At 39.0% G+C, this 72,089-nt stretch overlaps 1 protein-coding gene across 1 annotated transcript; it reads right to left on the reverse strand.

Annotated features, from left to right (window-relative positions):
- Positions 1 to 7,630: 7,630 nt before the first annotated feature.
- TNFRSF11B (TNF receptor superfamily member 11b) lies at positions 7,631 to 34,840 on the reverse strand. Its single transcript, XM_058564453.1, has 5 exons — positions 34,636 to 34,840; positions 16,005 to 16,374; positions 12,149 to 12,340; positions 10,250 to 10,474; positions 7,631 to 8,498 (listed from the first exon to the last, which is right to left on the reverse strand). Exons 1-5 carry the CDS (start codon positions 34,663 to 34,665, stop codon positions 8,110 to 8,112), a joined length of 1,206 nt encoding a protein of 401 aa, XP_058420436.1. The 5' UTR covers positions 34,666 to 34,840; the 3' UTR covers positions 7,631 to 8,109.
- Positions 34,841 to 72,089: the final 37,249 nt, after the last annotated feature.

Here is a 72,089-nt window from a genome sequence, read left to right on the forward strand (position 1 = left end):
TGCAATATAGCTACATGCGCAGTGTAATTAAACGTACCCAAAAAGGGAAAGCTAGTTGTTCCCCATCTTCATTAAGAGAAGCACAAAGTTAAACTGAAGAGTCTTAGCAGGACTGAGGAGCTCTGAGTTCTGCCATCAGCTGTACAATTTAATTTTTTGCAACCTCATTTGGACCCTCAAGGATTAGATACAATAATATTTCCCCAAGTTGCCCAATAAGAATTCCACCAGCGCACTCTTGGCCCATGGAATCAAAATCATCTTGGATGGGTGCTAGGAACGAGCATTTTGAATGACATCCCAAATGATGCTTATGATTAAGTAAGTTTGATAAACACTGGGCTAGAACAATCTATAAATGCCCACCTGCCCTAAAATTTCAAGCAAGTAGCAGTTTCTCTTAGTTAAGAAACCATTTTTGCCCAGTCTCAATTTCAGAGTGAGAGCTATTAAGTCTGGGGATTGGGTTCTATTGACTGTGTGTGTGTGTGTTTTTGGTGGGAGAAATCACTATAGCCATAAGATATTTTTAAAATGCGTAAATCCCAAGTCATCACTCTCCAAGACGGTCTAGGAATGGCTGGACCAAGGCAGGAAAGACGAACAGATGACCTCATGTTGTCTCTCAGAAACCGATGATTCCATGAGAATGACACAGGTTTTATGCATGATCTGCCCTGTTTACCTCCTCTTGTCTGAAGTCAGTGAGTCATGAAAAACCAAAATTGCTATAGAAATGTCAATTTGGAAGACGTCTCTGTTTTAGTTAGAAGGATTTTTGTGGAAATATGACTTAAGCTTTTGTGTCTCAAAAGATGAGGTGGATTTCCCTGGGAAAAGACTCCAGAAAACCCAAGGAAATGGGAGATTTATTTTGTATTGAATACTTGGAAAAAGACAGGAATCTCGATCCATTAGTCATAACTAAATGCCCAGTGATGGTGCTCCTCCTCTGATGACTCTTCTGGAAAGATTAATGGTTCTTTAATATGACCTTTCCTTTCCACTCTGGGATCCCACCTCCAGTCTGAGTTGTCTATTTACCTCATGGCTGAACTGTTCTAATAGTCAACTGTTCTGGTTTAATTATCTCTAGCCTATTGCTGCTCCAATCTATTCTACACACTTCTGCCACAATAATCTTCTTAAATGCTGCTTTGCAAACACCAATACCTTTCTTAAAACTTCAAGGGCTCCTATTGTTTTTATAGGAAATATTATAAAACTGAAGATTCTCAGGTGGGTAGGACCTCAGAATCATCACAGTTAGCTCCTCAAATCCAAACATCTTTGAATGCTAAGAGGCATTCAAGGACCTCTTATTTACTCCACATGTTAGTCAGGACTCTTTGTGAATGATGGATATTGACTTGGGTGAGAAGAGAAGGTCAATAGTTCACAAAACTAAATAACATTGACAGGAAGAAAAGGTGTGGCTAAAACCAGGGGCTTGAACATCATCAGGGTTCTTTGCCTGTCTCTTCTTCCTAGTTCTGTCTACTATCTCCCTTTCTCTGTGGTCTCTGGCAGCTTTAGGTTCACACTTTTACAGCTTTTCATTGGACAGAAAAAAGTCCTCTTTAAGTAATTCCAAATGCACAGAGCTTATGGAAGGTCTCTGCTTGAATGCCTTGGGTTAGGGATGGGGAAAGGTTGGGGTGGGAAGAACGAGAGGCTATTAGTATTAGCCCCCATTGGAACCACATGGCTGAGTTGGGGATGCGGTGGGAGAGAACAGTTCCCTAAAAGAACAAGGCGCTTACCAGACTAAAATGAAGAATTCTGGGTGAATAAAACAATTAGTTTTATCTATCACACCCTGTAGTGTGTTAGTCATAAACTTCTTCAAGCTTATTTTATACTAATCCTTGAATTTTTATATAAACTACATCAGTCTAGCCAACGTTTCCTGAACATGTTATATACATTTTAGCCTCTATGGCTTTTCTAATAAAATCCTTTAAAATGTCCAGCCTATCTCTCTCTGACTAGATGTGTCTACAAGACCTACATGAAGTTACTGCTGCTTGGCCTGCCCCAGGCTTCAGAGATGACTGTGCCATGTTTATATGATTCAATTAGCACTAAGTACACACCGTCTGGTATTAGAAATTACTTTTTCACGTGTGTATCCTGTCTCCCCAGCTAGATTATAGGCATCTTCAGAACAGACGTAGTTAAACTCAGTTACAGAGATAATTGCTGCTGGCTATTGTTATGGTTAAGTCTCTGTTGTATGTTTCCTAGATTTGGGGAGAAAGAAGTTTGGAACGCAACAAGAAAGTCAAAGAATTAGAGTGTAGTTGTATTCAATATCAACAATCATAATTACACTAATTGAACTAACAGCCCCTGTTATGAACTTTGATCAAGGGAAGAGAATAGTAAAAGTTTATGCCTCAAACTGAGTTTGGGCATCAGTTTAGGAAACATCTCCAAAGGTGCTAAGTGTTTTGGAAAGGAGCTACTTCCAGGGCTATTGATCTCTCCACGGGTAAAGAAGAGCGTAGAGTTCTCTGTCCTTAAACCTCTTCCTTTCTCTAACGTTCATCTCTATACCCATTCATAAACACCGTTCTGTTTGACAGGGATGGTTTCACAAATAGAAAATTAAAACAACCTAAGACTATGCTCCTGAGAGTAGAGATGGTTTACCACTGTATCTCTTGCTTAGAACTGGGTATAAAGTACATTGTTTTGAGTACTCTAATTTGGCACTCAAAAATATTTTTTCAACAAATTAAATTAGATTTTCAGCATATGAATAAAATACTGAAGATAGTCTATCGAGTAAGATGCTTAATAAAATAGGTATAATAGAAAATCACAGTTATATAAATAAAAACTTTATAGAATATTTAAGACGGGTCTAGAATAAGGATTTCAAAAGTGTTTCTTGGTCTAAATCCTTTAGTCTATAGTACTAACTCAACAAAAACGCTTCATAACTATGTAGGTTTCTGGATAGACAAGAGGAGACAGTGGATCTGGACTCATGACGATAGTTTTAACTCCCATCCAATCTTTCACATCAAGTCTTCAAACAACAAAATGGACTGATAAGTTCTGGCTTCTGCCTGGGAAGAATGTATAGAGCTGGAGGATGTAGAGACCTGGAGTTAGTGAGGCTCCCAAACTTATGACAAAAAAGAACCAAACTAAGCTCAAATTCATGACTTAAAAAAAAAAAAAAAAACTTATTGGATGTATAACACCAAGCGTAAACCATAATGTAAACTACAGACTTTGGATGATAATGATGTGTCAATGCAGTTTCACCAATTGTAACAAATGTACCACTCTGGTGAGGGATGTTGATAATGGAGGAGGCTGTGCAAGTATGGGGACGGGGGTATAAGGAAAATCTCTGTACCTTTTCTGCAAACCTAAAACCACTCTTAAAAATGGTCTTAATTTAAAACAAACAAGTAAACACTCATTGGAGACCAGAGTCACAGAACAAATAACTGGCCCAAAACTGAGCAGAGACAGTGATTCCAGCGATAGAGGACATACAAATATGTGCCTACTTGGTGCAGATGAAACTGGACACTGCTAAGAAGAGCTCAGCCAGGACAGCTGAAAACTTGATGGAGGCTGCATGTGGGCTGGTGGAACAGTATGAAACTCGATGCTGTAGAAATTGGGGGAGTCTGTACCCTTTCTGTTGGTTCACAACCTCAGGAGCTTCTTGGGTGAAATCTGAAACTGGCCCCTATACGAGGAGGCCAATGAGAGACTGAAGAAAGAGGCAGACCACTCCAGATTGGTAGGTGGCTGGTTTAATCAGCAAGAAACATTACTTAGGAGGTTTGTCTTGGGCGGCCACAAGATGAGTAGATCTCCACATTCACCCGCCAGGATCTTAAAATTTTATATAGAGGCCTTAACTGGGTTCAGTCACATAATCAGTCCAGATGGTCTCAACAACATGTTGCTCTCTCAAGATTATGTCCTTGAAATGGCTCCCGCTGTGGGAATGGTGGGTGGAACGTACTATTCCCACAGGACAGGGGAGGGGACGAGCAGCCTCCTATTGCCCAGGTCCAGCTCTCAGGTCAGCTGGTAATCATGTCCCCTAGATGACCTCCTCTAACAGTTTTGCAGGCTCTTTCTCCATGAATTCCACTGAGCACTCACCGAAGAGATGAGAAAACATGAAATCTTGGAGAGAGGGGCAGTAGGCCGGTAGGGAGGGCAAGACACCTCATCCAGAAGAACAAAAGCATTAATCTGAGGGGAGGCGGGAAGGGTAAAACTGCTGCCTCTAGGATATTGGTGAACATTTATTGCAGCTGAGGAAAGGGAACAGCAGGACGGAAAAGTTTATTCTTGGGACAAGGGGCAGGATTAAGTGCTGAACCCACAGCTGCAGGCAGGGGAGGGGCAGGAGACCTGAGAAGGCCACACACCCCAAGGATACAGGTATGCCTAAGAGCATGTGTCAGAACAACAGACACTGTACCTTCCATCCCCCCACCATGAAGCTAAAAGTTTCAAATGACAAGTAATAGCAAAATACTGCTGAGAGCGTGCAGCAAGTGTGCAAAGAGAACCTCTTTGAGGCACAGCTCAAAGGGAAGACCTACAACTCACAGTCAAAGAATCATTGCTCTGATACACATCCACCACCCTAGAAACAAGCTATCTATAGGAATTTGAAACCTGTGATGCACTGACTATAACAATAGCAAAAATAAAATAAAATCAAATCACAAAACCAGTCCAATTACTAACTGGATTAATGCAAAGCTTTCCATTAAAGGTCTGGCACAAGGAAAGGCATGTCCATGTCCAGGAATAAAAACTATTTACCTCAGTTTCTACTGACCTACACCATATATTTGGCTTTTAGTAAAAAATTATGAGTCATACAAAAAAGGCAAGAAAAAAACTACAAAATCCCAAGTGACAGTAATCATCAGAAATAACTTTAAGATTTATAAAGTAATGGTAATTAAGACAGTATGGTACTGGGGAAAGGATAGACTTATAGACTAATGGAACAGAATAGAGAGTCCAGAAATCTACCTGCACAAATATTATCAACCGATTTTTGACAAAGATGCAAAGACAGTTAAGTGGAGACATGCTAGTCTAGAAATGCTAGATTTTGAAATGCCAATCCTCCTAGAACAACTGGATGATTATATGCCAAAAAAGAAGGACCTTAATGCAGATCTCACATCTTATATAAAAATTATCTTGAGCCAGCCCTCACGGCCTAGTGGTTAAAGTTCGGCATGCTCTGCTTGGGTGGCCCAGGTATGGTTCCTGGGCATGGAACCACACCACTCGCCCGTCAGTAGCCATGTTGTGGCGGTGGCTCACACAGAAGAACAGGAAGAACTTACGTCTATACACAACTATGTACTGAGGCTTTGGGTTGGGGAAAAGGAAGAAAAAAAAAGGGAAGAAGATTGGTGATAGATGTTAGCTTAGGGCAAATCTTCCCCTGCAAAAAAAATAAAAATTATCTCAGTTATGAAGATTAATATCAACAGTAATTAGTCATGCTGATGTCATTTGCCCCTGATATGATGTGATGAGAAGTATCACCTACATGATTTTCTTCCCCCAAATCCGTAACCCCAGTCTATTCATGAGAAAACATAAGACAGACTGAAATTGAGGCATATACTATCTTTTTGATGGTTCTGTACATCTAAAATTATTTCAAACTTAAAAGTTTAGAAAAAGAGAAACTGACATGAAGTTATGTATTATATCTCCCTTGGAGGAGACACTTGAGGTAGACCGAACCCAAAGGAGCAGCCAGGGAAGCCAAACAAATTATCATTTGAATGATTTACACTTGATGCCATTAACTTTCAAACTTTTCTTCGACTTAGGTAAGTGTGTAGGCCATTTCATCTTCTGCAAATAGGAACTTTGGTGCAAGAACTGGAGCTTCTGAAGGGAAAGTTGTAGGCTATTAGTTAACTCCTGTCCTCCTGCTGATAGTCTCAGCACTTAAACTCCACATTTTTTTTTTACTTCAAGTATTGCAACGTTGGAATTCTGATTCTCCAGGTTTGAGCCTCTTGATTTCACCTCTGCTTTTTATTTCCCCAGATTTATGAGTTGATGTGATATTTACCTGATCTACCCTTCTGTCAAAGTGGCCAGTTATGATCTGATTTGACCAAGGTAGGGTGGATCCGTGCCAACGTTACATTCTAAATCATAGTAAAATGAGAGAGAAGAGGAACATAGACTGTGAAAGAATGCGATATAGTGGACCCTGTGCACAATGACATCCCCTTCTTGTGAACTGCAACTGACCAACAAAGACAGACCCTCACTGGCCATGTCTTTACACCAGTCCCAATCGAGGACAACCAGAGTCAATCTCCTAGGAATTTGAAATTTTGAACTGAAAGATACAGAAATGTAAGACTAGGAGAAAGTGTAGGAAATTCTACTCCCAAGGGGCCCAGAGTTATCTTAATTCTGCCATTTCTGAGGCTTGGATACAATCTATATTAGATTCTTCTGGCTGTTGTAGCAAATTACCATAAGCTGCGTGGCTTAAAACAACAGAAATGAATTCTCTCGTAGTTCTGGAGGCTAGAATCCAAAATCAAGACATCAGCAAGGCTGTACTCCCTACAGAATATCTAGGGGAGAAACTTTTCCTTGTCTCTCCTAGCTTTCTTGGCTTATGGCTACATCGCTCCCATCTCTGTCTCTGTCTTCACATCATCTTCTCCTCTTCTGTCCCCTCTGTGTGTCTCTTATAAAGACACTTGCCATTAGATTTACAGCCCACCTGGGTAATCCAGGATGATTTTCTCATCTCAAGATGTTTAACTTAATTATATCTACAAAGACCCTTTTTCTAAATAAGGAAACATTCACAGGTTCTGGGGATTATGATGTGAACCTATTTTGGGGGGACCACCATTCAACCCAATACACCATCCTTCCAATTAATTTTTCTTAAACTAAGTAGTACCAGTCTATTATTTGCAACCAAAAGAAATTACATAGTTTGGCCTCTAGATTCTAGTGGCAGCAGTTATGAGCGGTTTGTACCATTGGTATACTAAGCTTGACTTCAGAAGTTCTCCCATTTTAGTGTAATAAGAATTACTTTGGAACTTGTTAAAAACACAAGTTTCTGCCCTCCTCCCCAGAGTTTCTCAATAAATTGGTCTAAGAATCTGCATTTTTAACAATTCCCAGGTGGTCCTGATGATAAAAAAACAGAAAACTGTGTCAGCTCAGACTCATCAATGTCCCATTCAAATAAAAGCAAGAGGAAAAGCAATGAAAAATAATTTGAAAACTTTAATGATGTTGTTTATATAGTAAAAACATAAAATCTTTTAAATAAGGTACATTCAATTTCTCAGAGCATCTAATATTCAGATAATTTATATTTCATACACTTTCCAACATTAAACAATGGACTACATAATGCATTGTCTATAAAATGATATTACAGCTTATACAGATAAAATTATATTACAAAAACACTCCACACAGGAAGAACGGCAGTAGCTATTAGGAAATGCTACAAACTTTCCATTAAAAAATATATTTTATCTCTTTCATTTGTCATAATAATAAACAGAACATATATTTTTTTCTTTCTAATATTAAGTCTTACACAATTTCCCTTTAGGATGATAATATGTACAAACCTTCTATCTGAATGAATATAAATAGCAAATACTATAATAGTGTTACAGATATATTAGTAACTTTTACAGAGAAAAATATATGGCTTTCTAATAAAAGCCTCTAGCACAGCTAAAATCTCAAAGCTATTTAAATTGGACATTCCCATATTTAGTAAGGCACAATGGAGTCTAGTTTCTTATTTCCAGTTGAATTACTGCAAGCAGTAATAAGGGAAAACGTAGTCAGTAGATATTGGACCAGATCTGTCAGTTGGATAAACTATTTGGGGTTTATTGGACTTTGGAGGGAGATGTTAAGTTCTTTCTCCAAAACATAGTTTCTTTTTGTGCCCTGTGGCCAAATCCAGTCCTTGGTGATGAGAAAGAAATCGTTGTAACCCTTGTCAAGTGCCTGAGAAACAGTTTATTCATCCATCGGATCTGGTCCATTGTGAGGAAACAGCCCAATGACCATTTCCGGTTATAAGCAGCTTATTTTGACTGATTGGACCTGGTTCCCTATCATTTCTAAAAAGAGCTTCTGATACAATTTGTACATCGTGAAGCTGTGAAGGAATCTGACGATCTTCTTCAGACTCTGAGTGACAGTTTTGGGAAAGTGGTATGTTTTCAAGTGCTTTAGTGCATGCATTAGGCCCTTCAGGGTGTCTTGGTCGCCATTTTTTATTCTCCACAGGTTGAGCAGCTTCAAGATCTGCTCACTCGATTTGCATGCCTTCATTGTTTTCTCAATGTCTTCCGTTGTGACTTTCTTCCCCGGCAAGCTTTCCATCAAGCCGCGAAGCTGCTCGAAGGTGAGATTTGCGTGCCCAATGTGCCGCTGAACACTGCTTTCACAGAGATCGATATCTGCATAAAGCAAAAGCCCAAAGAGAGTTCACATCATGGACATTCTTCTGGTGCCACCACAAAACTACCCTGAGGCAAATGGTTCTCCCAGAGTTTCATAACTTTATTTTAAGGATAACCTCTTCCTTTCTTTCTTTGGAGGGCTTAAGTGATGCTAGCTATTTCTGAGAACTGACATAAATATTATTTTGTGTTCTAATGGGATAATATGCTTTATATATTCTAGATATCCAATAAAGCTGTGTGAAAAGCCCTAATTTTGAAAAGTAATAGTAGAAAATTATAGACACACCACTCTCAGTTTTCTAAGACAAGTCTGAGAAATTAAACCTATAACATTTCAGAAAAATAAAGTATTCAAGTTAGTTATTTTGTAAATTTCATTAGTTGATAACTGACACATGCACTATTTGAAAAGAGTTAGCAACTAGTCTTTAATAAATAGCACCAGAGGATTACCACCACTGAGAAAGAGATCTGAAAACCCAATAATAGGAGGCCAAGGAATGCAGGGATACACATGCCCCAGAGAATATTTCAGTAATGAGCTAGGACATAAACATAAGAGGGAGTAACTAAGATTTCTGTAATGACATGAGTCATTTAGTATCTGTGAGCCCTAAGGCAAGTCAGTCCATCTTTCTGGGCTGAAATGTCTTCATTTATAAAATAGAGATTTGGTCCCTTCTGATTCTAACAGTCGCTGATTCTCTACTTTCCTTTCTTTTTGCTTCAGGGCTAATTATACTTTCAAAGAATACGTTTTGTTTGCCACAAGCAGAAGAAAAGTTTACTCTTTGCATAAGTGAAAGCATTCAGCTGTCAAAGATGTTAGTCTCCTAAAATCTGTTGCCTTGGTTTCAGATGTTTGAGGCCTTGAGGGTAGTGTAGAACTCCTCAGTCATTGAAGACAAGTGAAGAGCAGAATGGGTTTCTCATTGACATTGTCTGCATTATAAAAACTCTCCCTCATTTTTTCTGACATGTCTTCCCATTAAGTCAGAACTCTTTCCACTGTATATCCTAAAGCTTACAGTCCACACTGGATGAAATGTACTTTTCCCTTTTGGATTCTCTCCCATCATAACACACACACACATACACACCCCCGCGCGAGCTCACTCACAGTTTCTAAAGGAGATTCTTTATAGACCTTTGAAATATGAGAGTCCTTGGTTTTAACTAGCCCTTTTCTCCAAGAAGCTCAAACACTTTACAGACTTTATCTCATTAATCCTCACAACATATGCTATTAAAATGGTAATTTGAAAGTAGGCTATATTGTGAGGATTAATGAAAGGATATCTGTAAGACACTTAGAGGCTCTCAGGAGAGAATTACCAAATAAATACAACTCAGCTTCTTGGTGGAAATGCAAGGTTAAGATTCAAAGTGGTTAAAGAACTTCTAGGTAGGCCAGAGGAGATGGTCATAACACTGCTAAGTGAGCTAGTGGCAGATTTCCTGAGGTCTAGTCCTGCATTTGAAATGTACTGGCTCCTCTTTTAGAGTGTTCAACACACTTTAAAAAGAAATCGGTGGGGAGGGGTGGAGGAGGTGAGAATAAAACTTTGCATGACTGCTCTAGGAATAGTATTTACACTATCACTTGGTGAAAGATTTTTCAGTCCAAAAATAATTCCAAAAGGGAAACCATTCACACAACTAAACAAGTACATAGTCTTGTTCCTGTTCTATGATAAATGGGTGTCTTTGATTCCTGATCACTTGTTTATTTCTCATTGCCATACCTTGGATGATCTTCTTGACCATATCTTGGTCTTTGTTTTGATGTTTCCATAACTTCAGCAGCTGGAAAGTTTGCTCTTGCGAGCTGTGTCGCCGTTTTATCCTCTCTACACTCTCTGCGTTTACTTTGGTGCCAGGCAAGCTGTCTACCAGGACACTTAGCCAGTTAGGGGTAAACTTGGTAGGAACAGCAAACCTGAAGAATGCCTCCTCACACAGGGTGACATCTAAAGGAAGGTGGGAAAACCAAGAAGATTTACTCAACAATTGGATTCTTAGAAGTCTATTGGACAAAAACCAAAATTAAAAAACCAACACAATTGAGTTTTCCAAGACATAATATGCTAAGATGCAAAGATTGAACGAACTTTGGCTGATTTATTCTGTTGGCTGGTCTTAGTGGTAGATTGCCAACCCAACTGGGCTTATGTTCTTTCTAACGTTCTTTTAGGGCATTTTTTTGAGGAAAGGTTAATACATGTCCAATGAGAATGTAATATTGCTATAAATTGTAGCAAAAATTCTATGACTTAATATAAGTATTAATATTCTGTTAAGGGTTTACCTAGTGCTGACAGGATACTTCAAGATCAGTGTCAAAACAAACATAAATCATTGCCTTTAAAGGAGCTTAAAAGGTAATCTGGAATGGTATATTATTTTCTGCACATATACAAACACATAGTTTACCTTTGGGAACAAGGATGGATATAGACATATAAGCATAAATTAAGTGGGAAAATAATCACACACAACAAACATGTCATTTGGAAATGAGGTACAATGGCCTGGGTGTCTACATAGGGTCAGCGTATCCCAGATATTAACAGTTTGTCTTTGGATTCATCAGGCCCGGGTTTGAATCCTGGCTCTGCCATTCACCACCTATATTGAACATGAGCAACCTTCACAATGTTTTTGTAAATATTCAAGTCTTTATAGCAAAGTACTTGGCACATAGTAAGTGCTCAATGAATGATAAAAATAAAATTAAAAATGAATTAAGTAAAGAGAATGTTAAAGTTAGAAGTCACTCCTTTTACAACCTCTTCCCTCATTCCATTTTTTTGGATAAGAAAGCAGAAAGGCTAAATGACTTGTCTAAGATTTCTATTACACAGTGAAAGAATGGTGGAACTGGGTTAGAATCTTAAATCTCCCAACTCATATTCCTATGTTTCATATACTTCCTTGTCGTACAAAAAGATGTTTGGGGAGAGTCAAGTTAGTTCATGACTTTGCTTTGTTAAATGCTAAAAGACAGATCATCCTTGGTGTGATGAGTCCTTGGTAGAAAGTCTGTGATTAGTCTAGTGGGAAGAGTGACAGGCTGAGGACACCAACCTGATTAGTGTCATCACCAACATGGATGCATTCAGATAAGTTGAGCTTGGAGCTAGTGACCCTTCTTGAATAAAGAGTTTAAGACAACCAGAGGAAGTTGGAACTTCTGTGCAATAGATGCAGTAATACCATAGGTAACAAAGTCAGTTTTGCATTTCTAATGTGTCACCAGTTTATGTCACTATGCTTCTTAGTTGCCAATTTATACTTTGGCTAATACTATAAATATTCTTAAAAGTGATAAAAATGCATAACTAGAAGCATTGGACTCTGATAATTTGGCCTTAGATATAATCCTTACAACACCCCTTTCCCCATGAGAAAGATTGGATTCAAGTGTGAAAGAGAGAAAGTCAGGGTTTGGAGTGTGATCTGTGAGAGGATGAGGACTTTTTGAAGGATTTTGAGTTGTGGCTTTAGCAAAGATGCACAGAGAATAGTCTTAGCTGGTTAAAATTCAAGACAGAGAAAATATGGTTTTGACTAAGAAGGTGGCCAGAGGGTCTTGTATTCAACTCAGAGGTGGTACAGAGGCTGATAGCTTGAAATATAATTACCTATTCCACATTTTTCAGTTGATTCACTTCTTCCAGAACATATATTGTCATGCGTTGAATTTCCTTTCTGAGTTAGAAGAAGACCAAAAGCACTGCAATTTGTGTGTTTTCTACAGGGTGCTTTAGATGACGTCTCATTTGAGAAGAATCCATCTGGACATCTTCTGCAAACTGTATTTCGCTCTGGGGTTCCTACAGAAAATACCAAGCAATTTAGCAACTTCTTCTCAAAGACTTTCACAGCAAATGCCTCTTAACACAGTTTTGAAAAGACTTTTCTCTTGGGTTGCAAAGAGTGAAAAATGAAAAAACTTCAGACATTTTCATTTTTCACTTCATTAGACAGACAGAACAAAACTTCTACAGTTAGCTCCTTAGGCAGGCTCCTCTCCTTGTAATACAAACACAAATTTGTTCTGCAGTTACCTACAAAACACTCACGAAACGTGAGAGGAAAGGAAAGAAGGGTAGGGTGTTCATTAGTCCTGTCTAGGCCGAAGTGTCAGTAAAGTATTGTTGTCAACCATATTCTTCACAAAATTATTCCTAGAAAATCATGAAGATAACTGCTGTGTAACCGCTGTCATATCATTCTCGAAATCAGTAACCATTGAATGCTGCATCGTTAAATTTCAATCGGTTCCTACTGAAGTTCTCTCTTTCCTGAATCCTAATTGTGAAGCAACTCATAAGTATGCTAACCTTGAGAAGTAAAAATTTACAACATTATAATAAACTTTTGAAGGTGGCAATAAAGTTAGCCACTAACTCAAAAGTGTAAGCTGCAGTTAAGTTCCACAGTAAATGGAAGATGATAAACCGTTTGCTTAAACTGTTGAGTTTTAAAAGAGCACAGTCATTAAAATTTCAGGGAAGGGTGACTGCAAGGCATTTTATTTCATGGTGGAAAGATACTTGATAAATGTGGAGAAAACATTGGTAGGAAAACTTGAACGAGTCAACAACTAAAGATGCTATTAAAAATAAATACCTTAAAACTTTTGACTCTATTATGCATGGATAGATCATACATTACAGTGTATTTGCATACGAAAATGCCTCCATCTAGTGTAAGCTAGTTGAACAGATTTAGACTTCAATATTCAAATGTAGCTTTCACAGGCCAATTCTGGCTTATGCAAGAGAATAAATACAAAAGGGACAAAGGAAAGCTACAGAAAGTTAATAAACTTTATTTACTAAAAATTCGAATCTCCCACCTTATTGTATCAAAACCAGAGGGAAAAAAAGAGCAAAATGGTTTGGTTCTAATTTCATCTCCCGAGTCTTCTAAAGGGACTGATGGTGCATTGACCAGTAAAATGACAAAGCGCTGGCGGAACAGAAGAGGTGGGGTGAAAGCAACAGGCCTGACACTTTCACATATTAAATGCCATTTCTAGCATTGCAGTGACAACATCTTAGGAACCACCTTATAAAGAAGTCTATTTTTTTAAGTACTTTCTTACTACAGCCCTCTCCTTAAATGGGATCCAACTCCACACCAAATTCTACAATACAAGCAGAGGTATTTGGGAGGGGATTCCATGGTGTTCGTTCATTGCTAATATTCTGAGAGTAACTGGACTTGGACATCTGGATCCTAGTCTCCCTTTACCAACTGCCACATGTTCTGGAAAGCCAACTTCACAAAGAGGAATCTTGTCATTCTTCAGACACATATTGGCGGGTTGGGTCTTCTCACACATTCCAATGAGAAAATCATAGGCACAAGACATTCTTTCAGGTAATTTAGCCTTTATGGTTCTTTAACAAAAGGAACCCAAGAAAGACAGAAGTAAAGTTTCTTAATATATTTGGAGGCTTTACCTAATGACCTTTCTGAACAGGACTTCCCTCTTTTATAATTGATAGAAATTCTTATAAAAAAAGATTTCTCCACCTAAGTAAACGATATTGCCTTATCAGTATCAGTGGAAACATATAAAAAGTACCATCTGGCAGGCAAAATGTGGAATATCATAATGATGAGAGGAGTTCTGCCTTACAGTTGAGAATGTCACCATGCTAGCCATAAGTAATGACAGAGGAATTATAGAACTGACAAATAGAATGAAGTAAATAAAATATCGAGAGGAGACAATCTGACTTCAACAACAAAAGGAATGGTTATTAAATACTTTTTAGAATAACACCACATAGTCCTTCCTTTCCTTTGGGCTGGAAACCTCTTATTTTCCATGAGAAACTACTCTGTGGGGTTTTAGGGATGGAGAGGTAAATAAGCCTCACTATAGTGGCACAAAATAAAATGTGTACCTTTGTCCTAAGTCTTCTGGCGGCCTGCTTACTTCATTCTACCAACAGATTTTCATGTTTATGTGAGAAAAATCCTTGCTATCTCCACTGTTTTTCAAAACTTTAGTTTCCAAGCTGTATAGTTCCTGCTTAACAAATTTTTCTACATACACAACATACTGAATTGAATTAAATGGATTTGTTTTTGTTGGATGGGCTTCCCCTCCTACAACTTGGCTTAGCTTTTGAGTCCCAAAGTATCATTCAATGAAAGCTAGGAATTGCCACCAACTTCTCCCTCAAATACCCATATTAGAGACATTTTAAGGGACACTCATGCAATTTTCACTTTCTGTGATTAATTTTATAAGATTCACAACTTAGGAAACTTAATAGATTTCAATTTTTGAATATGTTTCCTTTGTATGCCTTTAAACCGAAAGTATTTGTCATTCTAATAATTTAGACTCTGTATACCACAACTTCTGAAAAGTTAAAATAGTTACCAATAATTAGCAACCTCTAAAACCAGTGGTTCTCAACCAGGGGCGATTTTGCCATCCAGGGGACATTTGGAAATGTCTGGAGACATTTTTGGTTGTCTCAATTGGAGGAGGAGTGCTATTGGAATGTAGTGGCTAGAGAGCAGGGATGCTGCTAAACACTCTGCAATGCACAGGACAGCTGCCCACACAAAGAATTATCCAGCCAAAATGTCCATAGCACTGAGGCTGAGAAACACTGCTTCAGAGTAATCAGAATCCATACTGATTACTACTTCCTCCAGAAAAGTAAGCGAAGACTCTTAATTTTCCCAAGCCACGAGAGAATACAGACTACATTGAAGCTTCACAAATGTGGTAGAAAAAAATGTGGGTTGCAGCTTTAAAAGATTCAATGCACATTGGCCTTAACCTATGCTAGTCAAAATGCCAAAAAGAAAAAGTACTTTGTTTATAGACAGGTACTTACTCTTGTCTTGACAATCTGTTTTGTCTAAGATAAAGAATAAGCTCAATGAAGAGATGCCGCTAGAGTCTTGATGCTCCCAGATACTCAACTCCCATGCCAAAGAAAGAACTAGCTTCATTTTTAACAATGAAATGCGTTTCCCCTAACCATTCTCATTTTTTACATAATTAATTATAACTGCTCATTGGGAGCACTCCAGAGCCTCATTAATATCAGCATAATTACTCTCTTGGTATCAATTAACATTTCTGATGTTTGTCAAAAAGCACTGGAGTTTGAAGCTGTCTATGCCGTCGTGACACATAGAGGGATATATCAACTATAAACAGTGCAACTCCAAGTGTGTCCCTTTAAAACAGAGCAATCCATCACACGTTTCATTAGAGAGCAATTTGCTGTTTTGGGTTTTGTCACTAAATTGCCCCGTAGTGGCAAAGTATTCCTCTGAGAAATGGTCCTTTGGCAGCAATCCAGACACATAGTACATACCCAGCAGATTTCATTACCTTTGCAGTTTGCTATCCTGTAATGTCATCAGGACAAAAGTGTTCTCTCAAACTTTCAGGACTGCCTGACTTTGTACGATCCTAATTAATTTTGCCACACGTTGAGTGCTGATACGTACCAACGTGTAGCACTCCAAATCCAGGGGGACAGGTCCTGTGCTTCAAGCAGAACTCGAGCTCAAGGTAGCGCCCTTCCTCGCATTCGCACACGCGGTTGTGGGTGCGACTGCACTCCTGCTTGACATACTGCAGCTCTTTGCACACAGGGGTACAGTACAGACACTCGTCACTGGTGTGCCAGCTGTCTGTGTAGTAGTGGTCAGGACAAGGGGCACACACAGTCTTCCGCCTCGCTGTACAGTGCTGTTTTAGGGAGGTGCCAGGAGGACATTTGTCACACATCAGCTGACGAGAGGTTTCTGGGTCATAATGAAGGTACTTTGGAGGAAAGTTTTCCTGGGTGGTCCACTTAATGGAGAGGTCCAGGAACTAGGAAGAGAAACAGAAATAGTGGCATGTTAGCATGGAAATAGGGTGGTTCTTCTGTGCAAACACATCATTAGACTCCAAAAGTCCTTTACTATCTGAAGCCTCATGCCCTTCCTACCTATTGAACTGCACCATAAAGTTAGTTTAGAAGCCATAATTCTTGCCTTTAGTTGCTTAATCTCCAAGACTAAGATGGCAATGGCAGCAAACATGTTAAGTAAATCTGGCTCATAGATGACTGGAGTGGAAAGCTCATTAGAATAGATATTATTATACTTAGATGCACCACTAAATAACCCATGTGGCTGGATTGATGCTTTATCTCGTTAGGCTTCAGATTATCTCTAGATTAGTGAGTTGGAGGAATGAGTGGTTCTCAAGACAGCTATACCAGAATCACCTAGACTCCTCGATAAAAACGTAGATTCCTGGGATTCCCTAACCATTCTGATACCACAGGTGTAGAGTTGGAGCTGGGGGTTTAAAAATCTCCTGCAGGGATTCCAATGTGTGGAGTCCATACTCAATAATTATTCTTTCATTTATTCACTTGACAATAGTTATTGAGCACTTAATATGTGCCAGGCTCTGTTCTGGGCAACTGGGATACAGTTGCGAATAGAACAGTCAAGAAACCCTGCTCTTGTAGAGTTTACAATCCAGTTGGGGGAGTAAGAAAATAAATAACAAATTATAGATAAATTGTATGTTAAAATGTAAGTGTTGCAAAAAATGAGCAAGTAAAAGAGACTGGAAACATGGAGGGGAAGGTGGGGCGATTATAATCTTTATATGGGGTGGTCAAGTAGCCAAATTTAGGACTACATGAAATTTCTCTTTTAGTTTTCCTGTTCTAAGATGTAATGATTCAAAACATATAGTGAAGAGTTGGCAATTACATCAACAGTCGTTCTGAACATTCATTTATTCATGCAACAGATATGCATTGAAGATACCAGGAATATGCTGGTGAGTAAAACAGGATCCCTGTCCCCACGGCGCTTGCAATCCACTGGAAAATTCCTAGACTGTTAAGACAGATATTTTCTCCAGAACATCATATGGTGCAAAATTGACCACTTCTTTTCAGGTTAATTGGGAAAAACTTCAGGAAGCAGGCAGGGTTTCAGAAGTTTCCATACATAATGGCAGAAAGAAGTCCGCAGCAGGAGAAAGAAGATTTGGAGGGCAAGGGTGCTACTTGGGAGGCAACTCCAACGGGGTCCTCGATCTTGTATTCTAGATCTCAAAAGGTTTCAAGGGAACGTTGAAGTTCTTCGTACTACTTACAAGAAACACACGCTTGGAAGAAACGGTGTTGTTTGTGTGTAGGGGGTGGTTTGTTTCGGTTTTATTGTTTGTTTTTGGTACAGGGATCAACATTGACTATTTTCAGGGTTTGGGGAGGTGGCAGGCCAAACACAATAATTTTTTCCAAACTCTCTTCTTTGCAGAACTCAGGAAATCTCACAGAAACCCCTTGACCTGGGAAAAACATGCCACACTAGGGAAACAGCACTCTCTTTTGAATTAGGAGTGACAAAGGTAAAGAATGGCCTTTTTCATAAGCATTTGGGCATTTTAAGCTAACTAACTTGATTCACTTCTTATTGGAACAGGACAAGCGTCAAGGCTGACTGGACCTAATATGAGCTCATAAACCAGAAGAGAAGAACAAAATGTCTCACTTAGGGCCAAAGACTTTTTAACTGAAAGCAATTTTCAGCGTGCTGGGATGTAAAGGACTCCTAACCAACAAAAAGTAGAATACAGTGCAAAATTGGAGCTGCTTCCGTGGTCTTTTCAAGATACCCTCATGACCTGAGGGTTTCTGGGGAAAGTATGTTCGTGAATTTCCCTGGGGCTTTTTATTGCTTCAGTTGGAGTGGGTCGACATTAAGGCCCACAGGTTTGGTCTGGCTCTTTCACAAATAGAATCTATTTATTCATTCAACACACATGTATTGAGCACCCAATGGGCACCAGGCACTGCAGAAGGAACTTAGCTTACGGTGGTGCACAAAACAAAGATGGTCCTTGCCTTCAAGTTGTTCACAGTCTAGTGAGGAGGCAGACAGCAGAGAAGTGAAGAAATAAATAATTACAAATAACGATCAATGTTTTAAAGGAAACAAAGTAAAATGAAATGACTTTGTTGCTACTTGGGCATTTGAATATATTATGCTACATCTTTCAAGGACCCTTGTTTGGCTCAAGTATTTCTAAAATCTTCCATGCTAAAGAAAGAAGTTTTTCTGAGGCAACTTGAAAGGACACACGATAGCAACAAGAAATGGTTTTTTCTCTTGTTGTTCCCTTTCAATTCCCGAAAAATCACTTTTGAGGGTTCTGTTGCTTTCCAGAGGCCTACCTCAGAGGTCCAGAGGGACACCTTTGTCTTGCATGTTCCTGCTGAGTGGGCCCCATCCTGGTAGAGCTAGCAGACCTGAGACTCCCCCCACAGCCCAACTTCCCATCTTTCCCCCATCCTATTTCAATGTGGTTCAGTTGTGCCCACTTGTTTATCAGCTGACTCTTTTTCTCCCTAAGAAGTGATGAGGATAGGATGGGAAAACCCCACAGATGGTGCTTGTGTTCCTCACAAGAAGAAGCCACACAAATACAAGATCTGACCAAGGATGCTGATGCAATTTGTATTTCTCTAGGCAGTTGGACATGACACTGTTGGTTTGCTGAAACCATGTTTTGGAAATGAGTTGCCATTTCTTCAAAATACAGGGAAGTTGAGGTGAAAGGAACCCACAGATAAAAAAAATAAATAAGGTTGACTTAAGGATTAGAGAGCAAGCATATTAGTGAAGGTCATTTCGCCAAGGCCACTGCATGGAATTATCATATATATTTTTAAAAAGCGGAAAGCCTTGGGAAACTGCAGACTTGTTTTCAGCCAGTTCCACAGGGCCTCAGTGTTTTATTTGAAAATTTTCCACTTTGGTAAAAAGACAGAACTCTGTGTGGCCAAAATTTGATGTTTAGGTCTCAATTTTTGGTTAGCCCCAATTCCTGTGCAGAATTTCTGGAACCAGTTACTTGACAGATGATGGGCAAGATTAACAGAGCTCTTCATCTCAGTCTTCTCTTTTACTTTATTCTGCTTTTCCTGGAAAAGCAATGAAAAAGATGCCATATGAGGATGGATCATCTTAACATTGGTTCTATCTCCTTTGCCAGCTGATAATATTTAAAATCTATAAGAGTTCAAAAATAAATTTCTGTGTAAAATGCATACCCACTGATGAACATCTGCAAAAGCTAAGACATACGCATAGGTGTGTCTGCAGAAGCATAAAGTGCTTTCTACAGAAGAAGGCATTCTGTTTTTGGTGTTTTAAGCTTGACTTTTAAAGAAAAATTAAATGGAATTTTCTCTCCATTTTTTCTTTCTTCCTCTTCCCATTCCCTATCCGTTCATCCTTTGGTGTAGACCACTTGTGCTTGAAGGGAATCCAAAAGCCCTCCAATCTAGTGCTTCCCATCAGTCCAGGAATTCTTCCTGAAGCCCCCATGCCTCTTTTCTTGAAAGGACAGTTAAGGCTCCATCTCTAATAGCTTTGTTCTTCTGCTTGCCTTCTATTTTTAATGTTAGACAGTGGTAAAGAATTTTCTATTTCAAACCCAACCATCTTTCCTTATCTATCAAATGTTAGCAGATAATGGTGGTGGGTGGGTTGAATTAGTTGTTCTCTAAAGCCTTTTCTAGCTCTACCATTGTAATATTCTGTGGTTTGACAGAGTTTAATTAGACAATGAACTTGGAAACAAATGTCTTGCTCTTACCTCCCCTCTACTTCCTTGGTCCACTATTTTACTTGTGAAACCCCTTTTTAATGCAGAATTCTCTTTACCAATCTCCATTTTGCGATTCAACCATGCCTTCCATTCCCTCTGTAAAACCAGCCCGTGCCTCAGCATCCTGAATTCTCAGCTACGCCTTCCCCTCTGGCATGGCGTCTCCCGTCTGCTCTTACCAGTGGACTTGCACGCTTAACAAAAGTCAGTTGTATGTTTGCTGCTGAATCTCTTTATGCTTGTCGTATTTATGTATCGCATATGCCGTAGTTGTAACTGTAGTTAGGTAATTCAATTAAATATTATGTATGCCAATAAACATGGGTGTGAAAAAAAGAATTGTATTTTCTGTGAAAAGTAAATTGAATGCTTTGGGAATGATTTGACAAAGACGAGCCACAAAAAAAACCACAAAAAACTAAAAACCCTACCATAGAATTTGGGGTAGCTGAGACAATTATAAAAACAAAATGGGTAAAACATCTAGGAAGATTATATAATCAATTTGTTTCATAAATGTCTTTAAGTTCCAAAACTGAAACGCCTGGGCAATACGTTATAGAAAAGGGCTTTGTAAGAAAGACAGCAAGGGACTCCAGTTAGCAAACACAGATTCCAAGAAAGGCTTTGATCAGATCTCAAAATACAGATGAATGAATGTTTATTTAAATGTTTTAGGTCAAAATAAAATATTTAAGGTATATGTTTATAATTCTTATTATTAAATGCTTTAACTGATTTTTCAATTAATCAATCACCTCATAGTCCCAAACATATAAAATTTCTAACAAAAATTCTCCATATTTAGGAAGTAGAGTGATACGGTAATGTCATGTGCAGGCAGCAAAAATGGGAAATATGAAGATGGAATTCTGTTTTGTCTATTCCATTCTAACATACACAAATTAATTCCTACTCTGTGCCAGGCAGTGGACTAAAAAATAATCTTTATAATATTTTGGTTTGTACATACTTTAGGATGTTTTATCATTATCATCAAGTTTCCACCAGCTACAAAAATGAGTCTTGGAACAAGTAATTAACAGGTCACAGTAATTAGTGGAGGCAGAATTCAAACCCAGAGCATGTGCCATAGAATACTATTTTTTGGCCAAATTCTTTAACATTTACCAAATGCTCTCACTTATGCTAAAGCCTTTATGCATGGTCCAAAAATAAGCCCTAGAGTGCTAACTTTTCATTTAGACTCAAGAGATAGAGTTAGGAGATCACAAAAGTTAGAAGAGCAACCAAAGCCTTCCCAAAGCCCAGATTAACTGACACTGACTTTTCCTTCTTTGTGCTAAGACTAGCTCTTGTCCAAAGCTACTGCGATGGCAGTTTCTCAGATGATAAATGATTTGACTACAGCATTCTACTGGTGTATGCTTCTTCCTAAAGGGCAAAGGAAGAATACACTTCCTCTGGCAAGTTTATTTTTGCATTATGCAATGCAGCCAATCCCATACTAATGGGCTTGCTCTCTGGTATGCAGAACCATGAGTGACCCAGTGGGTTTCCGTTTATGGAAAATTCATTAAAAGGAGCCCACGCAAAGCTTGAAATAACTCCTTGGTTTGGGAGTTCCTTTTGTGATCCCTCGTCATGATCTTTGCCGCAGAGAACTATTTGAGGACTATCCAGAGTTAGCTAAACTTCTGGTCAGTTTGGAAACCATGCCATTTTACAGTTCATCTTAGCCAAGAAATAAAACATTCAGGATATATACATGGTAAATTTCCTAAAGATCTCTCGTAGTATAAACTATAAATCTTGTAAAAAAAAACAAAATTATTTTCCCATGAAGGTTAATTTATTTGATTTTGTGTAGTAGCTCCTTCCTTTTTCCCTCCATTCCTTGAATAAATAATTCATTTATTCACTCATTCATTCAGCAAACACTTATTGAAACAATTACTACTCTCTGGAAATACTGCTAAATGATGGAGTTGAGTAAGTTAATGTTCTTATTTCATAGGAACATTCATCTAAAAGCCCAGCCTGATGTAAAATACTCATAAATCACTGCAAAACAATTGGAGGTACAAGAGACGAGAAACAGGATCAAGAAAAATAGGTCAGAAAAGATGGGGGGCTGAAGTTAGACACTGGTAATGGAGGAAAGGAAGGGATAGATATGATATGTTGGCTGATTGCATGGGGAGGGGGTACTAGGAAGAGCAATTGAAGAACATGCCCATGAATTCCAACTATCAGGTACATTGTGTTGCCATTAATTACTGACAGCAGGAGGGGGAGACAGTTGTGGAGAAAGACAGTGAATTTAGTTTGGAACATCTTCCAATTATGAGACTCAGGTGATGATGTCTAGTAGACAACTGGATATACGTATTGGGAATTCAGGACAGAAATGCAGCCAAAGATACAGTTATCAGGGTTATGAGCATATAAATGACTCTAGAAGCAGAGAGGTCAGAGAGCATTATCCAAGGATATTGCATACAAGTAAAAAGAGACTAAAATGTTAACCTTTGAGACTTATAAACATTTGAAGATGGGATGAAAAAGAAAAGGTAAAAAAAGTAGGAATATCACAGAGAGTTTCAAGAAGAACACTAAATGGATAACGAATAATAAGTTCTAAAAAGTGTACAGCTTGGCAATTAGATCGATGGGAATTAACAAGAGCACTTTCAGCTGGGAACCTGCGTACTAGGATTCTAGTCAGTTCGACCACCAGCTTAGTAACGCTTGGCCACCATCTTACCTCTAAAATGAGAATAATCCTTATTTTACCTATCCCTGTACAATTGTTATATTTCACATGAGTAAAGGGACACAAACAAACTTAGTAAAGAATAAGGTTCCAGACAAGTATGAGTCATTAGTACATATGCTAATTACACAGGAGGTGGGAAATGGGGGACATTTTGAATCAGACTCATTTTTGGAGACATTTTGAGGTTTCTTTTTCAGTACAAAGTACTACACCTAAAATGAGCCATAAGTTGATTATCTATCCTGTTTTTAATTGTCTCCAGAAAAAGCATCTCTGACTTGTTTTTAAAATCAGTTTCAGTATCTTCCCAACTGGTATCATTTTCTTGGTCTAGGTCAGATGTTTCAAAACAGTTCCATGGGTTTGCCTAGAGGGCCCAGATGGAAAAGTACTTGTCTCCATACTCTTTAAATGCTCAGGATGATGTCTTATACATAGCAAGTATTCAATATATCTAATTTAATTTTATTCAATTCAATAGATATATTGAATACCTACTATGTTTAATTAGGATTACTGGTGATTATATAGACACATAAATACCCACCATGTAAAGGATAAATTTGCAAGGACAAGCACAAAAATCTGCAATTTTTCTCATCTGTAAAATGATAGTGATGACAGAATTTGCCTAAAGGAAGATTTTTTTAAAGCATCTTTCATCTTGCATAGCATTTTTGCATACTGTTCCATTGGTATTTAGTTTGCATTTTAGAGGCAAATGTATGAAAAAAGCAAGTAGTTCGTTTGAGAGGTTTATCTGCTGCTGCCAGTTCCCCACCTGAGGGTCTACCACCCTTAATAATTTCACAATAGCCAGTTGTTTGGCTGAGGATCATGTCTCTAGGTAAGGAAGTAAGAGCAAATGAATTAAATCTGTTCATCTCTACAGAACTGATTTGCTGCCAACAGCTTTGGCTAGGCGAAGAGGGAAAAGGAAATACAAGCAATTATGATTTATTAGATGAATCACTGTGCCCAATTCCACACTATTTTGCTTCCCTTGGGGCTGAAGAACTATCTCTGGGTAAAATTTAACTTTAAATGTGATTTTTTTTTGTTCCCTTCAGAAGTTTCCTTTAGTTGTTTGAAGGCTTTTAAATTAATTAGCGGTACCTTGTTGATGTTTGGAATCAACCAGAACTGTCAGGATAGATTTGCTTATGATGCTTTCGCTGCCTCAGAGGAGTTTTACAGAAAATTAACATTTGATAGATTAACAAATGAATGAGAAAAAGTTTCTGAGAAAAGAGAACTTGTAATACAGGTAAACACTTCAAACTTTCCAAGGAAGATATGTAGAAATCGCCCATATTTTGGCTCCCAGATTTTAATATTTCTTCTCTTACGTTTCTGTTAATCACCAGATTTGAGATATAACATCAATTCTGAAAACCTCAAGTCAATAGCAGGGCTGGTTGCAATTTTCCTTAGAATTATGTCTATTTGGGCCCACTTGACAAGCAAAAGGGCGGCACCACTACCTCCAAGTTATCCAGCTACAATTCCTAGCATTCTGGGCTCAGAACTGGCAACACATTTTAGTACGTTGATATTTTTGAACATCAATTTTGAAGATAATACATTGCTCACATCATCTTATGAATCTCTTTTGGTTGCTAATGACCTGGATTGAAGCCCAATCAATATATGGTTAAGGGCAGCTGATGAGAGAAAGTTAGAAAAGAAAAGCCAGGGGCCGGCCCCGTGGCTTAGTGGTTAAGTGCGTGCGCTCTTAAGTGCGCTCTGCTACTGGCGTCCCGGGTTCGGTTCCCGGGCGCGCACCGACACACCGCTTCTCCGGCCACGCTGAGGCCGCGTCCCACATACAGCAACTAGAAGGATGTGCAACTGTGACACATAACTGTCTACTGGGGCTTTGGGGAAAAAAAAAAGGAGGAGGATTGGCAATAGTTGTTAGCTCAGAGCTGGTCTTCCTCAGCAAAAAGAGGAGGATTAGCATGGATGTTAGCTCAGGGCTGATCTTCCTCACAAAAAGAAAAGAAAAGCCATGGTGGTTACGAAATGGAATAGGAACTAGAAATAGAATAAAACAGCACCTGAGTTAAACATGCAGACATTTACTGTGTGCCTACAATGTGGGAAACATCATACTAGAAGCCCTGGGTGATATGGTGAATAATAATAGCTTAATATATTATAATACTATTATAGTATACTCTATACTAAGCCTTTTCTTCACATGCTATTATCATCCATCCCCTTCAACCACCTTTGAGGACATAGGATTATCCCCACTTTATAGATGAAGAAATTGAGTCTCAGAGAAGTCGAGTGACTTGTCAAAGATCACAGAGCTAGTACACATTCGAGCTAGGATTCAAATCCAATCCTGTCTGAACCTAAGCCTTTAACAACTGACTCTTCCCTCTGGGGACTTGCAGTCTTATGAAGGAGATAGGTGTATAAATGATCGACTACAATACAATGTAAAATTCAATAAGATCTTTTAATTATCTATCTAATCCATCTATCTATCCATCTCCCTATCTATCTGCCTTCCTATCTATCTATCACCCCATCCATCCATCCATCCATCCATCCATCCATCCATCCATCATGCTAAATAAATTCTTCTCCCTCTCCTGTCCTGAAATGCAATAGTTCACACAGTCTTTCTGGAAGACGGTCCTGTACGATTGAGCAATCAGTTGCACTTTATACTAAGCAATAGCTTCATAGCAATGCCCCCCTTGAATGTGCTCTCCTTTCCTTTCTGCCTTACTCTTCTTTTGCTCACTCCTGCCTCCCTAGGATTACATGTGCACTTTCTAATAAGGTACTAAAACACTAGTGTTTGCCTCATGCTGTTTCCTAAGGAATCTGGGCTTAGAACTCATGTCCAGTAAGGAGGCCACGGCATTTAATTTCAAAAGATAAAAATGTGGTGACCCCCTGGAGCTGCAGGGAGAGCTGAGAAAAGGATGAAAATACATTGGCAACACTTTGCCAACAGTTCCACCCTCCTGAGCCCCATCTTGGGGCATTCTTAACCCCAGCAGAGAAGAGAACTCTGGGTTGAAGGCATCCACAGAGGCTCTGATTTATGGATATTTTTCACTGGACTCAGCTACTAGAAATAAGCTCCTATAGGGCAGAACAACTTCTCAGCTAGGTAATCTTAGGGAAAATTACTTAACTTCTCTTAACCTTAGTTTCCTCATCTGTAAAATAGACACTAATCTCTGCATCATAGGATTTTTGTGAAATATTATGTGTGGTTTTCATATATGATACAGATTCTAAGACTGCTTAGTGCCTTTCTGTTTTATGGTTTCTTTCTTTTAGCTTAGCTTAAATAGGTAGAAGTTGTTCTGATGAAAGACGAAGATGGGCCAGCCCCGTGGCTTAGCGGTTAAGTGTGTGCTCTCCACTGCTGGCGGCCCAGGTTCGGATCCCGGGCGTGCACCGACGTACCGCTTCTCCGGCCGTGCTGAGGCCGCGTCCCACATACAGCAACTAGAAGGATGTGCAGCTATGACATACAACTATCTACTGGGGCTTTGGGGGAAAAATAAAATTAAAAAAAAAAAGAAAGACGAAGATGAGTGAACCTCTATAAAGGAAGGGTCCCCTGGAAGTGATGAAGAGAAAAACATGATCCCTGATCCCTTACTCTCACAGAATAGGGTGTTTGATTTAGAGTCTACTGTTAAGCATCTGTTGACCTTCCCACTTTGCAGCCCAGCTAAGTTTTTATGTAATCTCAGTTCCTTAAATTTTGAATTTTCAGCAGAAGAAAGAAGTGGTCCTTCCTGATGAATTCTTCAACAATACCTTTGATGAAGAAGGAGTTTAAACCAATCATAGATTTTAGTCATTTCTGATTTTTAAATGCTCTTTGCAGTTACTGCCCCTCGATGATCAGAGATATAACCTGGGTTTGCCTACTGTATCAGTCAGGACTGCTGGGTTTTATGCTGTGCTAATAACCAACTTCAAAATCTCAGTAGCTTAAAAATAACAAAGGTTTACTTCTCATTCATGCTATAGTCCCTAGTGAGTCCACTGAAGGCTGTTAGCACTGTCCTCTGTCCAGGACCTAGGATGATACAGCAACTAATATCTGGAACATGGCTGGTTTGCTGTGGAGGAGGGAAAGAGAAAAAAAAAAGTTGGGGGGATCATATATTGACAATTAAGTGCTCTAATTTGGAATTAACATATCATTTAACTCACAAGTCATTGGCCACAACTATTCACCTTCCCTGCCCCGCATCCTCACCAGAAGGAGGCGGAGAAGTATAATCTTACCATGTTTCCGGAAGGGAGGAGAACTGAGAACAATTTACAAACAGCATTAACAACTACATCATCACTCAATAAACATCACTCACATTTTCTGGTTGACCTTTATTTTAGCACAATCTAGTTGATTTTTTTTCTTTTTACTGAATGTTAAAAGAAGAGATGGTGGGTGGGGGTGGTGGCCTAGTGGTGTAGTGGTTAAGTTCGTGTGCTTTGCTTCGGCAGCCCAGGGTTCTTGGGTTCAGATCCCAGGCTCGGACCTACACACCGCTCAAGCCATGCTCTGGCAGGATCACACATACAAAATAGAGGAAGATTGGCACAGATGTTGGCTCAGGGACAATCTTCCTCGAGCAAAAAGCGGAAGATGTTAGCTCAGGGATAATCTTCCCAACCAAAAAAAAGAAGAGACAGGGAACAGAGAGTGTGGGAGCAGAGGTTTCTGTCTATCAGGCCGGTGTAGTACAGTGTAGTATTCAAGTATAGTTTTCAATGGTCCTGCCACCCTAGCCATTATCATGCTTATCTGCCTGAAGGTTTGACATTTATTCCAAAGAACCATGTGCAGTTGTCAATTCACAACTTCCTTGTGAATACAAATTCAAAGAAAATTCTGCTCAATGAGTCTAAGGAGATTGCTAGTGACCATAATTATACCTCTTTAGTAAGTCCTGAAGGAATGTCTCAAACCTGGCTTCTTAACTAAACAGAATATGAAAAATACGCACATTAATGACTTCTACGCATACTAGTTAAAAACAAGAAGGCCCTGTTTCAGAATGAGAAAAGAGTTTTGGATTTAAAACAATAATGTGTGATCCTAAAACAAGTAAGTCTTACTACTTAAAAGTAGGTAACATTTCAAAAACTGCTTCCTCTTGGGATCCCATTGACTTAAACAGAATTTCTTACATATGAAACCAGGTGAAAAGAAGAAACTTCGACAACTGCAAAACAGATTTTTTAAAAACGTTCCTTTAGGATAATTTTTTTCATAGGTCAATAAGTTCATTTAATTTTTGCATGTTTGGAATATTAAATGGTATAATCAATTCTTTTTAATTCACTTTTTAATGACAAAAGCTTAAAACTAAAGCAGACCTTTCACATATCACTCGGCCCAAAACCCCTATTTTAGAGATAAGTAAAGTAAGACTCAGAGAAGTGGAGTCACTGATTAGACCTTAGAGTCTAAGGCAAATCTGAGAAATTAGATCCCTTGCTTCTTGTCTGCTTTTGCAGAAGTCTTACTGTCACCAAATCCCACAGTTGAATTCCTAAATTATATTTAATTTATTGGTGGTGTTGGTGCCAATTGATGGGGGGGACACTTGCTAAAGACTAGGATCCTGATATCCATATTTTCTAAGAATAAAAGAAATAGTTTTTTCGAACAAGAAAGTAACATTACATGGCAAAGGAACTGAGGTTTTGGATCAAAGACCAGAGAAGAAAATTGAATTTACCAAAGGCAGTCACAAAGCTTAGATGAATTACTGTCTTGTTTTAAATCTAAATTCATCTTGACACCTATTTTATAGTTGATTATTTAAGAGGCTCTTTTAGAAAATGCTTCCAAGGTGCAGACTAAATTGAAGTGAAAATCCTAAGGCTATTCTTTTTATTTTTATAGAAGATATTTCAAGGAAATTAAACACTGTTTTCACAGTATTAAATCTATAATTTTAGAGACATGAATTTTTTTTTTAAATTGCAATAAGAAAGTAATAAATCAAGGCTATTAGGAGCACATTACTTTTTTAGAAGGGCTTCAGGAAGAACATTTCGTTTCCTCCTGCATCCTCTATCCATTTATGGTCTGGCTGATTCAGGTGCTTCTGAGAAACTGGGGTGAAAAAAAATCTACCCAACCACCTGGGAAGTTATGTCACCTTGTACTTGGGCGAAACCATTTTAGTGTGTCTGCAGACTGTTCTGGCCTTTGGAACATTCATTTAGAGAGGCCAGGTAAATGTCAGAGAGAGCAGGTCCCACACAGCTTCTTACCTAATGGTTGTAACACTATTTTTATCCCTTACAACTGTCTAAAAGGATTCCTTTTTTAGACTTTCTATGCTAGTTACCCCAAAATATTCTGTGGTAGTGAGTTCCAAAAACTAATTACATGTCACATAAAAATACTGTCCTTGTATCTATTTCAAGTTGGCTATATACCTCACTCTTTCTTCTTGCATAGATAGTTTACAGATGTTGCTAGGATTTCCGATTCACTAGTTCCGGCTATTGTGGGTTGCTAAGTTTTATTTTGATTTTTGTTTTCTTTTCTAAACATGGCTGCTATTACTGTTCATATTTGCATTTTGTTTACCAGACTATCAGTGTCAGAAATGTGCTTCCTTCTCTCCTATCTTGCTGTGTAAAATCATCCTTCCTTATGATTTTAAAAACTCACTCTATGTCATGACCCAGATTTTTTTAATCTCCAACCCAGGCTTCTGCCCATCGAACTTTTTTGAACTCAAATGCCTAATTGACATCTCCATTGGTATATTTTACAAACATATAAAATTTATCAAACCATAAATGAACACTTGATGCCCAAACCAACCAGATGAAAAGCTTGGAAAGTGGGTTCAGCTGAACTTAGGTAGCATCTCCAACAGTCAATATATGAATCTGGTTCATTTTTGTTGCTTGGTTAAAAATGAGCCTTCATGAAGGTACTGATATGAACCATCATAATATAAATGTGCAAAAAAATATTTAAAATATTCATCAGGTGGGTAGGGTATTATATTTTGAAAGAGATCAAAGCCAACATTAGAATGTTAAATCTCTGGCAGTGAGCCAAACCTATTGAAACATGGGTGGAAACTGCTGGTAGATTATACGGCACCCTAGCAAATCTTACCATAGCTCCTTTGACTCAGCAAACACACATTTAATGTAGGCACTGTGGACACCTGGGGGCTACAAATGTGAATAAGATGAAAATGTATGTTTGCAAAGAGCTCATATTTTGTCTACCACAGGGGTGACGCCATCCTCTAGAAGTTCTGGAAATGTGTGGGGGATTCCTGTTGTCACAATAACTGTGTGCTGCAAGATGTCCTGAATGATCAAGAATAATCTCATGTCCCACACACTTTTCAAATGTCCTAGTCACAACTGATATAAGTGATCTAAGTAAAAAAACCCACTAGATCCTAACTCCATTTTATATTTACACAAAGTGGGTTTTGCACGATTTTTATACGTACTGAATTTCGAGGAATTTAAGAACATAAAATTTGATAGAATATTGTACGTTGTTTTGTTAAAACTTTAGCCAGATTTGTTCACCATTTCAGAAAATTATAACACCAAAGCCAACACCTATCATGGTTTTGAGCCCCACTGTGACACGTGGTCTCCAGTCTCTGTTCCTCCTGGTCTGTTCATGGCAATTCTACATAAAGATGCTGCCATCCCGTACTTCATTATGTCTTCTAGTGAAGCTTATTTGATTATAAATTATTTCCTTTTATTTCTCCTTTATAGTATAGTTATGCCAATATGTTGATTTTTTAAAATTATGTGTGTAGGTAAAATATATGTACTCTAATGTATATTTCAGGGGAGCAAGAGAGTTATAACAAAGGATTTATTTTAAAAGTGCATGGAAGAAGTCCGATATGATTGAGAACTATTGCCCTACAGGGTGCAACAAACAAATACATTGATAATTTGGGCTTCTCTGCTCCATAGCAGCAACATAAGCGGCAGCCAAGCATCATTAGTCAAGGCCTTGAATAATGCAAACATAAATTTTTATAAGATTACTCTTTCTCTTCAATATATCTCCCAGTCCTCTTTTTTGTTGGGCTGCAAAGGAGAAACTCAGGCTAAAGGAAATGCTATTGGTTAATGAGATGGTAAAGAAAATAAAGGTTTTCACAGAAAGCTTTCATGAAATGGGAACATGTAGGCAGTGGGGCTGAGGGTTGCTTAGAGCAAGACCCAGCAGACAATTTAGCGCATAGGAGAGCAGGAACATTTGAGTGTGTGTATAGTGCCCCTTTGATAGAGAATGCCATAGCTCTCCTTCCAGAACTAAGTGGATAAAACATCTAGCACAGAATGCTTTCTTCCCCAGCCAATGGAATTTGACAACTGTGGTGTTAGCCTAAGAAGTGAAATTAAAGACCAGATTTAAATTCGGAATTGTGCTGAAGGTTATTAGGAGACAGAGGCCATGAAGGTTGCTAGGGACAGGGATGAGGACTGTTTTGGACTGAGTATAGGTCAGATTCTCCTAGAAACTTCAGAATGATTATTCTTTTAAAATAAACAAACAAACAAAAAGGCTAGACAAATACACACACTCAACCACTAGGGGAGGGGAAGAAAACCAAAATAAACGACGACAAAACAACAAAAAATCAGAAAGAGCATCCTGAAGGAGGACAGACGTACCAGGCAGTTGTCCTAAGAAAAAACATCTACTGCCCCCCACTCCTTCACTCCCACCCCCCACAGCAGGTTCTAGTATTGTAACATTAACTCAGAACTTAGCTTTGAGAAGGCCAATGGATGATTCTGGCACTCCATGATGGGACGTTTCAGCCACCAGTTAAAATCTAGGCCTAGACCAGAACGTTCTCAGTGTATCAGGAGGCTCTGGGGAAACCACGAACGAAATGACTTGGCGATGTGACTTCCTCACCTTGCAGAGCAGGTCTCTGCTTAACTACATTACTGAGCATTCCAGAAAGCCCAGGACTATGGCATTAGTGATTACACCCCTCACTGCTTGCCTACCAGCAAATCCTCTGCTCTCACAAAAAGAGTAGAATTCCACTTTGCCACGGAATTTTACCTTCTCCCACTTCTTAGGTCCGGGACACCTTAACTTTATCTCCAATGATGAAACATTCTACTCCTCCTTCAAGGTAATAGTGGTCATCTCTCCCTCCTTTGAGCATCATCAGCACTTCGTTTACATAATTCACTTGGTTCTAGATTGTCCTACAGTTATCTGTGAGCATAATGCTAGAAGCTAGTGTTCATACAGAGCAGGATCTTTATGTGGTTATCTTGCCTGAGTGCATATCATTATCTCTATTTCATAGAAGAAAAAACTAAAACTCAAAAGAGATGTAACTTGCCCATGGTCATTTTTCAATGTGGTGGTACTTTAAGTGGTGGTTCCGGAATTTGAATTTTGGTCCAACTGATAACTACTGCTCTGCAGCATCCCTTACAAGGTCCTGGAGAGCAGGATCTTTTAGATTCCTAGTCACCCAGTACTCCCCCTTGTTACTCTCATTATACATACAATTTCTTGTCCAATATCTGCCTTCTCCATTAGGCTGTGAGGTCCATGGGGACAGGAATGGTGTCCGTCTTGTTTTCCACTCTGTCCCTAGTACCTAGTGGCATGCCTGGTACAAAGGACTAAATACCCGCAATGTTTCCAGTTTCTAGAACTGCAACTCAGTATTAGCAAAAGGGCATTTGGACTCTTTATGTCTAAGTAAAAAGTGTCTACTTCCAATTATTTATAAAATAAAATCAATCTCAGAAATTACAGAGAAGGAAAGAGAACTCTTTCCTATTTAAGTATTTGCTATGTTCAAGACACATAAAGTCTTCTCTTTTGATAATGCTGTATCATCCACAATTGGTTATTTATCCACATATCTATCTCTCTATGCAGACCACATAACAAAACATTTGTCTATTTATTATTTAGGAACACTTATTATTAGGTACATACATTATTTAGTAGAAATCCTGAAATTTAAAAGTCACAGATAATATGGTTATTATTAATTAAATCTTTGACAGAATACAAAGGACAAGGAAGAATAAAGTATTCTTGTATTAATAGTAAAATTATTTATACTAGCCAAACACGAGAATGATTAAATCAATTGTGGTATATGCATACAATGGAATACCATACAGCAATGAAAATGGATGAACTATTGTACATCCAACAGTGAAGATGATCTCACAACAGAACCTTAAGTGAAAGTAGCTAGACACAGAAAAGTGCATAAACTCCATTCATAGAAAGTCTAAATACAAGCAAAACTCATCTATGGGGTTAGAAGTCAGAATATTGATTACTCTGGCTATGGACACAGCAGTGACAGGGAGTGAGCCCAGGGAGATTCTAGGATACTGGTAAGGTAGTATTTCTTGATCTGCGTGCTAGCTCACAAGGGTTCACTTTGAGAAACCTCACTAGGCATTTACGATTTGTGCAATTCTCTATGTGTATTATGTTTTAATAAAAGTTTACTTTTTAAAAAGTTCTTCATATTATCCATATTGGTGGAGTTATTTTATATATTTTATGCATGTAGTGGTAGATAAGATTAGCATACTTATGTGTGGACTCCTGCCCAACCTACCTTTTCTTTAGTGACTTTGTTATTTATTTACTTATTTATGCTTGTGTATCCTGGGAACTAATTGGAACACTTCCTAGCCTTCCACTCACTATTTGTGGGCTGGGCATTGAAATTCAAGCATTTACTCCAACATGTTCAAAACACATATGTGGTTTAAATATGGGTTTTCCTATCTTTTTGTGAATGTCTGATTCATACCTCAACGTATTCCACACTCTAGTGACATAAAGGAAATATGTCATTGGCCATAGAATAATCTACATACAAATCTTATTAACTCAGTCAAAAAACTAGATCAAAAATAAAAAAGCTAAACTAAGTCACAGAGTTTCCTTTCTCTTCCAAATATGTTAAAAATAACTTTTAGCCTATTTAGTGCTGAACTTCAATTATTTAAATATATTTTAGAACATAATTAACATTAACCCACCAATATTTTCCACCTTATATTGAAGTTAAGAACTGGAATTACCCATTTTAATAATAAAATTTTATCAAAATGTTAAATTGCACCATTAAGAAGTCTGTGTGTGTGTGTGTATCATCTTTTCTCTCGTGCCAATTATTCAAAATTTCCCATAATATTTGCTTAAGTGGGGAATGAGCCTAATGATGTATCATATCATATTCATTACATCCAAATTTTATTCTAATTTTAATAGTTTTAAGAAGACTGGCATCTCCTCCCAACTTACTCTGATTCTGAGGGACCACTTTATTGCTAACAATAATAATACCAAGTTAACTAAGCAAAGATGTATGAACTACATGAGGGTGTTAATAATCTGAGATGAAGACAGTAAACGAAATGAATAAAAATCATTCAAACAAAAAAGGCCTAGAGCTCCTCTCTCTTCTCCATAAACCCAGCAGGAACTTTCCAGTGTAAAGGGATACCCTAGGAGAAGCACGATTAGCTTGAAAGAGATCTGTTTCAACGTGACCTCAAATCTTTCCTGGAAGAGGGAGCAAGTTGAGCTTTGCCCCCGTCGACCTGCGGGGAGGTGCGGAGACCGGGAAGCGGGCAGCCTCCCCAGGCGCCCGGGGCAGCAGCGCCGGCGTCCCCGGGCTGGGACTTACCACGAGCGCGCAGCACAGCAACTTGTTCATTGTGGTCCCCGGGAAACCTCAGGCGCTCGCAGGCGGCGGCGGCGGCGGGGCGAGCGCTACGGTGCGTCTCCGCAGCCCGTGCACTCATCACGTTATATATAGCGTCCCGGCAACAGGAAGTATCGGCTTGGCTTTGATCATTCATTCCCTATCTGGACCAAACTTTGCACCTTTCTTTTTTAGGAACCTTGGGCGGGAGCGGTGAGGGGTGTGAAAAGCTCGGGGGTTAACGCTCTCAACGCCAGGGCGGAAAGAATCGCCAGGAGAGGTGGAGACTGGGGGGGTGGGGCGGGGATGTCTGGCCCATGGGAGGGGAAAAAAAAAAAAAGCCGCTGGGCTGCGGAACAAGGCGGCTGCTGTCTGCGCGCGGCTCTGAGGTTTCCCGGCCCCTTCCCGCCAGCGGCCGGCCTCCTGGCAGCCGCGACCGGCGGTGGGAGGGCTGGGCGCGCGCTGGGCGGCCGCTGTGCCCGGCTCCTCCACCCTGAGCGTCCGCTTCAGCCAAGATCCGGGCGCAGCCTGGAGTGCGTCCCAGACACTTTACACACCTCTGTCTGACCCATTCTCTGCAGGTTCTGAGAGCTCGAATAACAAGCCTTCTCATTTGTGCACTGCGTTGCCTTCGAGCACTTTTCCGGGAGTTTGCAATCATTAATCTCCAAGGTTACATAGACCCTGTGGAAGCAGGAAATTCTCTAACTTATGTCTCGTTCTAAAGCCTGTGCTTTTTCCCGTTCATTTCTTGTCTGGTAGTTACAGCCAGAGAGACTCAGCGGAGGAAAAACTTCCTGCCTAGGGCAGGAAAAACCTTGCAGGCTGTGGGAAACTTTGGCCACTATTTTCTTCACCAAGACCATCATCATCAAAGGGCTATTGGTACCTTAGTGTCCTACATACTGAACTTCTGGAACCGCTGCACCCAAGCTGATGACAGAAGTGTGGTGCTTTAGTATAAAGGGTTCTTGCTTTCCCTAACCACTGCCACAAACTGCTTGTCTCAGAGTTGGACCCAATGACTTCTAAAGTGTAGTGCCTTTCTGAGGTCGTGCATTCACCAGTTAGTTCTCAGATTGTCACCAGAACTCTCTGCTTAGAGATGCAGAACCAGCTTCTCTATCAGGGCCAAGTGTTCAGTTATAGTTTCTTGAAAAGGGCAAGTTCTGCTCGTCACCAGAATTCAAGGAAGGAGGTGAGGAATCAGGACAGGGGCGCCCTAGGAGGCAAGTATTGCCAACAGGGATCAGAGCATCTGCCCCTTCAAATGGACATGGTTCCACCAGGGGCTCAAAGTGGATTTATAGACCACATAGAAAATATTTAGAGGAAAATAATGTCAGCTCTTCTGCTCTGACTGTGAATTATAGAAGACAGACGGTCTTATTCAGCTGTCTTCCAGTACTGGAACATAACGATGATTTGCTGATCATAAGGAACAGCACGATGATTTCTTAAGTGAACTAGTGAATAAATGAAGGTCAGTAAGTGAGGACGAAGTTATAGGACTCCAGACCTGCCCCTCAACTTTTGAACTTCAGTTTCGACATCTACAGCGTGAGCTGCTAACACAGACTTACCGAGGGACTCAAGTAAATTCACATGTTAACGGTAAAGCACTATATAAATGGCAGCATTATTGCTTTTTTTAGGGTATTGTTTGTCTAGGATATTATTTGAAGGTATTTTTCTTGAAATATAATATAATACCAATATGCAGGAGTCAAATCTTAGAAAACTGACCAAGGATTGAGTCCTGGCAGTGTTAACCCTGGGAAATTTTCATGTCTTGCTCAGCCTCAGTTTCCCCATCTGTAAGATGTAATGATATCTGTACTGATCTGTACTGATATTAAAGAAATGTGGAAGGCAGCAAATAAAAGCATTTTTAAAAGCATTATGTAAGTGAGGTTGATCACTATTTGTGAACATTAAATAAAGTAATGCATGTAAGATAACTTAGCACAGTGCCTCGCCCACAGGAAATATTTATTAAATTATAGCCATGATTGTTTGAGGGGAGTACCTAAGATACGGATCTTCAAGGCCGGACACCTAGATTGGAACCCCAGATCGACCACATCCTGGCTCTGTGACCTCAGGCAAGTTTTACCTGACTTATTTGTGTTCTGTATAATAAGGATAATAATTGTACCTACCCCAGAGGATTATAAAGGTTATTGTAGGGGTTAAATTGGATAAAACATGTAAAGCACTCAGAATAGTGCCTAGCACACAATAAGTGCTCATTAAATGCTAGCTGTTATTATTCTCATCTGAGCTTCTCACAGGGACATTTATATAAGCACAGGTGAGTCAGGATTATAAGCTCCTGAGGGCAGGAATCATATATTTTCCTATGGTATTCCCTGACGCTTTTAGCTCAGCATCTGGCTTCCTGTAACTATTCGAAAAATAATAATAGTAGTGGTGGTGGTGGTTGGTGTGTGTGTGTGTGTAGAGGGGTGAATTAGCTGTAATCTTGAGAAAAGTTGGGGCACCATTTATCTAGAGTCACAAAATAGACTGTGTATTGACTGTGGATCTTGGGCCCTGACTGTGGGCCGTTTATTAATCACCCTCTGACAGGAAATAGACAGACACAGTGAGTTATCGGTCATTTCATTTGTTATATTCCTGGAGCAATCTGGCGGATCCCCCTGGGTCTTCCCATGTGACACACTACTGTGGGCAGTGGGCCCTGAACACTCTGCAGCCAGAGTTCATCTGAAGCTTGAATTGGAATGGACCCAGGGGTTCGGGACTGAATCCAAGGGGGGCCATTTGAACACTAACTTGGCAGACTACATTCATCTTCCTGTGACAGATCCTTCATTGGCAGAGGCCATCAGTGCCGTTAAACGGAGTGTCTGGTAAATTTAACCTTATGTTTCCGGGCAGCAGATATGTGTGATGCTAACTTTCTAGGTGACACTTCATCAGATAACCCTCATGTTCTCTTCCCTGAACCCTTTTGAATTAGGCCCCATGTTGAACACATTTTCACTGCCCGTATTTCTAATTGTCTCTGCCCCCATTTCAGCCACTCCTAAAGCTTAGAGAAGTGGTACCTGAATATTGGGAATTCCCACGAGGAAAACACTTTATCTCTTTAGCACAGCAGCAAAGCCCCTGATACAGAAGACCATCTATAATCACCATCATAATGGAAATGCCTGAAACTCAGGATGGCAATTGATTTAGGTCATTTGGGAGACAAGGCACGCAGTGGGCTCTGAAGTGACTGATCAAGTGTCTAGAATATCTTACACCTCAGCTCCCTCACCTGAAAATCGGAAATACTAGTTCTCAGGTTATGTATATGAAAGGTTATTAACCCTTGAAGAACAAGAATATATTTCTTGTTATTTCATTGTTATTGAATAAATCTTTCTCTGATTTCATAGAAGGAAAAGAGGAGAAATGTCATGCAGCTAGCCTATTGATTTCCTTTTATTTTATTAATGTTTGCCAATTTCTCCATTAACAAACACAATTTCAACTGCATTAATATTCTGGAAAAAAGCTATTTGAGTTTTAAGGTGTTATAGACTATGTACAGAAATAGATGTGTACTTTCTTTAAAAAAACAATGTACAGAAAGGCAAGGTTATACAGCCGAAGCACTTTCTGATTCAGTCACCAATTGCTTAAGGATCTGCTTGAAAGTGTCGACCAGGGTCAGTAGGTACTAGTTATGGTTCCCCACTCAGTGGTAGTGTGACTCCAGCATTGTCACTCAGCCACTAAAATAGGTCTTTCATCTGAAAACTGGCATTAATCAAATAATCACACAAATACGTAAATATAAACAGGACTGTGTGCTACATGGAAAAAAATAAGTTACAGTAGGAGCACGTGACCCAGTGTGATTTTAAACCAGACCTCTGTAAAATGAGTGTGTTAACTAGTGGTGAGAAGGTAGTGTAGGAGGGAGAGCCCTTGGGCAGAGAGGACAGTGTGTCAGTAGACCTTGAGATGGAAGGAAGCAAGGTATGATTTCAAGGAACTAAAAGAAGCCCAGTGTGGGTGGTGCATAGACAGCAAGGCACTGCATAGACTGGAAGAGGCTGGAGAGGTGAGTGGGCAGTGGTCAGGCTGCAAAGTGTAATTGATTCTAGTCTTTCTCCAAAGGACGTAGGAAGCACTGGAGGGTGTTAAGCACGAGAGTGACAGATCATTATAGCTTCTGTGGCGTGGAAATTCTCTAAACTTCACCCTGCAGACCCAATCAGGGTCCTAGGTCCAAACACAGACATGCAAGAGAAAACTCGGTTAAACTAAAAATCACAGCGTGAATGCAAACGTATTTTTATTAGGTTAACCGGGTTTAAACTTTGTTGTCAATGCCTACATAGGGTAAAAATTCAAATAGTATTAACACATTTATAATGGAGGGTAAATCTCCATTTCACTTCAGACCTCCACTGCCCCTTCACAAAGCTACTATTGCTAATGATTCTTGTGTGCTCTTTCAGAAAGAGTTTGTCATAAACAAACACATGTTTATGCGTAGACATCCTGTTGTTTTGGGCAAAAAGGAGCATGCGCTATAGTGTTCCAAAGGTTGCTTTTGCCACTTAACATTGTTTCTATTTCGTACCAGCATTGTGTCTGAGGTCTTCAAAAGAGAGAACTTAATGCATGGAATTGGTTACACCAGTTATAGAATCGCTGAGAATCAAACAAAGAAAGGTGAGGCAACCAAGAGATGAGCAGCAGCATAAAGCTATTACCTCCACTAACCTAGAGGGTCAAAGGGAAGAGTTGGGGGCCTGGCTCACCAGGAGGAAGCTGGAACCACAGTGGCTCTCTGTCCAGTGGGATCTGAGCTCCTAGGAGACAGAGTTGCTATCAGAAACACTGCCTTTCAAATCTTCTGCCAGAGCTTTCCATGGGCCAAACACAGAGAGGCGCCAGCAGACATGGGACCCTGGGAGTGCAGTGTCTGTTGGTGGTCTCTCTTATGATACTGAGAAGAACAGGGGGAGCTATGGATGGTCTGTGAGGGCAAATGGGCCAAGGACTGGCACAAACATATATAGAAATGCATCATTCTTTTTCACTATAGCATGATATTCTAGTGTATAAATATAGCATCATTTAACCAGTACTCTACTAATGGACAATTCGACTGCTGCCAGTATTTCTCTATTACAAACAATGTGGCAATGAGCACCCCCTTGTGTATACATCTTTGCACACTTAGGTGCCTGGACTCTTTTAGGGTGAATTCTTTGAAATGTAATTGCTGGGACAAATGTTTATGCATTTTACATTTTGATAGGTGTTGCCAGTTGTCTCCCAGATATGTTTACTATTCTTAATATTCATCTTACCACTTTTGCGGGAGATAACTTAAATCAGTTAATACTACTCCCTGTAACCTGTTGGAAGGAGCGCTGCCTTCTTTAAGTGGGAAATCTGGTCTTTCAAACTGACACCTATAAAGAGAGGTGCCTCATTCACACTTCAGAGCTTAGCAACTGCTATCAACCCTTCAAAGGAAGTGGAATATGTCTTAGTCAGTGTGGGCTGCCATATCAAAATGTCGTAGACTAGGTGGATTAAACAACAGATGTATTTTCTTACAGTTCTGGAGGCTGGAAGTCTGAGCTCAGGGTGCCAGCTTCTGGTGAGGCCTCTCTTCCTGGTGTGTAGGTGGCCACCATCTCACTGTGTGAGATGAACTCTTCTTTGTGTGAGTTTGGATATCTCTCTCTCCTTGTTCTTCACTGATCCTATTGAATTAGGACTCTACCCTTGTGACCTCATGTAACCTTAATTACCTTCTAAAAGCTGTATCTCCAATAGAGTCACATTGGAGTTTAGGACTACAACATATGAAGTGGGGGAGCACAATTCAATCTGTAGCAGTATAGTTCTATCCTCCTCTTTTAGGACTCATCATCTCAAGCTTAATTTCCAAGAGAACTTAGGTTTTTAAAGGATGTGCTATATAGGACTCAATAAATGTTATGGATATATAGTTGTAATGTCACTCTTTTTCTCTCTCTCAAATTTCTTTTTTCCTCCTTTTCTGGACTCCCTTCCCCCTCTTCAAACTAGTGAAATAGCCTCCACGGCTCAGGCAGTTCCAGTTTACGCCTACATCGCCTTCTAAAATACATCACCCATTTACAGATTCTAGCTTCTCTGACTGTACGAGGGTGGCAAGCTACTAGCAGGGAGGAAATCTTGTGCATTCCTTGATAAAGGTTTTTAATAGAAGAGTTCAATTACACTAAATTGCATGTTATACCCTGCTCACTCGAGTGGAGGAAAACATAGGTCAAGCCTTTCTGCACATGCGACACACATCACAATTTTCTCTTTGAAATTTCTGTCAAGGATTATGCCAAATTCATGATACCTGCAGGTGGGGAAGTTGGGAAAAAGGAACAAAAATCTCAATAGCCCGTTACAGTATCTGTTGTTCTCTGCAGCCGGAGGAAGAGGCAAAACTCCATGCTTGCAAACACTTTGACCTTGTCTGCTAATCGCTCCAGTCACTTCAACTGGGGTTTCCTGAAACTCAGATACCCATCTAGTGCCTACTCAGTCCCAAGAAATTGGTTCCTTAACTAAACAGGGAAGCGTATGCCAAACAACCACTCACCTGGAGGCTTCTGAACAAATAAATGTTTCTATCAGAAGAGTGTTGGAGAATCCTGTATGCCCACTCAGAGCTCCTCTTCAAAAATCCTTCAGGAAATTTGGTTATCTCTAGTGTTAATTCAAAGATTCTCCCCCTCCCCCAACCCCATGCAATCTGCACCTGGCAAATGAAAATATGATAGATAAGAACCCTTAGAACTATTCTCTTAACAGTCAATTATGTGCTTCTGTCTGGGAAACTCCCCTCCTTTAACTAAAACAAACCTTTAGAAACAAAGCTTTTGATCAGATAGTTTTCAGAGAAACAAGCCTGCAAGAGATAATTGCTTTCTAAAACAAGAGTTTGCCTATAAAAGGCTTAGCCTAAAGGAGCATCTTTAGGTGAATATTAAACTAAGTAGGGGAGCGAAGTTACTTAATATTTAGCTGAAGGGGCACCATTAACAAAACCAGGAAAGAAAGTCTGTTTCAATACAAATAATTTATCAATTATTTATTCGAGAAATATTTACTTAGTACCTGGTAGGTGTGAGATATTATACCCCTGATATAGACAGAGATAGTCCCCATATTCTGGAGCTTACAGTTGGGCTGGGGAGAAAAAGTAATGAAGTAAACCTGGAAATAAATTCTTCAGATGGTGATAAGCCAATTTCAGAGAGTAAGCGAGTTGAAGCCCATAATAAAGGTTAGTGTAATGGTGTGTGGCTAAGGAGGGGCTACTTTAGCTGAGCTTCTTAGGGAAAGACTCTCTGAAGAAGCAATTTCTGAGTTGACAATGAAATGATGAGAACACTGACCATTCTGGGATGTGGTGTCAGAGGCTTCCAGGTAGAGGGAAGAACAAGTGTGGTAAACCCAGATGAGAAATGTCAGTGATGTTAGAGCTAAGGGAATAAGAAGGAGATTTAAACCACATGTGGCCAGAAAGGTGGGCAGGGCCAGACTATTCAGTGTCTAGAGGGAAAGGATTTGGTACTCTAGTTGAAGGACAGTGGGAAGCCATTGGCACATCTTAAGATGTGAGTGAAATAGTTTGGCATATATGCAAAGGGATCATTTGTGGTGGTGGTAATATGGCTAGAGCAGAAACAGAAAGACCACAGGAAGCAGGAAAGTAATTGTCACCAAGACAATCACCATCAAACCCTTTGGGCCTGGGAAGAAGAAGAGTGAGTCTTAGCTCCATCATTTATATCCAAGTGTCTTTGGTCAAGTTACTTAGTTTCTCTGAGCCTCTGAGTTTCATAGTCTGTAAAATGGATATTGTAGTTACCCTATGAAGCCATACCTATTATAGGAGAACACATACTGTATGTGAAAGAGTTCATTAGTCCTGGAGTGCAATGTAAATTTCCATTACTATTAATGAAGGATATTTCCTTGAATCCTACATTTGGAGTTAGTGCTCAACATGTCAGAAGAATATAAGAGAACTAAATGGTAAAATAGGCAGATATACAAAAAGAAGCATTTATGTTACGTGTACATGAACATTTACGTTTTTTTTTTAGTTTCTACATATCTCTTTGGATACTTGAGGTTTAGTTGTTCCCCAAAATAATGATGATAATAATAATAATAACATTTTTGAATGCCTGCATTTTCTAAGATACTGTGCTGTGTCTTATATTTATTAATTTCCATGATATGGATACTATTATTCTTCCAGTTTTACTAAAAGGAGGACTGGGGCTCAGAGAGGTTTAGACACTTGCACAAGATCAACACCTAAGTGAATGGATTTGAGTCCAGACAGTCTAATTCCAGAGTCTGTGCTTTTAAGTACTAGCTCTGCTGCTTATAATAAATTTGAGGGTTTTCTAAAGCTGGAAGTCAATGTTGTCCTGCAGAACGATTAGGTATTTGGTATATCTTGGTAGCAGCCAACTTTTAAAACTAGATGAGCGTTAGCTTTTTTTCTTAGATCAAAATCTGCTATATGAACAAATATTTATCAGCAAGCAGACCCCAAATATTCATACAATGTGAACTTATATTTTGATGAGGTCGCAGCTCTCAACAAATTTTTGGTTTTCTGAACACAATTTACATTATAGATTGACCTGAAACAAATGTGATAACATCCAGTGGCAGAATGCAGCAACAATGCCTCTGTCAGGCAAACAGTACTCCTAAAATCAAAGGGAGAACGCAGGACAGTTCAAGGATCCAACCTAAGGCACTGATCCTAAAAATATTTCATTCCTAAGTATTTATCATTTCTGATGCTATTGTAAAGAGGATTGCTTTCTTAATTTCTCTTTCAAATCATTATTAGTGTATAGAAACGTGACTGATTTTTGCATGTTGAGTTTGTATCCTGCAACTTTACTGAATTCATTTATTAGTTGTAACAGTCTTTTGGTGGCGTCTTTAGGATTTCCATATATAAGATGACATCATCTGCAAACAGAGATCATTTTACTTCTTTGTTTCCAATTTGGATGCCTTTTACTTCTTTTTCTTGACTAGTTGTTGCAGCTAGGACTTCCAGTACTATGTTGAATAAAAGTGGCAAGAGTGGGCATCCTTGTCTTGTTTGTGATCTTGGAGAAAAGGCTTTTAACTTTTCACCATTGAGTATGGCAACTGAGACCACAGAAATACAAAGGATAGTAAAAAGCTACTGTGGACAACTGTATGCCAACAAACTAGATAACCTAGCAGAAATGAAAAAATTCTTAGAAACACACAACCTACCAAAACTAAATAAGGAAGAAGTAGAAAATCCAAACAGAACAATTACTAGTAAGGAGAGTGAATTAGTAATCAAAAATCTCCCAACAAACAAAAGCCCAGGACCAGATGGCTGCACAGGTGAATTCTACTAAACATTTAAGGAAGAATTAAAACCAATCCCTCTCAAACTCTTCCAAAAAATTCAAGAGAAAAGGAACACTTCCAAACTCATTTAATGGGGCTAGCATTACCCTGATACTGAAGCCAGACAAAGACACAAGAAAAGAAAATTATAGGCCAATATCCCTGATGAACATAGATGCAAAAATCCTCAACAAAATACTAGCAAACCACATTCAGCAGCACATTAAAAGGATCACATACCACGATTAAGTGGGATTTATCCCTGGAATGCAAGGATGGTTCTACATATGCAAATCAATAAATGCGATACACCACATTAACAGAATAAAGGATAAAAATTATATGATTATTTCAATAGATGCAAAAAAAGAATTTGAAAAAATTCAATATTCTTTCATGATAAGAACTCTCAACAAACTAGTTTTAGGAAGAATGTACCTCAACATAATAAAGGCCATCTATGACAGGCCTACAGCTAACATCATATCCATCAATCCTAAAAATAAAGGACAAAGAATTGGTTACATTCTATATTCCTACAAGGGTGTAGAGGGTGTTAAAATACTTTAGTCTAGTGTTTCTCCAATTTTTTTTCTTTATTGACCTTTAAGGAGAAAATTTTAAGTTAATTTAACTTAATTTAAGGAGAGAAATTAAATGTTAACGCATAAGATTTTTTCAGGTAGGGTTGTGTTTTGGAGGGCTATGAAACCCTTGCAAAATCTCAAACTTTTTTCCCTCCATCCCCTCAAACAAATTTTGCCCACTTGTGGGATATATTGCTCCCATTGGGAATGCATGCTTTAGTCAATTCCATTCCTTTAATACACATAATTTCACCAACGACAGCCCATTTTACCCCTATACACCTCTTGGAAAGTGGGACACCTGGTTAAGTCAACTGTCTACCTGTAGAGGGTAGATAAACTTGACTAATATATATATAACATCACACTATGCCAAAATATTTAAAAATAAATTACAGACATAATAACAGAAATCCAGAGCAAGAGAGTGGACAGAGAAAAGAGTTATATACAGGGAATAGTTCAGACCACAGTAGGAGAGAAAAGATAGGGCTTGGCTCTGGGGGAGTATAAACAGTGTGTAAACGAAAAACAGCCCAAATTCTATCACTACAGTTCCTCCTCAGGTACATGAAACAGCCTTTGAAGGTTCATATTTCTATAGGTGCCACAGGGCAGTCAGTGAGAATTAGGCAGTTGAAAGCAGTGGAACCTGAGAACAGTCAAGGTCACCTTTTGGGTCCTGGTAGGAAAGACATTATTTGTGCCATGATTTCTTCTCTCAAAAGAAACATTGCTTCTGCTGGGAGGAGTTCCAGTAGAGGCAAAGGCACACTTGTTCTTCTAAACCAGACCCGTTGGGAAACTTTTGCATAGTGGGACCAGAGGCTGGGCCTCGAAATGATGACTTAGTGGTTTTAACTCCAGTTGATGTGCAGCAGGAACACTTTCTTGGCGAGAGAAAGCCTCATGGTTGGGGCTTTCAAATTCTTGAAAGCTGTGTGTCTTCTGTCCAGAAAAATGTACGTAGGCTCACATAAACTCTGCATTCCATTCCAGAAGGTTCATGGCCCATGACTCCAGTAGTGAAATTGATTTGGAATATGATGAATCTTTTGGCTGCTCAGTTTTAAAGAGATGTTTGTACTTTGGCGAATAATAATATTGTTGTACCATCATTTGTCATATTTCTATATTTATATTTCCTGGGTTCTTGGCCAGGATACCTACCCTGAATTTTCAATGTTATATAAATGACTGTTGTTTTCTCCTCCTAGTGCATCATTATACTAACCAAGTCTATAAACGGGCTCGCCCTTTGAAATTATGTACTCTCAGAACAGCTCAGATCTCAGGGCAGCTGATTCTGCTTGGCAGGTGTGGGATGTGTGATTGAGTCATTCTAGAATCTCAAAGAGATATTTGTCAGAGAAAGCAGCAAACAGAGACTGATTCAGCAGCTCCTTGGGTTCCGAACAACCTGGTGCTTACCACAGTTTACGTTTGAGGGAAGCTCTGCTGCTTCTTTAGTGGTTGTCAAGTGTAGAGGAGATGAAAGGAATACAAAAGCAGAAGTTCCAATGGGCAGGCACAGTGGGAGGTGTGGAAGAGGGGGTTTTTTGTGGCCTTTTTTTAAAAACCCATTTAAGATAAGGCTTAGGTAGCATGGGATGAAGAGCTGGCAGTTGAGGAGAAAATGTGGTCAAGTCATTTGGGGCCCTTTTAGACTAAGAACAACAGAGCAGAGTATAGCTCTGCCTCTGAAGCTGGGCTGCTTGCCTCTGAATCTTTGCTGCCTTGTTCGGTGTCCTTTCATTTCTTTGTGTCTCAGTGTCTCCATCTATACAATGGAGAAGCTAATAACAGTATTCACTTCTGAGAACTGTTCTGAGTATTAACTGGGAAAATATGTGCAAGGCACTTAGAACAATGCCTGGCAAGCAGTAAGCTCTCCGCAAACATCAGTGGAGAGTCTATCTGTGCTCAAATTCACTGATGTATCACTTTAGAATGATTGTACCTTGTGCTGTGTGGACATGGCCATCCAGGCCATTGAATAGAGAGATTTTATTGTTTCAAAGAATGTTCATGCTACAGTTACTACCTGTTTAAAAGTATAAACTAGATACTCAAAGCAGAAAATCTCCAGCAACCATGGCGGTCAAGTCAGCTGGGCCATACTGTCCAGGAGTGCCTGCTGTGTGTTCAGCCCTGTGCTAAGCACTGCGGAAACCCACCAAGGTGTGTGTCTGTGTCTCCTCCTTGCCTTTCAGGGGTTCGTTTTCCGGCCTCTTAATCAGAGTTTGGCCTATACAGTTATACATGCTTCTTAAAAAGTTACAGAAAAGAAGTGGTGCAGGAGGTCGGAAGGCATGATGATATTAAGTATGGTATAAAGTCTTTAGAAGTTTCGGGGGCAGAAAGGATGCATTTGAAATGGGCTGTGAGGATATCTGGAAAGGCTTCTTGAAATAGAGGGGTTTTGAAAAATTAGCAGGCCTTTGAGAGGCAGATATGAGAAGAAAATGGATTCCAGGCAGGACAAATAAGGCTATTGAAGACCCAGAGGTGGGAGTGGAGTGGAGTGTGTGTGCTGGTGGTGGTGGAAGAATGGATGCTGTAGGGTATGTGGTCCCAGCAGGGGGAAGGTGAGCAGCACAGGTGAGAGAGGACCGTGTCGCTGGTGCTAAAGCTGCAGAGAAGGAAGGGGCTGAAGGAATAGTGTGGATGATCTTGAGTGCCAGGTTCTGCTGTTGTTTGATGGGCAGTGGAGGTTCAAAATGTTTTTGAGCATGATCAGAACTATGCTTAAGGAACCATTTATAAACAACTTTATTCTTTTTAAAGTACTTTTTCATATTTTATTTCATTTTGTCCTTAGAGCCATGTGGTGAGATACATAAAGGAGCCATTATTTGCCTCATTTTTGCCTCATATTTGCCTAGCTGTGCCATACACATTGCAGATAAAGCAGAAAGATCAAGAGCTTGTCCTGTTCATGCCCAGAGAAGGATTAGGAGGAAGAGGACAGGACGCTACGGACCACCTGTGGCCCACTCTGCAAAGCTGCTTGTTTGGAAACGGAATCTGCTTTTGTTCCAAATTGTGTCAAAAGTTTAATAAGAATGATGGCTTTATTCATGAAGTATATCCATATGGCATGATATCTTTAAATATATCCTATTATTTTAGAATTTAAGCCATAAGACAAAAATCCAACATTTGTACAGTGCTTTTAAGTTAACAAAACATCATTTGATCATTTAATCATTTGACCTTCCCAATAACTGACAGGTAGCTAGGTTAAAATGTGGTTGATATTTCTATTATGAGAAAACTAACACTCAGAGAGAACCAGTGACCACTCTAAAGTGGCACAGTTAGCAAGAGATGGATTCAAAATTAAAGCAAGAGCTTGAACTTGAGATTCTTTCAAAACTTCCATAGGCCACCATGTTTTGCCAGCTGTTTCTGTTTAATTCAATTCAAGTCATTATCCGTCATTAGACAGTGAGCTTCTGTAGACTAAAGCATATTTTTGGCTGTTACTAGAATTCTTCCTTGCCTGATTATTTGAGGCCTGTGGGTGGGTGCCAAGATGGAAGACTACAAGTGGCTCATCTGAAACAGGGGTTGGACCTCTCTGCATGATGCAGAAACTGGTCACCATCATTAAGGGACTCTGCCATGGCTGACTTGGCTATGAGACATGTTACACTTTGTTGATTTTTTGGCCTGCCCTTCTCTCCTCCCATCTTCTACACCTTTCACTCCCAGGCCAGAGAAGCAGTGAGAGTCTGACACTGCAGCTCTACCTTTTCTGGCTGGTTATCCATCTGCGTCAAAGTGGTGTTGGCTTTGGTGCCCTGGTGGCTGGACTTGAGACGATACTTGGACAGCTGAGATGATTTCTTTCTAATGGATTCTTGACCTAGGAAGCCAGAAGAAGGTTATTTTTGCTTAGAGAGACCTCAAAATTTCAATGTGGAGTTTGGTTTTGGACATTTTTTAAATGTCCTACTCCGTTCTTAAGAAATCAAAAGAACTAAGTCATTTTCAAAGAAGTGACTTTGCAGGTTGGCATGTCAGCGAGTGGGCCTACAGTTGAGCTCATGCTTTCCAAAGCACACTTGTCTAGTTGAGGTATGGAAACCAATCATCCCCCTGTTATTTTGCATTACCTAAAAGCCAACCCTCCCCTGGGCAGAGGTGGATGTAAATTCTGGCACTCATATGAAAATATTGAGAAACATATGCAGCCTCTGTAGAACCTTGTCAGGTTGACAGTTTACCATGGGAAGGGACTGCTGAAGTGATACATCCAAATTGAACTGAAAGGAGTAACTGTTTGTGGTAGAGATTAACTAGCGTGATGGGGAAAGCCAAAGATGAGTACTGACTTATGCATTCCGTGGGCTATCCCGCCCTGTGTATTCCAAACAGCAGTAATCTCCTCTGAAACTATAGCACTAAAGAAGTTTTGTTGAATGAATGAATGGCTGCTCAGTGCATTCATCACCAAGACTTTAATAAAAACTTTCCCTTTACCTGAAAGGCCCTTTGCCCAACACATTTGTTCTTACCTTCAGTCAACAAGTATTATAAGAACCTTCTAGATGTCAAGCACTGTACTACAGATATGATGGATATTACTAAGTCGTTCAAGGAATTTATAATCAAGTAGAAGAGACAGGTGACAAGTTAAAACAAGGTGCAAATGATGAGCACGGAGTGCTGTGGGAGTTTATAGAGGGGGGAAAAACGCTCAGCACCAGGAAATCAAGGAGAAGTTCCAATAGTTAAAATAAACAAACAGGAAATCAACTAGAATTCAATTCAGGAGTTACAGAAGAAAATGATAAAAGTAATAAAAACTACCACTTATTTAGTATCCAGTAAGTTTAGGATCTTTTACATACATTGTCTCAAACATCCCATTTTATAATACCCATTTTCCAAACTAGGAAACTGAGACTCAAGAACTTGCTTGAGTCCACACAACACAAGATTGCCAGGGCTGGGGTTAGGATATATCTACCACTAAATGTACTACATACTTTGTGAATACAAGGTTGGTCATTGATTAATATATCAATTTTTTACAATTACCCACTTCTCTGATATTCCACTATCCCTCCATACCTAAATCTAGCCTAATTCATTCATTAACTCAACATCAACTCTCTTTATACATCTTTCCTGCCTTTATTTTTCACTGTAACACTTGTGATAATCTAACATACGATATGCTATGTTTCATCAATTCTAAGTTGTTCCTTTATTCATATTTTTACATCTCTGAAGTTAGGATCCATCAAAACATTAATGGCATGGCAAAGTTTGTGATGTCTTTTTCTTTGTTTATAACATAAAAGTAACAGTGCATCTTCAAATTGATGGCATCTGAAATTCCTTAAATAGGCAGTATTTTGCTTATGTTATACTGCTTATTATCTATCTTCCCCCAATAGAATATAAGCTTAGAGAGTGTGGCTTTTTTTTTTTTTTTTGAGGAAGATTGGCCCTGAGCTAACATCTGTTGCCAATCTTCCTCTTTTTGCTGAGGAAGTTTAACCCTGAGCTAACAGCTGTGCCAATCATTCTCTATTTTGTATGTGGGACACCGCCAGAGCATGGCTCGATGAGCGGTGTGTAGGTCTGCACCCTGGATATGAACCCGTGAACTCTGGACCCCCAAAGCAGAGTGCATGAACTTAACCACTACACCACTAGGCCAGCTCAAGGGTGGTGCTTTTATCTATCTTTTTCATCTTTTCACTTGGAATGTTGTTGAATAAATTAATAACTGATTAGATACAGAGAACCTACTATGTATCAGTAGCTCAGTGAGGTGCTGGGTGTAGAGTGAGAAATAAAATAGATGGGGTCCTTGCCCACCTGGAGGAGATGCAAATTAAACAAACAAACAAACAAATCCATAAATAAATGTTCATTGTTAAGTTGGGAATTGGGAGAAGTGAAAACGTTGAAGGTGCTATGGAGAGAATAAATGGGATGTGGTTTCCGAATTTAGATTGCAAAGTCAGGGAGGCCCTCTCCAAGCTGATATCAGAAGGGTGAAGGCAATAAATCCTAGAATCCAGACTACTGTGCCACCGGAAACATACAATAGCCAATCTTGACCATCCCAGTCTGCAACGTTTTCTCCCCAATTGCAACAATGTGTGGCACTTATTGTATCTGCGTGCACTTTTAGGTATATTTTTGCAGATACCCCTTCTGTCCACCTAGATTACAAATGCATTCATCCTTCTGGAAGAACAGAAAGAGCACTGGATGAGGAGACAGTCAGCCTGGGTGGTAGCTCTAGCTTTGCCCCTACTTTACAAATTGGGGAAGTTAGTAAACTCTCCAGATCTCAGGACCTTTACCTGTAAAATCAGGTGGTTATATTAGAGAATCTCTAAGGTGTCATGGAGCTTTAACATTTCAATTCTATAATTATCAGCCCATTTTAACAGACAGTGATTGAAGAGCTACTATGTGCTAAGCTGCTAAAATTTCTGCAGGGCACTGGAGGAAATAAGATGAAAGAAAAGAAAGAGACAACAATCCGTTTATTTAAGGTGCTTATGATCTTGAGGGGGAGACATATATTGATGACTTCAATATAACGCAACAGAGAATTTCCTCTGCTTCTGAACTTTCAAAGATTTTCACTGTCTTTCCTAGATGTGAGCAAAGTTTCCCCCTTAGTAAAGGCAATTAACTCTATCTGCCACCAACAGATGGGGCAAGTGGTCACATCAACTAGACATTGCTGCATTGGATTTGTGAGCTAATGGGTGAGAGGGAGCTTTGAGAACCTAAGTTGGTTGTAGGAAAATAAGCCTCTGTATGCCAGGGTAATGTGGGAATTGAAAGTAAGGGTTGCTTTGCTCCACCTGAGTGGGGATGAGAGTGAGGGTGCTGTGGGGTGGGTCAAAGATGCTATTGAGGCAAGTATTGTAGGGCATTGATGTCTCAGTTGAATTTTGAAGTAAGAAGAAGAATTAATCAGGTATATCAGTTGAGATGCCTTCGACTGCAAAATATAGACTACCCAACTGAAGATAGATTTGATAAGAAGTGCAATCACTATTCCACATATTATAAAGTACAGAGGCAGAGAAATTCCAGATTTAGTTTGGTGGCTCAAAATGTCGTTGAGGACTCAAACTCTTTCTACTTTTCTGCTCTGTCTTCATCAGAATACGGGTTTTTGTTCTTAAGCTTCTCCCCCTATGATTGCAAGATGGCTGCCAAATGCCTTGGCATAGTATTTTAAACTATATAAAAAATGGCTTAAAAGGTGCAACTTTTCTCAAAATCCTTTTTAACAAAACGAAGAACCATGTTTCCCCCCTTCCCACCCCAGTCTCAGCAGACTTCCCTTCAGGTCCCAGTGGCCATAGCTGGGCCACGTGTTGATGCTCTAACACAAGGGAGGCTGGGAAAGTATGTACTGGGCATTTTCAATCTCCATATTAGACAGCAGATTCTGTCTCCTGGGAGGAAGTGTATGTGTGAAGGGAGGAAGTGGTGAATGATGTGGTTGCTGGGTAAGCCTCCAACACTGTCTTCAAAACAGGAAAAGAAGGAGTGGGGAGTTATTAATGGATCTCCTGCTCAGGCCCTGGCACAATCTTTTGCTTTCTGAATTGTAGGCATTCAATTGATATTTGTTGATTGTAGGATCATTGTCATAGAAATGGAAAATCAATGTCAGGTCAAGCAAGTGAATAGTATAATCAGTTGTTCTTTCCAGGCTATGCCGGGAAGAAAAAATTTTAAGTTTGTCACTTGAATGGGTGACTGTTGATATTTCTACTGGGTGGCTAAACTAAAATACTAATTCAACATCAGGAGAGGTAGCGGTGGCGTTTTTTTTTTTAAAACCACGTCTAATTTGGCAACAGTTACATAATCTAAAAGCAAATCAGGGAAAAATCTGAGTTCGATGGAAAAAGACCAGATCCTAGGAAGTGAAAGTTTACTGGAAACACCATGTGTGGGGTTCTAATGAAAAAAACAGAGTATAAGATGGCCCCAGGGATATGGAAAAAATTTAGTATGTCCTAACAAAGTACTTAGTGTCTGTTGATTACACAGGGAAACTCACAACAAGGAAGCAGAAGAGGGCACCAATTAGTCCATTTTTAAAAATCACCTGTATATATAAGCAGATGTTAACATTTTTTTTAAACTTCCTTTGCTTCTTTCACAAGTACAGACAAAACAGAAGGCCAAAAATTTGTCTTCTGACTATAACAAAAACAACAACAAAAAGAATATTACATACAGATTGAAAGAAGACATGAGTCATTGTGTTGGAGGGGTGTGGGTTATTTTAAATAATTCATATGAAGCAAGGCAGAGATACTTCAAAATCAGATTGAGCATGTTGCAGCACACTGATCCTTTGAAATGACTTCTCTCCATGTCTTTATAAGCCTGTTAAATCCTTTTGCAGAATTGTGAAAGCTTGTCTGGAAAATGGAAAGCATTAGAGATGAACTAAAGGTATGGAGTTATTTCCCACTGCTCTTTCTTGGATGAGATTGCTCCATTTTCAAATGACTGGGGCTATTTAACTCCAACCACAATGTATTTTCAGTGTTGTTTTCATCTGGAGTTTTATTCGTTTGCTCTACTCCACTCTAACATTTCTTCTCATGAATGCAAAGGCACGCCATAACTCAGGAAAAGGGACCACAAAGGACCATAGGTGGCTGACTCCTCTTTAAACGTTTCTAATGTTACAGTGTTTGCTATGATGTGTCAAGCCAGGTACCACATTTCTGCTGTAAATTTTTCTTCCCACCTGGATTAGATTCAAAAGCTTTTTGGAGTTGTTATATGCTCTTCTTGGTCAATTTTCTAATGCCATTTGGGAGTTCCTTGATTTCTCCAAGTCCTTGAAAGTAATGATGCAATGTCTCCACTTTTTTCAGTATCTAATAAGACCTGGTACAGTGGTTCTTCCTCAGCAGTCTATGCTAGAATTACACCAGGAGTTTTTACCTGCACACAGGTGTCTACTTGCCTTGGCATGCCAAATCCAAATCTCTAGTGTTGGGCCTGGCAAACATACCTGGAAACACTTCTTTGAGTTATTCTGATGTACAGGTCTGGTTCAAACAATTAGTCTGCTGTAAATCATAAATTTATTCTCAGTAAAGAAAAAAAACAAAAAGAAAAGAAATAGAAAGAAAAACACAGTCTGCATAGGCAGTTCTTGCATCTGACTACTATGATACCTAACCAGTGTGGTAACACTGGGAATTGGCATAGTAAATGGTTAAGAGACTAACTTCCTGGATTCAAATTTCTACTCTACTGTGTGACCTGGATCAAATTAAGTAGCCACTCTAAGCCTCAGTTTACTCATCTGTGTAATGGATATAATAATACCACCTGCAGTAATTTGGGGATTAAAATATGTATCACATGTAAGATTAAAAACATAAAGTATTTGCTGATAGACTGACATAAAACAGTTGCTCAATGTCAACTGTAATTATCTCAGGCTCCTCAGAGGCTCAGATTGTAAGTTAAATAGTGTGTTTGATAAAAAAATGAAAATATGAATGATTGTAAATAAAGGCATTTTATTTAACAGATAGAATGTTTAAAAACCTGAGATCCGGGGCCGGCCCGGTGGCACAAGCGGTTAAGTGCGCGTGCTCCACTGCGGTGGCACGGGGTGCGCTGCTTCGGATCCCGGGTGCACACGACGCTTTGCTTGGCAAGCCATGCTGTGGCGGCGTCCCATATAAAGTGGAGGAAGATGGGCACGGATGTTAGCCCAGGGCCAGTCTTCCTCAGCAAAAAAAGAGGAGGATTGACAGGTGTTAGCTCAGAGCTGATCTCACACAAAAAAAAAAACCCTGAGGTCCATACTTGGATTTTGTTTTAGGTCCTTGGTATTATGAATGTTGAGTCCATATTTTAATTTAAATAATTATATTAGCATTGAGAATGCCAGAGTCCCTTTTAACAGCATTTGTAAAACCCTAAGGTATCATAAAATGACATCTAGAAATTACTGGCTTGGATAATTAAGGATGGCGTTATTTCCTGCAGACCAGGAATATTTTGGGCTGCCTTATCCAATAAGAAGATTAAGAATGCATTTAGTCTACTAACAAGAAGGCATAAGAAAAAAATGGCAATTCTTAAAATGAAATTATTCCACAGAGATATTTCAAAACAAGCATTCAGCAGTCAACAGAAATAAAATTAGATACCTGTTGTAGCTCTTTATGTTTATTTTGTGCTTTAGAATTTTGTTTTTTTTTTAATTAGAAATGGGAGTAGACACAATCATCTTTTCAGTGCTTGAGAGTCTCCTGCTGTTCCTAGCGTGGTCCTGAGTCAGTCTTGCTTCTGGGGATGTGTGAATCCCATGTGAGTGACTTCTTTAGACAGTGTCCTCTCATAGTAATACCATTCTGGGGTGGAGTTAGTAGAAATGTTGTAACAAAAATCTTTCTGGTTCATTCAGCAGACAGGAATCACCTGACACACAACTTCTCTTTCAGCAACTCTGATTTATCATACGACAGCTTTGCCAGCCTCGTTTGTAATAGACTGTAAGCTCCACAGACAATAGGACCAGATACTCTCCACAGTTCCTAGCATCAGCATCAGCAGTGAGAGCATTCCAGAATTTTAGAATTGAAAGGAATCTTATGGTGGGCCGAATAACGATCCCCCAAAGATGTCCACATTCTAATACCCAGAACCTGTGAATATGTTAATCTTACAAGGTAAAAGGAACTTTGCAGATCTGATTAAATTAAGGGCCTTGAGATGAGAAGATTATCCTGGATTGTCATGTGGGCTCAATCTAATCACAAGGATCCTTATAAGAGGGAGGCAAGAGGATCAAGGTCAGTGGAAGGAATTGTGACAATGTAAGTAGAGATTGCAGTGATGGGACCATGAGCCAAGGAATGCTAGCAGCCTCTAGAAGCTGTTAGAAGCAAGGAACTGATTCTCTCCTGGAGTCTCCGAAAGGAATCAGCCTTGACGAGACGTTGATTTTAGCCCCATAAGACTCATTTCGAACTTGTGACCTCCAGAACCATATGATAATAAATCTGTGGGTTTTTTAAGCCACTAATTTGTGATAATACATTACAGCAAAAATATACAACTAATACACACCTCATAGATCATCAAATTCAATCTTATTTTTGATTGAGTGAAAAAGGCCCAGAGAACTTCGTTATTCATTTATTCACTCATTCAACAACAATTTACTGAGCTACTGACATCTGCCAGGCACTGTTAGCAGTAAGCATATGATCCAGGCTATGCCTTTCTGAACCTTTCTCCCAGGACCCTGGGAATGAGAATCTGAAGTGGAGAGACCCCCCAGAAGGAACATATTTGGAGTTGATGAATTCCGATGGTGGTACACTTGATCCCTAGAGCTGCACTGTTTCCATTCCTCCCAGAGGCTTAGTAATTCGCTTTTCTTTTGATTTTTTGAAACACCCAGGTCCTTATGATAAATTCCTTCATGTATGCAAGTTGGCTAGAGTGGGTTTCTGTCACTATTATACCCACTTTAGTAAATTATCTAAATAGTCAGTTGATAGCATCCTCTGGTCCCTCTAAAGTTTGTGATGGTGTTTTAGACCAACGATTTATTTTTAGCAAGTTCATTTTATTCCACAGAAATAGTCTGCAGGTCATTAGCCAACTGATGTTTCATCCCTAACAAGCTAAGACCACAGCCTAACCTCAGCATTTGGGAAATATTTTTCTCCATCTACATGGAAAGAAAAATGTGAGCCACAGACTGAATTTGCAATCTTCTGATGTCTGAGCCGCTAGAATTTGTTATGGAAAGAATAGTTTTGTTATAAACATGAATTTCATAGTAATTTCAATGAATATTATCTACCGTCAGCAAATAAGAAAATTACCTTTACTGGATAACTTCTGAAAAATAATCCTGGAAGGGGTGACTGCAGGTGTATAATTCCTTAAATAAGTAGCTATCATTCTGCTTAAGGACCAGCAAGTTCTTCTAACAAAGAGAAAGGATAAGTCAGAAAGCAAAGGCACAACTTGTATGGGACAAGTCTATGAGGTTTGACTAATGATTTCAAGCAGAGATCCTTGATGAATCTTGTTCTAGACACCCTTGGGACTTCACAATGTCTCCTCTTACAGAGCTTGCCAGACTCCAATGACAGCAAAGTTCAATGAATTGGTTAAGTAATTGAAGTTGAATCCAGGCCCCACTATTTAATTTTCTTGATCAACTCAGCTAACTACTCTAAGCCTCAAGATCCTTAACTAGAAAGTGGGACCAATAATAGTGTCTACATTCTGGCTGAATTATAAGCTTTAAATAAACTAATATGTGGATTATAGTCATGAAAACGTTCACAAATACTCTGGTTCTCTCCTCCCTCTAGGTAAGATTGAACTTTATCATCCATTTTGGAGAGTAGTGGCCAAGCGACTGACTTTGGCTAATGAAATATGAGCAGAACTGATGTCTGTCACTTCTGGGAGGAAACCTTTAAGAGCCAGTGTTAGATTCACCATCTCATTGTCTGCTTCAGAAACATCAGTGTTCAAGATGGTGGCCTCTCCATCCACCAGGGTCCCAGAGTGAGGGTGATGTGGTGCTGAGCCCCCAGCTGACCTGAAATAAACCTTTGTCATTTTAAGCCACTGGTGTGTTTTGGGGCTGTTTACGTTGACCACATAAGGTAGCCTTCCTGGAAGTGCATGCAAAACACTTAACACACAGTAATCTACCAATTTGGAGGAGCGATGAGGTCAGAGGGGTGATTAATTTACTCATTTAACCAAAGCTTACTGATCATCATCTATATGCCACACACGGTGAATTCCATGCTGAGGGGGCAGATAGAGTCCCTGACTTCATGGAGTTCACAGTTATGCTGAGCCTGCTACCATTCCACAACTGAGGATAGCAATCAGAAAAGTTTCACATCCCTGCAGGAGGAGAAAGGCTATGAAGCTAGGTGGGCCAAAACTCTTCAAACAGCCTGAGGACAACTTTCTGAAGAAGCTGAGAAGCAACAAATCAAAGACTATTTACTTCACTCTCTTTCTGGAAACCAATGGCATTTGGTGAAGCATGGTGACGATCCTCGCTGGGTTCCTGGCAGAGGACCTGAGCTCTGTGATGTGGGGCCTCATTCCCCTGAGGTGGGAAGGCAGAGGTCCCTGTTGCAATTCTGCCTGCTCCCACATGAGAAGGAGTGTTGGTGGTGTTAGACTTTGAAAATCAGGGCAGAGCATCCTTTCATATTGAATCCAGCAGTGCACAACTTGGGCTAGGCAGAGATGCCCCAGGCCTGGTTGCTACCGAGCAGAGTGCTCTGGGGATTCCAGGTTCTCTTCTCGGCACCTCAGAAAAGGAGAGGGAAGGACTCTCAGGGAGTTGGTGAGCAGCTTCTTCTTCATGCCCAGGAAAACTCTGAAATGAAACATACAGCTTTTCTGTGTTCTTGGTGTAGCATTAAGCAGGATTGATGATGCGGGGACAAAAACACATTGGCTTGGGATTCATGCTGCTTCAGTACAAATCCTGGCCTTGCCACTTACAAAATATGTGATCTAGAGTGAATTGTTTGATCTCTCTGAGCCTCAGTTTTCTTACCCAGAAAATGATAATACTAAGATCTATTTTATAGATGGCATTCAAAGAATTAAATGAGATAATATATGTTAAGCATTTAGCAGTGTCTGGGGCATACTGGACCCTCAATATATGTTTGTGCTTTTTTCTTTTTCCTTTTAAAGCAGGTATGACTAAGCACTTGCTCTTATATCTCTGGGAGATCATAGAAAGCATTGTGGCTTTTTGCATCGTACAATGTCTTTCACATACATCATATTTTTTATCCTCCTAATAACTTTATGAGCAAGTACTATTATGCTCACATCATAGATAAAGAAACTGAGGCTCAAACAGATCAAGCAGCTCGATCAATGATCACAAAGATAGTACTTGTCATAGGTGTGCCTTATACCCATGTCATTGGACCCAGAGCCCCTTGTCTTTATAGTCTTTGCTTTTTGTTTGAGATTTGGTGGATTCTGACGTTGTAGTAGCCAAAGACCAAGCCAGGTTAGCAATGTCTCTGTCTACTGGACAGAGTTTCTACTTTAGAAACACCTTGATCTAAAGTCAACCCTAGGCATGTTGAGGCTTCATTGAGGAAGGAGGAGTTGTGCAAATGTTAGGTTGAGGGTTGCCCCCTTATTCTTTAAGACTGGCACACTACATTTTAATCATGGTAGGGTCTCAGACAGGCAATCAAAAAGAGAAAAGGTGTACCTGCCATCTTTCCGTCCCTCACCCACAAACCCCACCTCCATCCCAGGGATGCTGATCTGCATGGACTACATCCCTCCTTGCAGAGTCACTTCTGGATGGCTCAGTTTCTCTACTGAAGGTTACTGCTTGTCTCAAGGTATTACCATTTTCTTCTGAGTTCCATTAATCATGCCATCTCCTCATTTTAGGGGGCCTAGAAGTCGTAACACTCTCAGGGTACCATACACCCTTGTAAATTAAGCCTTATTAAACCTCCCTCAATTTAGCCTAATTTCCTGATAGGACCCTGAGTGACGCAACAGGTAGCTCCAAATGGTACTAGGAAAATGTACCCTAGGTAGATTATGGCTGTCAACATCAATTTCCTTACCCATCACCAAACCAAAGTCCTCAATTGCACAGTGTCCTTTTAGGACCTTTTTTCTCTTTCAAGAGTCCCTTTGGTAGTAATTTTAACTTGATTTTCCGTATATAAGAAAACTGTTGGGATCTGGTGATGTGGACATGCTAAGTAATTTTTAATAGAGCTTAATCTCAAAAAACAGCCTAGCTGAACTGCAGAGGTAGTAAAATGTAATTGTCTTAGTTTACTTGGGCTACCTACCATAATAAAATACCATAGACTGGGTAGCTTAAACAACAGGACTTTATTTCTCATGGTTGTGGAGACTAGAATTCCAAGACGAAGGTGCCATCAGAGTTGGGTTCTGGTGAGAGCTCTCTTCTTCATTTGCAAATGGCCACTTTTTTGCTGTGTCCTCACATGGCAGAGAGAGCAAGCTCTGGTTCTCCTCCTCTTCTTATAAGGGCACTAATCACATCATATCAGTTCTAGCCTCATGACCTCATCTAAACCTAATGACCTCCCAAAGGCTTCACCTCCTAATGCCATCACACTGGGGGTTAGGACTTCAACATATGAATTTTGGGGGGACACAAACATTCAGTCCATTACAATAATGTAGTGAGAGCAGTAGAGTCAGATTTTCTGGATTAAAAATCTCAGTTCTATGACTTGCTAAATAGCTAATCCGAAACATCTTACTTAATCTCTTTGTACTTCAATTTCATCTTTTACAAAATAGATTTTGCCCAATGGAGTTATTATAAGAATTAAATGAGTTAATGTATGCCCATAAGACATTCCTGAAGATGGAGGTCTATGTGTGAGATACCTCAGGAATCCATGTGAAAGTAAACAAAAATGCTGGAATTGATCTGAGGTATTGAAAGGACCACACAACATTCCTTTAAAGTGACATGGAAACCATACACAATTTCTTAATATGCTAAAGATCATGAAATATTGCTTTATGAAACAGAATATATTTCGTAAGTTGCTCTGAAATAATTTCATATATATTTGCCCCCATCTCATCTCCTAGTGACTTCTGTCAGAGAAATGCAACATCTCCGGGGAAGCTCTTGGTGCCTTATTCAGTAAGGAAACACGAGCGTGTCACCCACATGTTACAATATAAATTCTCAAAGGGGGTTGCATCAGGAGCTTTGAAATATTTTTGTCCCATACTCCCCCATCTGAAACTAGACTTCCAACCTCTATTATCTTAGAATTGATTCCTACTTTACTGCCTCCCACCCGTACTCACAGCTCATCCTCTTATTAGCTCAAGTATTGGTCAAACTGAATGTATTGGTTTGTTGCTAATACCATTTATGTGTCTTCCTCCTACTCTCTCTTCACAAAGTGGCACCTGGTTGGTGATTTGAAATTTTTCATTTACCCTTTGGCAGTCATATTTTCTCGAGTAGAAAAAACTATGAACCATATTTTTGATTCTGCCATTCATTTATTTGGTTATATTTATTTCCCACCCAGCCCAGCCACAAACTGGAAGGAACCAGAGACTCATTAGTGAAATTTGAGGGCTTCTTTGTAGCTTCTCCTGGTTTTACTCAATTCTTAGCCCTGAGAGAGTCAAGTAAAGTGCGACTTCCACACCTTTCTTTCTTTTTCGCCCTTTAGGGCCCAGGGTATCTGCTCTTACTATTTCCCAAGCAGAATGTGAGGATATGTCATGTGATATCCAAATCTGTGTACCCAATTGGGCCTTTCCCCTGAAGTCTAGATTTAGTATCTACTTGAAAATATCTAATAGGCATCTCAAACTTGGCAAATCCAAGATAGAACTCCAATTTTCAACATGTATCCTCTTCGTCTCTCAAAAAGGTAAAAAAAAAAGACAAAATAAATCCTCTTTTCTTCCAGTCTTCCGTAGTTCAGTAAATAGTAACTTGAATTGCTCCAGCTGAAAATCTTGGCACTGTCCTTGACTCCTCTCTTTCTCTCATTGTCCACATTCAATACATCAACAAAACTATGAGCTCTGCCTTCAGAATCCATCCACTTCCCAGCATAGTCACTCGTGAAGCCATACTCCAGGTTACCGATGCCTCTCACCTGGGTTACAGCTCTAGCTTCCTAACTTTTCTCCCAGCTTCTACCCTTATCCCCTGTATTAGTTACCTACTGATGGATAACAAATCACCAAAACATTTAGTGGCTCAAAGCAAGATACATGTATTATCTAATAGTTTCAGTCGGTCAGGAGTCTAGGCACAGCTTATCTGTTTTAGGAAATCCAATAAGACTGCAATCAAAGTGTGATCTGGGGTTAAGGTCTCATCTGAAAGTATGGCTGGGGAAAGATTCACTTCTGAGCTCACATGATTGTAGATAAGGTTCAGTTCCTCAATGGCTGTTAGACTGAGTATGTGCGTCCCTTGGTGGTGGTTGGCCAGAGACCATCCTCATCCACCCTTCTTTGCCATGTGGGCTTCTCCAATGTGGTTTATTGCTTCATCACAGTGTGTAAGTCAAGACAGCAATAGAGAGAGTTTGCAAGCCATATGGAAGCTACAATTTCGTATAATCTAATCACAGAAGCAATATCCCTTCATCTTTACCATATTCTATTAGTTAAAAGTAAGCCACAGATCCTGTCCACACTCAAGGGGTAGGAATTACACCAGATCATGAATACCAAGAGGCAGGAATTATTGAGTGCCATCTGAGAAGTTGCCTGCTACATTCTCCTACAGTTTATTTTTCATGCAGTGGTCAGAAAGATACTTTAAAGCACAAATCACGTCATGTCATACCTCTATTCCAAAACCTCCAGGTGTTTCCTATACAACTCATAATAGATGCCAAATTCTTCACTGTGGCCTTGCACCATCCACGTCTCATCTTAAGCCACTCTCCCTGTACTCACTCTGGTCCAGACGTACTGACTTCCTTCCGGTTCCTCGAACTCATCCAGCACTGTCCCATTTCAGGACTTTTGCACTGTGATTGACTCTGCCTGGGGCCCTCTTGTCTCAGACATATAATTCAGGCTTCTCTTAATTCAGGCTTTTGCTCCCACGTCACTTTTTAAGAGAAGTCTTTCTGGACCATGCTATCTAAAACAGCAATTCCTTCATTGCTTTCTGGTCCTTATCCTTCTTTATTTTTATTCTCGACATTATTTTTTCAACCACATAAAATATTATACACCACATTTAATTGTCTGTTTTTCACCACTAAAATTAAAGCTCCAGGTAACAAAGACTGTCTATTTTGTTCAAGACCTATTTGGTAAAATAGAGGGGAATTTTATTAGGAAAAATGCAAGCCCTACAGAAGGAGGAAAAAGAGAGTACAAATTTCTTCTAATAACTATCCTGTAATCATCCCAAAGAGTAGACCAAAGTACTATGTTCTTATCACTAGAGAGAGGTGTATCTTCTTTTAATTAAGATGAGAATTCCTTCAAGGACATTCAGTTCCCCTTACTGCTTTATCTCACCAAGCAACTTCCTATCACTAACTCAGTTTTCTAATTGCCTTGTTCCCAGGAAAGACTGTGCATAGAGGGCTATTGGGCATGTGCATTCTGATCACTAGAGTTGTTCATTCTCACTGTTCTCAGTATCTCCCTTAGTAATTAGTAGACATTCCTGTCTATAAGGTAGCATTAGAGCTCAAATTAGGTAAACTCACAGAATCATTTTATGAACCTGGAAAAGCCAAGAACTGAACTCTTCACTGTCATCTTCCTCCCTCCAACATGGATGGCAGCCATGAGGAAACACATCTGGAAAAGTTATCCAATCTTATCCATTGCTGTCATCTGGTCCAGAGAGGCATATACATTTTGAGAACGGTTAGATTCAAGATTCAAGTCTAGATGCAGCAATTGCAGATCTTCAAAATTAGCCTAAATGAGCTTAAGGTTTATAATTTGCTGCTGGGGATAAAAGGGAGACATTTCTGTGGCATTGACCTCAAAGTTTACTTTTAATAGACAGATTTTCATTTAGTGAACTGCAGCAAAAGAAAATAAAAATGCTACAGACATTTTTCTCTCAGCAGCTACCTAATAAAGCCTAACCTGGCCAACTTCCATGCCCTTCAGGGTTCCAGAAATACAAACAGGAAGTTAACATTTCCATAGCAATAACAATTCTGTAATAAAAGCTGAGGAGAAACAATAAAATAGAAGGTCAGGATAAAAGCAATTTACATTTTATTAACATCTGAACACTACATCAGCATAGATTTTAAATATTAAAATGGAGTCAGAGTATAATTAGAAAAGCATTTGTACTCAAATGGCATTTTTTCATTTTTAGGCACTGCTTTGTTCCACTCTTGCAGCAAGGTGCGAGCTTATACAGCATTTCTAAATTCCCTCCCCTTGTAAATTGTACCACATCATCTCATGGATAATTTTGCCTGAGCAAGTCCTCTATTTCTGGTGTAAATGCTCTTTTCAAAGAACAGCCATTATGATTCATTGTGTTGTTCGTTTGCTCATATGCACTCCATTATTGTGAGACACTATACACTTTAATGAGTGTAATGAAGACAGTGATTTGAAGCAAGTCAAATGAATTCTTCAGACATTCCTAGTAAGCCAAAAGGGTGAGAGATTGTCCTTGGGGCATGGACATAACCGGTAACTGGTCAAGTTTCCTAGATTTCCCGGTACTTGGATCTTTCTTTTCCAAACTATTAAACACTCCTTTCCTCTAACTGTGGAAGATGGGGGTGATTTCCTAAGAGACAAATAAGATGCTTCAACATTGTATAGAGGAAGGATGAACTGAATTCCAAGGAGAGAGAAAAGGGGACATTCCCAGGTTGAGATGAATGACCAAGAGAGGATGAACCAGTGTTAAGGACAAAAGGGAGATGAAAGGGTGCTTAGTTCCATAAACCAAGAATTTGTTATTGTAACCTTGAACTGAGCAAGAGTCCATGGCCTTTGGTCCTTGTCAGAGGATGGGCTTAAAGGCAAATAAAATTGCTAACTATTGGGACACTGTTTAAAAAAATTGGAATCCCTCTCATTGTGAGAGAGTCTATCTTGCATCAATTATGCTTTGTTGTTTAAGGACTATATGTCCAGTTTCTTTAAATGATCATAAATGCCTTACTAGTAGTTTCTAAGCATTCCAGTCCTTTAAAAATGTGTTGAGCACCAAATAAGATCTAAGTAAATTCTTGTCCACAGATGACTCTATCCTTTTTTATTTTCCCACTTCACCTCTTGTTACTGAAATGTGATTTTGATGTGGGACATTGACATTAATTTTGAACATGTAGTTGCAACTAAATACATTGCAGTTTACACATAATCCAGAGAAAAATATCTCTTTATTAATCTACATCCTAGCCCTAGAGTGTCCCCACTTAGTTGGGTTGACGAGTGTGTTTTAATATGTCACAGTACTGATGAGAGTCATGAATAGTCTCCTCAATTTAAATAAATGCAGGCCTGAGAGCCAGAGAAATAGCAACATTACTCTTCTTTGACTCCAGTTGTGATAAATTTATGTATTCATACTTAAAATAGACACATTGCTTTTCTTAACATGGTCCTAAGGGGGTTAATACTAGCAAATACTATGCCAGTCTCAAAGTCCTGTAATTTTAGTGTACTGAGCACTTACAGGAAATTGTGTAAGAAATTGTGTAAATGGAATGCTGCCCTCTTATGGTTTCACAAATCCTTCTAGAGCCAAACATAAAATCCCAGTCTCTAGTTAGGGCAATTTATAGAGGGATTTAAGAACTGGAGTGACCTAAAAAACTTAACCCACACTTTGCCGCACTTTGATTTTACACATTACAAAATAGAGTCGCATGGAGGCAACTCATATCAAGTTCATAAATCTAGGTAACATAGAGCCAGGGATAGAACCCAGTACATCACTTTTCCCGTTCTAACGCATACTTGAAGAGAATTCTAATTTCTGGTTTCATAATTCAAATATTTCAAGGGAAATCACAAAACATCAATTTTATCCAAGAAATTTGGAACAAGATTAATTATACTAAATTAATATGATATCAAAACTCCTCAAATATTAGAGGACTTCAACATTTTATAAAATCATGAAATTTGGAAAGTTCTCAAATATCAAACTAAAAAACTTCCAGTTTTCAAGACATTTTACTTACATTCTCCCAAGATCATTCTTATTCTTACTTATCATCTTATATAGATGAACCAGTTGAATACTTATCCCACACATGGCAGTCTGTCAAACATTGGAGAAAACCAATTTTTTCCTAAAAACTACCATCTCTTCCAAGGTAAGCATTTGCATTTTGTTTGTTCCAAGGGTGTTGTTTTTATTTTGAATCAGCTTTATTGAAGTATAATGTACGTACAATAAAATGCATACATTTGAGTGTACAGGTGAATGAGTTTTTATAAATGTCTGCACTCATGTAACCATCATCAGAATCCAGATGTAGAACATAGACATCACCCAAGAAAGTTTCCTCATGACTGATCTCTGTCAATCTACCCACTCTGGCTCCAGGGAGCCATTTACCTGTTTTCCATCTAATCTATAAAGATTAGAATTGCTTTCTGTAGACCTTTATGTATAAGAAATTTTAAAGTAAGTACTCTTTCATGTCTGGACTCTTTCATTCAGCATTATGGTTTTGAGATTCATTGTTGTTTTGTGTATTAGTAATTTGCTCCTTTTTATTTCTGAGTCGTATTCCATACATAGTATAGATGTTCCACAATATTTATCTTCTCATTCGCTATTGGATATCTGGGTTGTTTCTAGCTTTTTTATTATTATGAAAAATTGCTGATGTGAAAATTCATGTAAAAGTCATTGTGGGGTCATATGTTTTCACTTCTCTTAGGTAAATCCCTAGAAGTACAATTGCTGGTCATATGATTAAATATATGTTTAACTTTATAAGACACCACTGAACTGTCTTCCAAAGTGACTATGATTTTACACTTCCACCAGACATGTATGCAAGTTCCAGTTACTTCAAATTCTTGTCATCACTTGGAGTCATCGTATTTTTAATTTTAGCTATTCTAACGGTTGGTAGGGACATCTCTCTTTGGTAGGGGTTCTAATTTGCATTTATCTGATGACGTTGAGCCTCTTTTCATGTGCCTATTTGCCATTCAAATATCTTTTTTTCATGAGTGTCTGGCCAAATTTTTTGCCCATTTAAAAAAATTAAGATTTGCAATTTATAATTGGGTTGTAAATGTTCTTTATTTGCCCTAGATGCCAATCCTTTGTCAGCTATATGTATTGTCAATATTTTCTCCCAGGCTGTGGCTTGCCTTTTCATTTCCTTAATGATGGTTATAAAACCCCATGTGTTATAGATTGAATGTTTATGTTGCCCCCAAGTTCATATGTTGAAATTGCAATCCCCAAAGTGATGACATTGACAAGTGGGGCCTTTGGGAGGTGATTAGGTCTTGAGGGTGGAGCCCTTATTAGGGATTAGTGCCCTTATAAAAGTGGTCCAAGAAACTTTCTTGCCCCTTCCACCCTATGAGGACACGTTGAGAGAATGCTACCTATGTGGAAGTGGGTTCCCATTTGACAACAAATCTGCCAGCACCATGATCTTGGACTTCCCAGCCTCCAGAACTGTGAGAAATAAATGTTTGTTGTTTATAAGCCACCCAGTTTATGGCATTTTTATTATAGCAGCCCAAATGAAGTAAGACACAATTCTACTGTTTTAAGTATGTAACCCTCTTCTCACTGATCATTATCCTGTTTAAAGATATCATTTGGTTATTGAGCCTTTCAAAATATGGCTCTCATAAATGACTACAATTCCAGTAGGTATTCCGTTTTTAAAATAAATGTTATAAGTATATTACTTAATTACAGAAATATAGATGTAAAACTATAGTTTTACTATATAAAACTAAATTTTATTAGTTTATTATTAGTTTATTATTTATTAGGGACTGCCTAATGGGTATTGGATTTTCTTTGGCAGTAGTGAAAAAGTTTTGGACCTAGATAGAAGGAGTGGATGCACAATATAGTGAATCAACTAAATGGCACTGAATTGTACAATTTAGAATGGTTAATTTTATCTTATGTGAATTTCACCTTAATTTAAAAAAAGAAAATAAATAGGGGAAGAGAGGAGTGTACCTCATCCAATGTCTGAAAGAAAAGTGAGACTGCTTACGGAACTGTTCCTGGAGAGTGGGAAAAAACAAGGCTCACACTTAGATATAGTCTGAGTGGAACTTTAGAACTCCACGTATAAAGAGAAAATTCTAAAAGCTTCCAGAGAGAAAAAAAACTTACAAAGGAACAAGAAAGATTGATAAGAGACTCTTTATTTAAAAATCTGGTTCAAGAAAACGTTTAAGCACTATCTTCAAAATGCTGAGAAAAAAAGAGTACGAGCTTTGAATTTTATGCCCAAACCAACTATCCTTCATATGAATGGCACAATAAAGACAGATGTAGACACACCTGGACTAAGGACATTTATCACCCCAAACGCTATCTGAAAAGTTTATTCAAGTTATATTTCAGCAAAGCTTTCTGAAAACTTAAAAGCTGTATCTTATCAGAAGCATTGATAAGCAAAAAAATAAAAACAGTAAAACGTTTTGTTAAGAATAAGTAGTGCTCTGGTTTCAGCTCCAACAGGTAGAGCTTAGAAGTCAGCACTCCTGCCCTTATAACAAGAAAAATCTGAACAAACTAAAAAAAAAATCAACAAATTTTCTTAGACCCACCAGAGAACCACAGTCACATGGCAAATCATCATCTCAAAATCTGGAGAGATGATGTGTCCAGAGCTGAGATCCACTCGCCTGGAGCAGAAGCTCTGGAGCCACAAACTAGTAGGAATACTTAAATGGTAATTTTGCCACACCATTGGAGGCTGGCTGTGGACTATCATGAGCGTGAAGCCTTCTCCATAATGAAGGCCTACTCTCCAGGAGAAAGGTCTTTGCCAGAGACCTATTCTGAAAACTTATCCCAGCTGAGAATAGTGAATTCTTTCCCACTCTAGCCCCCTCCATCCGTCTTGTCTTACCTAAGCAAGAAAAACATAGTCAATAAGGGTCAGACTTCAAGGAAATAGACTGGAAATGAGGCGGCCAGGGAAAGGAGTAGGAGACAGGAGAGGGAAAGCAATACTACTGGAGAAGCACTTGTGAAGGTCACTGCCTTAAGACACAGACACACTAAAAGACCAACATCTAACTGTAAGATTATAGAAAGCTCCTCCTCCTTTCACACCTTATCACCACACCAGCAGGGCTCCAGTATAATAATTGTAGATTATAGCGAAAAGAGCTGCAAGACTCAGACTCTTTCTGGGGAGGATGCATAGGAAAACCCCAAGTCAAGAGGGGACATGACAAGAAGGACACTAGAGGAATGTGAAGCCTCTGATACCTATAGTTACAACAAATATTAAACATAACCCAACTTCTAGCCAAATTTACATAAGTCCTCATACTAATGGCCTGTTTACCTCTGTTCCTACTACCCAACAGAGTATGTCTGACTTTCAACAGAAAATTACAAGGCATACCAAAGGCAAGAAAAAATCAGTCTGAAGAGATAAAGCAATCATCAGAACCAGACTTGGATAAGACACAGATATTCAATCATCATACAGAGAATTTTAAATAACTGTAATATGTTAAGGGCTCTAATGAAAAAAGTGGACAACATACAAGAACAGATAGGTAATGTAAGCAGAGAGATGGACGTTCTAAGAATCAAATGGAAATGCTAGCAATCAAGAACAAAGTAACAGAAGTGAAGAATGCCTTTGATGGGCTCATTGGCAGACTGGACACGGCTGAGGAAAGGATCAGTGAACCTAAAAATAGGTCAATAGAAATTTCCCAAATTGAAATACAAAAAGAAAAGAATGAACAAAACAGACTAGAACATCCAAAACTGTGGGACAATACATATCAAAAGGTATAACATAATTACATAATTGGAATATTAGAAGGGGAAGAAAAAGAGAATGAAGTGGAAGCGATATTTAAAGTACTAATGCTCAAGAGCTTTCCAAAATTAATGACACCAAACCATAGATCCGGGAAGCTTAGGAAACACCAAGCAGGACAAACATAGAAAAGACCCATAAGTAGGCATAATATATTCAAACTGCAGGACACCAAAGACAAAGAGAAAATACTGGAAGAACAAATAAATTCAGAATCTTAAAAATTCTCAGATTAAATCAATGTGGTATCAACATGTACTGAAGGGATGAAGGTAAGTCAATTTTTCTCTTTTTGAGGGGAGTCCATATATACAGATGAGCTCTAGACAATAATAAATTTCATATCCTGTATATATACATACTGTAAAACTAAGAATAACAACCTGAGAGTTTGAAATAGGGCATATAACTTTCAAATCACTAGAGCAAAAAAGAGATAAAAAATAAAATCTTATCAAAAAACTGTTACATGTGCACTGAAGAACTTAAAATCATCAAAAAAGAACAAGGTAGATGTATATTCAATAAGATCAAAATATCTTATCTCATATCCTACAATAAAAAACTGTATACACATATATATACGTGTATACACACACACACACACACACAGACACACATACAAAAAGCTAAAAAGAATATACTTCTAGGAAAAGGAAGGGAATTGAATTGGGGAAGGAAGAAGGAACATTTTTTTCTTGTCTATACTGTTTGAATCATTATTATATGTGTGTGTGTGTGTATATATATATATATATTCATGGATAGCTTATATAATTTGGAAAGTGATTTTAAAAAACTGTAAGCCTCTCTGAACATATTCTGTCTCAATATTGAAGAGAGAAGGATGGATCTGAGCTTCTCATTCTTCACTGTAAATGGAAGGGCAAAATTAACATGGAGGAATATGTACAAATGAAAATTATTTCTCTCCACAAAACCTTCAAATGTCATGGTAGGAGATAGAGCTTCAAAAGGAAATAATTTGTTCCTGGAACACAATTTTTTATTTAAACACAATCTTCATTTTGAAGAGAAAACAAGTGGGTGCAATATGACCCCTCCGGCCTTATGCCGACTCATGAACCACAAGTGCCATACAAAACCATGAAAGGAACCACATCAAGGTAGATTAGACCACTGAGAACTTCAAGGAAATCGTGTCATCCATGCATGATTTATCTGTGGACCTTTGTTAGAAAAAGCAAGCTGAGTGACCCAGAGCTAATGGGAAAAATCATCAAGTTAGAAGTCATCTTTTGAAATGACATGAAGAAGCAAGAATCTAAAAAGTCTGGAAATACCATCAATTTCATTGGCTTGGGGCTTTCTCTCTTCTAGAGAATAAAAAAACATAGTTCTGTTCAGTGTGCTTAAAGGCATTATTATCCTCACAAGCTGGAAAACCTTTTGTTCTCTCCATTCACCCAAAGAAAGAATGTTTTAATTAGTTTGTTTTTATTTTCATGCATTAATATATAACAAATATACTATTTTTTGAGTATTTAAAATATTTCTGGAACTTCGCATATATCATTTATAATCTATAAGTCAATGTTGTGTAGTGTGTGAAGACGCTGGGCTGTGAAGCCACACTGCCGAGGATGGCATCCCAGCTGTACCACTTACTGGCCACGTAACATTTGTCAGCTTGGGACAAGTTGTCTTGGTTACCTCAACTTGAGAACTAGTATGCGTTTCGTCAAGTTGTTACGAGGATTGAATGAGAATACAATAAGTAAATTTCTCATAATCCTCCCTGGTACAAATTAATACCAACAAAGAATAGCTATTAAAATCCTCATATCAACTCATGAGATAGATCCTCTTTCTGTGGATAAGGATGCTGAAACTTTGATAGGCAAAGTAACTGGCCCAAGATTTTACAAATGGTGGATGAAAATGGTACAGACAGAATCCAAATCCTGTGGAGTCTGGCTGCAAAACCCCCGCTCTAAGCACTCATTAAAATAGATTATTTTGTAACCTTTTCGCATTACAATCTTTTGCATTTACACTTGGATATAAACTCTAGGAAGGCAGGAGCAACTGTAAATTCTACGTGTTATAGGTTTTCTTGTGTAGCCCAGTTCAGCGTTCTGGAAATACATGGCAAAATTGCTGAACAAGAGGAAATCGACATTTATAAAGCACTTAGGAAATGTCTGCCAAGAACTATGGCCAGATACTGAGATAAATTACATTTATATTTAATCTTTACAACAATCTCAAGTGGCAGGGGTTAATATCTCTGTTTTACACATGTTGCCTCTAGGATGAATTTTTCTTTCTCCAGACTATGCATTCTCCTTGTGGAATGCCCACAGTAATTGAGAGCAGGATTTTAAAGCCAAATCAAATTTGGTAGGAAATTTAGTTCTGCTGCATACCGAAGTGTGTGATTCTGAGTCATTAAAATTCTCTGAGGTTCATCTGTAAAATGCAAATAATAGATACAGCCTACGTCAATGGATAATTGTATTAAATGAGGCAATACATTTAAAACCCTCTACTAGAATCAGAGTAAGTAGTCAATAAATGTTAGTTATTACTATTACTGTTGTCATCACTATTAATATGAGTTTCAATAGAATCAGTTGAAGTGAAAGGACCTTTACTAAATTTTAGCCTGACTGCCAGTGTCTGTTTTACAATGAGAAATATCCTCTCTAAAATGGGAAGGCTTCGGAGGTTAATTATACAGGTAATTGCATCAGTTTAAACAACTCCACTGGACAGTACTTGTCCAAAATAATCATTGTTTCAGTAAAACAGTTGGTAGAAGTTTTAAATAAAACAGTAAAAATATTGCTTCCTGACAAGAGTG

Source organism: Diceros bicornis, chromosome 21, assembly GCF_020826845.1.
Source record: "Diceros bicornis minor isolate mBicDic1 chromosome 21, mDicBic1.mat.cur, whole genome shotgun sequence".
Lineage (NCBI taxonomy): Eukaryota > Metazoa > Chordata > Mammalia > Perissodactyla > Rhinocerotidae > Diceros > Diceros bicornis.

Bases quoted from the DNA above. Each gene is read 5' to 3' on its own strand.
- TNFRSF11B (XM_058564453.1), bottom strand. From the start codon at position 34,665: ATGAACAAGTTGCTGTGCTGCGCGCTCGTG. The intron at 12,341-16,004 runs GTACGTATCAGC...TATTTTCTGTAG, and splicing joins ATTTGGAGTGCTACACGTTG to GAACCCCAGAGCGAAATACA. The intron at 8,499-10,249 runs GTATGGCAATGA...TGCTTTATGCAG, and splicing joins GGTCAAGAAGATCATCCAAG to ATATCGATCTCTGTGAAAGC.